Source organism: Gopherus evgoodei, chromosome 5 (genome assembly GCF_007399415.2).
Source record: "Gopherus evgoodei ecotype Sinaloan lineage chromosome 5, rGopEvg1_v1.p, whole genome shotgun sequence".
Taxonomy (NCBI): Eukaryota; Metazoa; Chordata; order Testudines; family Testudinidae; genus Gopherus; species Gopherus evgoodei.
The window spans coordinates 73,967,390-74,039,478 of NC_044326.1; the positions used below are offsets into that span (position 1 = coordinate 73,967,390).

The 72,089-nt window shown below is 41.8% G+C and overlaps 1 protein-coding gene across 3 annotated transcripts; it reads right to left on the bottom strand.

The window, feature by feature from the left end:
• Positions 1-3,142: 3,142 nt before the first annotated feature.
• Positions 3,143-56,013, bottom strand: ANXA10 (annexin A10). Of its 3 annotated transcripts, none has more exons than XM_030565450.1 (12): positions 55,832-56,013; positions 33,912-33,993; positions 26,120-26,214; positions 19,258-19,371; positions 17,620-17,710; positions 16,673-16,752; positions 11,291-11,344; positions 11,070-11,163; positions 9,782-9,877; positions 8,340-8,398; positions 5,252-5,374; positions 3,143-3,424 (listed from the first exon to the last, which is right to left on the bottom strand). In XM_030565450.1, exons 1-12 carry the CDS (start codon positions 55,847-55,849, stop codon positions 3,356-3,358), a joined length of 975 nt encoding a protein of 324 aa, XP_030421310.1. In that variant the 5' UTR covers positions 55,850-56,013; the 3' UTR covers positions 3,143-3,355. The 3 variants fall into 3 exon arrangements, with proteins under 3 accessions (XP_030421310.1, XP_030421309.1, XP_030421311.1); XM_030565449.1 differs by having other exon boundaries at positions 33,912-33,996; XM_030565451.1 differs by lacking the exon at positions 55,832-56,013 and adding an exon at positions 43,111-43,145 and having other exon boundaries at positions 33,912-33,996.
• Positions 56,014-72,089: the final 16,076 nt, after the last annotated feature.

Consider the following 72,089-nt stretch of genomic DNA (forward strand, 5'->3'; position numbering starts at 1 on the left):
GGGAGCCCCGAAGCAAAGCCCACAGGAGCAGAGCTTAGCAGTGGCACAAACTTATTTTTAGCGGCTAAGTGCCGTGGAGTTTAAGAGAGGTTTTAAGACACAGACCAAGGTTTAGCTTGAGTCTGTGTGCTGGGGAAACAGAGCCAGCAGCTAAAATAATAAAATAAAGGTAGGGAAAGTTTCACAGAGGGATTCTTACCAGTCCCTGCAAAGGCAGAAGCAAGGAGGGCTCGGTACAGTCTCAATAATCAGGAGCAATTCGTTCTTTGTGGGGGGGGGGGCGTTTAAAAAACCGGGGGTACGCTCAAAAATAAAACGAGAGCAGAGGAAGGACCCCCCAAAACCCCTGGCTGATCAGACCAGACAGCAATGCAGGAACCTTTCTGATGTTTGTTTCAAAAATGTCTGTTTTTAAAGGCAAACTCAGGCAGTTTCCCGCCAGTAATCCTGATGGGCTCCCTCTGTCACAGGGAGGAGGCACAGGGAAAAACTGCAGGTTAAGCACAGAAACATGTCTGGGCAGAGTCCTGTGCAATAGGTGACTCGAAAGCACATGAGGCCTATGACTCATGCCCAGGATCTTAAAAACACAATAGATCTTGCAGCTCTGGACATTGCCTGCCCTACACCAAGCCCAGGTTCAACGAGGTGATAAGAGGACTAAACCTTTGAACAGGGCAGGGGTCCCATTTAGCACGCAGCACAAGTGGCCATCCCTTTGAGAAGGGCAGTGGCTCTTGTTAAACAACTTAAGGGGCCCTCCCTTTGAGAAGGGCAGTGGCCCTGGTAAACAAATTAACAGCCAGGGAAGGGCGCCCACAGGAGGAGAACAAAACCAAAATGGAGTATGAGGACAACTGTAAGAAACAAAATGGAATAGGGGGATAGCTGTAACAGACAGCAGCCCCCATCAGCTCTCCCTGCCCCCTACCTCCCCCATGCCCAGCCTTCCACCCACCAGCAGCTCTGCCGATCAGCTATTTCATGACATACAGGCGGCTCTGGGATGGGAGAGGGAGGAGTGATGGCATGGCATGCTCAGGGGAGGGGGGGTGGGAAGGAGTGGAGTGGGGGCAAGGCCTGTGGCAGATCCCAAGGGTTGAGCGGTGAGCAACCCTCCACCCCCCAGCACATTGGAAAGTTGGTGCCTGTAGCACCAGCCCCATCCGACTCGGTGCCTATACAAGGCGCCGCATATTAACTTCTGAAGAAACACATGTGGCTCTGGAGCCACATGTTGGCCACCCTGTGCTAGGTGCTATGCAAAAAAATAAATAAAATAAAACCTGCCCCGGCCCCAAAATGCTTAGAATAATTCATACCTAGAGTACAGCATGCCAGCTTACAAAATATTTATTTAAAATCAATATGAATTTTTTTCTTTAATTCTTCCTTCAGACACACCTGGTTTTGCTTATAGCATTACCTCATAGCAGTGCAAATGCTGGAGTGATGAAGCCCAGAGAGGAATAACAAGGTCATATAAAAGAATAAGTGGAAAGCCAAAAGAGCAATTTACCATTTAAATGTTCAATACATTGGCCTTGATTCAGCAAAGCACTTAAGCACGTGTGCTTAAGGGATTACTCGTGTGCATAAGTGCTTTCCTGAATTGGGGCCAAAGTGATTTAGGCTCAGATTATTCCACGTATATTCTTGCTGAATAGTTCCTTACTGGACAAGAATATTCCTGGGGAAATTCTGTGCCCCTAAATTAAAAATTCTGCACCAAAATTTAAAAATTATGCACACAATATTTTAAAATTCTGCAAAATTTCCAAAATTGTCAAAATAGCCCTACATAATCACAACAGTTTCAATTATTTGGGTTATTTATTTCAAAATACCTGTCAGCAAGTGTGTCTGTAACAATACAGACACACACAAAAAGTTCCCCAGGAGTAGAGAGTTTAAAAAAAACCCTACAACAACCCAATTCCTGCTTCTCTGCCCGCTCCTTCCTGGAGCCCAGCTGTGGGGGCTCTTCCTTGCCCAGATACCTGCACCCCAGACATACCAAACCCATGGAAAAAATACAGAAATTGGGCTTGTTTTTGGCTTAATTGGCTTGTGAGTTGCTTGTTGGCTAGTTCTTGGCTTGTTGCTTGTTTGGCTTGTAGCTTGTTGCTTCTTTTTTTTAATCAGCTCCCAGCAAGCAGGGGCAAGGTGGGGAGAGAGTTGAGGTGCACAGTGGGCTCACCACAGTCCCAGACTGCATGCCTTGGGGGGGGGGCTCTAGTACACAGAGTGTTGGGGTTCTTAGGGGTTGGCTTGTTTTGGCCTTGTTTTGAAATGGGTTTAGCTTGATTTTTGACTTATTGTGAAAGTCAGGGTGCTTATTTACCATGTGAAAATTGGAAACTGTGCTTGGAGGGCTGGCAGGCAATGGCTTGAAAGTCCCCAAAGTCCTGGGATGGCCTTGCCAGGCAAGCTGAGGGACTGATGGCCAAGTTACAGTCAGTCATCTCCCAGTGTTCCCCAGGTTCTCCCAGTTTGACAAAAAGGAAGGGAAGAATAGGGGGACCCAGGCTCTCCCTTTCCAGCAGGTCCTGGCTCAGGGCCCAAAGGGGAAAGGGTGAAATGTGCCTCAGTTCCTTCTTGCATGTACACTAGACCAGCCTCCCCTGTTCTCTCTTCAGTTTGGGGCATGATCTCACACTGCTTTCATCCTAGCAGAGAGTTGCTCATACAGCCTCAACAATTCAGATAGTCATTTGGGACTTCCCATCTTGCTTTTTAGTGTCCAGTTATTCCCCTTCGTTGGGAAAAGAGGAGAGAAAAGCAGTCAGTACCCTGGTCTCCCAGTTAGGTCTTACCTGCACTAGTCTTACCCATGGTCCACCCTTCCCCTATGGATCCTCTGTCCCTATTGCTATAAACTGTCTTGTTTGTTTCCTTCCTGCAGACAGCCTCTCTACTGTCTCCCTCCCCCTGATTGTCACTGTCCCCTTTTAAACAGGTCCTCCGTTTGAAGCGTGATTTGCAACTGTGGAGGAGCAGGGCCTTCTTGTTCCTGTACTGCTCCATCATTCCCTTGACGTGGGGTCGGTAAACCCCATCATAAGGCAAAATAATACACATACATTTTAGTTAAATAGAATTGTATTAATTTTACATTAGATAATGTATTTCACAGTAACAGCATTTCTTCACAAGTTGGGAAAAATCATATTCCTGACAAAACAAGTTTGTACACTTGTTTTCAAAAAAATTTAAAGTTAGAAAATATCTAGCATTGATTCATCCACTTTTTTACAGAGATCAGGAATAACTAATAGTTATAGGAAATGTGCCTGGCTTGGATTTCTATTAAAAATGGATCCATACAGCTTTCAAAATTCATTGTCTTCTTCCTTTAATAATCTTCAGCATCACCAGCACAGATGGCAAGTAAAGCTGTCTCGTAATGTCCTGAAGCAAAATGCTGCAAGGGAAAGAATCTTTTTGTGATGATAATTTTTCCTCTCGCCCGGCCAAGAAAACCATTTTTGTGCATTAGGGACTGGAGGACATTTAAGAAGTTGTGGGTTTTGCACAAGACTTTCAATGCTTCATAAAGATTCTAGACCAAGATTTTCAAAAGTGATTAGTAATTTTGGATCTCTCATTTTTGTGGGGGGTGGGGGAGAAGCTGAGACACCTACAAGGTCTGATTTTCAGAAGGTGGCTGCTCAGCTCTTTCTGAAAATCAGGTCCTTTTAATGTATCTCAAATTGGGCACTGAAAATTCATTGATCAGTTTTGAAAATCTTGGCCCTAGATATTTTCTGATAAAACATAAAAAAAAAAATCATAAAAACATTGGAAAGCCATTTACTGTACTGAATCATTTTACAAGAATTTAACAATACAGTTCATGCTTGTCTGGAGATATGGGACTGACAGTACAAGAAAAATAGATCTTTCTGATGGTTGCTATGTAAAAACACCCAAGGCACTCTGTAGGACAGATTTTGATTTCCCTTACACTGATATAAAGCCAGAGTATCTCCACTGACTCCCAGGAATTGAAGTCAGTGGAGATACTCTGGATCTACATCATTGTGAGTCAAATTAAAATCTGAGTGATCATGTTTCTGAGAAAATAACTCAAAATAAAGGACCAGATCCTGCAGACACGGAACCCGCTCTGCTTTTATTGCGGTTAATGGCAAAACTTCAGTGGGACTGACATCAGACTCATTTTAAATGTTTATTAGAATTTTTCCCAGTAGTATATAGCCGCAGCGGGGAGCCCAGAGCCCTTTGGATCCCACCCATGGCTCCGGTGGCTGGGCTGGGTCTGTGATTTAAAGAGCTCAGAGCTTCCCGTCACTGCGGGCAGCCCAGAGCCCTTTGATTCTGGCCAGCAGCTCTCGCGGCCAGGCTGAGGTTGAATTTAAAGGGCTCAGAGCGGCTGCGGGCAGCCCAGAGCCCTTTGAATCCTGTCTTTGGCTCTAGCAGCCGGGCTGGGGCGTGGATTTAAAGGGCTCAGAGTTCCCCGCCACTTTAAATCCCAGCCCCAGCCCTGCAAGTCTTGGGGTTCCCCATAGCCATGGGAGCTCCGGGCCCTTTAAATCCCACCCACAGCTCTGGCAGCCGGAACTGTGGTGGGGATTTAAAGGGCCCGGAGCTCTGCGGTGGCCAGAGCCCCAGGCCCTTTAATTTGCCCCTGAGCCCTGAGGGCTCCTAGCCACCTCTGCAACTGGGAGCCCCAGGTTGATTTAAAGGCCGTGCGGCTCCCAGCCACAGCTGGTGCTCCAGGGCCTTTAGATCTTGAGAGGCCCCACCCCTTCTGGTCGAGGCCACGCCTCTTCCAGATGAGGCCGTGCCCCCTCAGGACTTTGGCAGTACCAGTATGTCCTGTAAGTTACTTTCACCCCTGCATCAGGGGGTTATGCAGGAAGACCACAGAGCTGCTCCACTCATTCTGCACCAGTAGGGGAACACCTTAATGCAAAATATTTGCCTAGCAGGCAGTTCTGTTCTGGGGGCGGGACAGAATCCAGCCTATAATATGAAAGTGTGATTAGAATTTAGTGGGAAATATTATCTCATCTTTATTGTTCATTTACTGAAAGTAGTCAGAGGCACTGAACTGATGTAACATGAGTTCAGGAAGCATATTGCTACTGCTGCCTTTGCATCAAATGATTAGATTAGGGTTCAGAATTAACTCAACATTTGCTATTGTTAAAGCTCTCATATGGATTTATGAAACTCTGCTATTGAACTAGGTACTGTGTACATGCAAAAGTACAGAGTTACTTACTTTGATGTCATGAAACAGAGATTTCCCATATCTCTCTTTGTATCGTCGTCTTATATTCATCAAATCTATTTCACTTCTGGCAATCAAAATCCTGATAACAGTTTTATTATGGAAACCATACTCCTAAAAGATGAGAAAGATATGAGGAAACTTGGATGAGTCTGTCTATCTGAATATATTAATATTATGTGCAAATGAGTAAATTGATTAGGCCATCTAGTTATATATTCTGGATCTGAGAGAAGTTTGAGGTGTACAGAGGTTTTACTATACTGAGCTTTCTCATGTATGAATAGTGCATTTCATATTACTGTATAATTGAGATAACAATCTGCATGTTAAACGCCACTTCAAATTTTTCTTTAAGTGTTATTAATGTACAGTTGTATTTACTACTACTTTTTTTAAAGCATGTGCTTAAGTGCTTTGCTGAATCAGGACCTCAGTCAGTCTTTTTTGTTGAGACTGCCAACAAGAATGCCAGGTGGGATGATGGCTTTTGTTATGTGCATTTTGTCCACTGAAGACTAGACTGAGACCACCATATTTTTTCACATAGGTTGCTGAACAACCATCAGATTCTAAACAGGTTTAGAACTGTAATGCTTTGTATCCAACCATGAATCCTGTGAGCTGTTCAATTTCTCAGATAGATTCTACATGGAGGAATGGTGAGAAAGAAGGTAGATGAGATAATTCTGATGTTGCACTCCATATGTTTTATGGAAATATGTTTATAAGTGTGAATATGATGTAATTGAAATATGCTTTATGAAAAAGGTCTTTTGTAAGGTATCATTACAAAGCTTATGATCCACTGAATGTGTTCATCCTATTTGTATGAATGTATCATTCTTGTATCTGAAGCTAAAGATACGAATTTTTACTCAGAAGTCCTATTGTAACTGTGCAGAGTGTGGGCCATTAATGGTGGCTTGGAATCTTGATGGCTCCCATCAACTAGGACAATTGGTTGTAAATGGCTCTGTTTACTTGTAAGTCTTCCTGTATACCTGGGTGCCAGCCAGTGAATAATGAAGTCTCACAGGACATATGAACATGTCACATGATACTGGAATCCATCTTAAACCTGGTGCTTTTCCATTTAGAAGGAAGGGTGGGAACCCAGATTGAGACAAAGGATTCCCGCCTTCTGCCAAAGATATAGAAGGGGAGTGGAACAGAAAAAAGGGGGCTGCCGTCATGAGAAATCCCCTAGTTACCGCCTGGAGCTAACAGAACTGTAGCAAGGGAAAGGATTGGGCCCAGACTAAGAAGTCGTCTTGTCTGTGAAAGAAGCTTATTGGAACATCTCTGAGGGTGAGATTTACCTGTATTCAGTTTCTTAATGTATTAGGCTTAGACTTGCATGTTTTTGCTTTATTTTACTTGGTGACTTACTTTATCTGAACCACTTAAATACTACTTTTTATTCTTAATAAAATCACTTTTGTTTATTATTGAACCCAGAGTAAGTGATTAATACCTGGGGGAGCAAACAGCTGTGCATATCTCTCTGTCAGTGTTGTAGAGGGCGGACAATTTATGTGTTTACCCTGTAAAAGCTTTATACAGAGTAAAATGGATTTATTTGGGGTTTGGATCCCGTTGGGAGCTGGGTGTCTTGGTTCTGGAAAGAGGTGACCTGCTGAGTGGTTTTCAGTTAAAGCTTGCAGCCTTGGGGACATGGTTCAGACCTGGGGCTGTGTTGCAGCAGACTAGCGTTGTCTGTCTCAATAGGGCAGGGTTCTGGAGTCCCAAGCTGACAGGGAAAACAAGCTCAGAGGTAGTTTCAGTACGTCAGGTGACAATCCCAAAGGAGGTCTCTGTGACCGAACCCATCTACAATAATATCTTTTATTGGACAAATTTCTGTTGGTGAGAGAGAGAAGCTTTCAAGCTTAGTGCTCTTCTTCAGGACACTTCTGGAGGAATGGTGACATCTAGTGGACAGTAACATTAATTCAAACAATTTTGAAGGTTGCAGGGGAAATAGTTATTAAAAATGTTGGTCTATATAAAGGTGGCAGGTTGAATTTATCAATTAGCTAGTAGCAAGGGATACTCAGAAAGCTGCATTTACAGGATTTGATTCTTATTTGGTGGGTGCACTAAAATCTTTCTAACAACCTAGTATGGATTTTATGCAAATCATAGTTCTAAATATTTAGAAGCTTTCTTAACAGACTGATGCTAATCATGCAATATTCTAAATAGAAATCTGACAAGAGTTTGACACAATCTGATTGACTAATGCACTGTGGAATGGAATATTCTTTGAAACGCCTACTATCAGCAGCATACCATATCACTAAGCATTTCATTGACATAAATCACTAGACACTAGGAGGAAATGAGAAATTTACTTATTTTTTTTTAAATTTTTCTGCAATGTAAAGTATTTTCTCAAATCTATTCTGATTATGAAAATAAGAAATAATTACAAAATGCCACATTTCACTCAAAAATGATCCTGGTTTAGCACAACAATTTTGTGAAAATGAAATCAATTTTGAATTTGAAAAAATATGAAAATGCTCAGATTCAGAATATTTTCAATTTTGTCATAAATACTTTACATAAATTTACACCAGCAGCACACAATATGAAGAAAAACACATTCATGGTATTTTTTTTCCCTATGCAGTATTTGTGGATTCTTCTGAATGCATATGCATATACCCACATTTGCACCCAATGTCACAGTATTTGTATTATGCCATTCACAGTGATCTTTATTAAAGCTGTACAGTGGGAAGTCAGATGAGAACAGATCATGTCGAATAAAATGTGTGCTTTGAGTTTTGCCCACGAGGTGGAGATGCAGTCCATATGAAATGATGGTTTTCATTTTTCAAAAAGTCAATGCAGTTACTGGACAAGTAGTGTTGGAAGAAAACTCAACTGTTGCTCAAGCATTATGGCTTTGAAATTGATAACATTGCCAAAATTTTTAAAACAATCAAGCAACACTGTAAATGTAGAAGCTATCAAACCCCCAACCCTTTTAAAGCAAAAGAGCTAAATCATTCAAAATAGAGACAGTAAAGCTGTTCTTTAAAATATATGAAAGAATAGTGCTACTTACATGGATTGCATTGTAAAGCCTATATGCAAAATAGGAAGGTTTATCTCGAACACAGAGAACTAGGAGAGAGATGTTATGGAGAAAAGGAGAAACATTAAAGACTGTCAGAAACCTGCATCAACAGTGTGTTTATGTGATCTTGAGGGTGCTTATTGGGTTGAAATGAAACAAATTGCTGCCAGTTGATAGAAACGTTCTCACGTTGCACAGTTCATGGCTGTAGGTCAGGCAGCCCCTTCTGTCTTAGAAAAAACCTGGGGTGCTCCTCAAGGAGTTTTCCTAACAATACTCATTCAGTGGGAGATGGCAGAATTTTCAGTCCTATGGAATTGCCTGTTGAAGCTGCAGATCATAAAGTTCTAATCTCAGGCCACCTGCAAGAAGCCTCTCCGTTTCTGTACTAGCTGTAGGCCTTCCTCCCAGCAAGCAGGGCAACTTTACCTGTGGCTCATCTTAAAGATGCTGGTAGTTTAAATATATGGTTGTATTTTTCAGTCATAATAATCTGCTATTTATAGATTTTTTTTAATGGCGTTCATCACCATACTATGTAAGTGCCTCACAAACTTAATGAATTTAGCCACATGACATCTTTGTGAGGTAGGGAAGTATTATTACCTTCATAGGTGATGCGTGAACGCCCCAGAGGAGCCTTAAACCCCCCACTGCAGCCAGATGGATCCCGGCTAGGTGACCAGATGTCCCGCTTTTATAGGGACAGTCCTGAGTTTGGGGGGCTTTTTCTTACATAGGCTCCCATTATCCCCCCACCTCCTGTCCCGATTTTTCACACTTGCTGTCTGTTCAGCCTAATCCCGGCTGACCCACCCAAGCTGCCCTGAGCCACAGCCTGAATCCCCGGTCGCCCCAAGTCCTGTCCCAAGTCCTGGCTGCCTGGAGGATTTCTGAGCCCTGCCACTGCCTGGCCCCAGGACCATGGGGGGCAGAATTAACAGAGGTTTGGGGAAGCTTAGCATCCTGCAGCCTCCATTACGCATTGCCCATGATTACTGTAATTATACAGATGGGGAAACTGAGGCACAGAAAATTTAGGAGCTTGATCCTACACCACTGAAGACATGCAGTTTTGCCATTTGTTTTAGTGTGGGCAGAGGGCCTAATGGACTTTTCCATAGTCACATAGGAAGTTTGTAGCAAAACCAGAAGCAGAATCCAGTTCTCCTCTGTCCTAATGCAGTGACCACATTTTAGTTTTTAGCCTCAACCTACAATGCAATTTAAATGCCCTTTCTTCTGTATACTCTTAGATTGTTGGCTGATTTTCTTCCAAATGTTCAAAGTTTCTACACCATATATGAAAATTAACTAGTGGGGAAAATAGCACAAAAAGCTTATATTTGCATCTTTTAATGGACCAGATATACTATACTGTATAATTATTAAGAAGTTATTACCAGTGGAAAATAATCATTTTATTTTACCTATTGCTATCAGCAGTTCTTGAAAATATCCATCGTAACATTCATTAATAGCATCTACTATATCTTGCCCAGAGATGTTTTGGAACTCCTGAAAAACTTGAAAGAAATGAATACATGTTTATTTATATTCTGTATTAAAAGTAGAAACTAGCCCCAGCAGTTTTATTGCTGTTTACTTTTGAGATGTCTTTTACCTCAAGATGAAACTTAATCTACAATAAGAGATTGGGACAGATTCTCAACCCAGGACTATGCTAACACCTGCCCCCATCCCCTATGAGGTGAATTGGGGTTAGGAGTATGTTCCTGCTTATCCTTGTTGATGTAATAACCTCTAGGAGAGCATTACAAGCTGAAGTAAATTAGTCCACCCTTTATGCTATAGAGCTGTCTGGAGAATGACAATTCCATTTTGAGATTTGTTTTCATTCCACATTGGAACAAAACCAAAATGTTTTGAACATTTTCTCAAAACAGTATTGTCTAGATGTCTATTTTTGGACTGAAAAGGTCAGGTTTTCGATTCATCTCACTCTCTGGCTACACACGAGCAACTGGGGAGTCCGCACTGATATCAGAAGCCTTCCCATTGAAAAAAACAACATTGACATGTTTCTGCAAAATGTATCAGCTTTGATGGAACACCATGTTTTGACAAAACTATGTTTAATTAAAACTGTTCCAACCAGCTCTATTAAGCAGCTGTTACTTGTTTGGTTGAGTTTTTTTTTGGGGGGGGGGGGCAGTATTTGGCCCTGTCTGCCCCCTAAGACTGCGCAAAGTGGAAAGGTGGCTTCAGTGCATTTTTGACTCCCTCCCACCGGATGAATTGAGTGTGAGCTCCAAGGGTGCAGGAACAATTTTTATAATGGGGGTGCTGACCATGGAAACCACGTATTTGACGTTTGTTATTACTACTTCAAGGGAGCCCCCAGCACCCCTAGTTCCAGCACCACTGGTGAGGTCAGTACAGCTGAAGACTGAGCCCATCACCTTAATTGTCATCGCTATGATGCATTTTTTTTTCACTTTCTATTCTACGATGAGTTCAGCTTTGTAGTCCTTGTACGCCCAAAACTTCCGTTAACTTCAGTTGGAGTTTTGGGAGCACAAAGAATGTAGGCTCAGGCTCTTGTTTCAGACTGCACTGGAACCTGAATATTGATTTGTGAATTCAGCTTCTGTGTGCATAGTTAAAATTATGCCTGTTTTCTCTGTAAGCTATATTTTCCCTTTCCATTATACATTCAAATACTGAGTAGTTGGATTCATAAGTGATGATAATTACCCATCCACAACTGCTGGTAACTTTTGTTGCACAGGATCATTTGCATCATATTTTTGTGTTCCCCTGTTTTCTGCTGACATGCTTCCCATAGGACCTAAGGCATTAAAATAATAACAAGGTGAAAAAGATCATCAGTTCCAAACTCCTTTAAACAAGACTTTCAAATAGCTACATTTTTGTTTTCTATTATTTTTGAGAAACTGACAGCTGATTGTAGTTACCATTGCATCCTGAGCAGCCATAGCAGGATCTGCATACCCTTCCTCCCGGGTTCCCTGTAAAATGTTATAACATTTTCTTCTATTAATTCTTCTAAAATGACTGCAAGAGAATGAGATGGTCTTTATATAATACTACTTCTCATTCACTGAGATATCTGTTCCAGGATTTTACACAAGAATGGGTGTGACAGAGCTGGTCTGTACAGACCTAAAATATTCTACAGGTCACATCGGGAATTGCTATGGCACATCTCCGAGAGCCATTCCCTTAGGATGGAGGAATTCTAGAATCATGATGGGACTGATGACGAAGTGGTAGTAGAGGTGGATACAAGTGGGTTCCCCGTGAGATCACATTTTTAACTAACCCTTTACTTACATAAAAGAAAAGTTAGTAAATAACTAGATGACGTTACCTGTTTATAAAGTTATTATAACGTGCTTATGATGTGGAAAATAACAGTACAAATGGCATCTTTGTGTCCCCAGTTTATTTTCCACTGATATGTTCATATAACTTTGCCGTTTTTTACAAGGAAAAAAACCACACACTGTCCAAACTGCAAGATCAGTCGTATCAAATAGTGATCAATCTGCTTTACACTTCATGTTACCATCATCACCTATAATTAAGATTAAAGATTGAGAAGTTGCCTGACAATTTTGATAATGTATGAGTCAAAATAGAATACAGCTTATTCTCCTGTAGCTCTTTTGGCTTTGCAGTTCTGTAAACCAAGCAGATACGATTTAGTTAATAAATTAGGATCAGATATATATAGTTGTAACAAAAGAAAAGTCATTTAGAATAACTCCTTTTAATCATAATTACAGTGTAAGGATACAAATCATCCCAGGTTGCAGGAGTCATAAGTCTCAGACAGCACTTAATCATTGCCTTAATTATAAGTTTTTGAAGCAATTTACTTTAGTTTGGAGTTGACAATCATTCTGTACAAAAGTGAAAGTAAGGATTAAAATTATGTATTGTCTGCCAACTACTAGAATGACCAGGTTTCAACTCTTGCCTGGAAAATATGTTAATTCACATTTTAATTAAATTTTAAAGAATTTGCACAGAACAAAGAATGAAGTTCTTAGTGACAAGATAAATTGCTTAAAGGAAATTATGCTGGAGTGACTTCCTGTGATTGAATACATGAAACTGGAAAAATATGACAAGTGGACAATAAAAACTGAGCAGCAGTATTCTACATAAACAAAAAAACCCTACAGTTAATTTTTTTAATGACTATTCTTGGCATTGTTTGATCAGATAATCTTACAAACTGCATCAATATTCTTCTTTTTAAATTCCAGAAAATGATGGTATTTTAATTCATATCCGTGCCAAAACCTGGGGGGGGAAATAAATCAACTCTTCATGTCATATTAAAATTCTGGATAATTATAATTCAATCCAAGTACTTACATTAATTAGGATGTAATAAGCCTTCTAGAAGCTTGCCTCTCAGAAGGATTTTGCCACTACCCATTAATTGGTGGTGGTGCAAGGGGTGGGTGGATGGGAGATATGTATGCTTTTTCCTTATGGAAAAGTATTATAGGCCTCAGTATTGTAATTATGGCACTCCTGCACAGAGCCCTATTGACCTGTATTATAAATGCATGTGTGCTATCAATTGCAGGATGAAGGTCCCAGAATTTAATAGAGAGTAAACCAATATATTTTTAAAGAAAACATAAAAAAACAGAAACTGTTGATACAGAATGACATCCTTTCTATAAGTTACATAGGTAGAAATAGGTAGAAAGAATCAAATTTTCTATTTTAATCTGCAGCATTGTCCAGTTTATTCTACAAGACTATCCAAAAGAGAAACTATAAAAAGGATAATATTTTAAATTAAGTGCCATCTGACTTTTCTACAATTGTTTTTATTAACATATATAAGCTAATATTCACACATAGATAACAATTAACAACTTACAAAGAAGCACAGTATGAAGCAGTGCAGCTGGAGTTCTCCAGAGCTCTTTTTAGGCTCCAGAATCTGAGATGAGTAGCTGGTGGGATCCTACCTATCTGGTGATCCCTAGTCACCCTCTTTGGGGATATTTGTGGCAATGTGTTTTGATAATGATTATTGCAGATTATAGGGCAGGATGTTTTGTATTTGTCCTGGTTGTAAGACAAAATTGCCATGGCTTTAATGAGGGTAAGAACTAAGATATTGTGCAGTCTTTTTGGGGTGGCAAGGAGTTCATCACCAGTGAGAAAATCTGTTGAACATTAGAAGGAAAAAGTCTCTCTTTTGCAGTGCCTACATCTGGAACATACATATTTTCTCTCTCCTTGTCATCCGTTCCCCATCTCATTTCGAACCTCATCAGAAGTCATCCTTTTCAACCTTGAACTTATGTTTTTTATCTTTGCCATTCCTCCCTGCTAGACCATGTGCTGTTATTTATTGTTTAACTCTGCAAAGCATTTTGAGATAATGGTCCAGTTCATCAGCTGGTATGAATTGGTCGCGTTCATCAGGTGTTAAAAATTGGCATAGCTTCATTGAAGTTAATGAAGCTGTGATTTACACCCACTGAGAATATCCCCCAAAGTTTGTATGAAAGATTCTGTACAAACAAGGCCCCCATTCTGCAAACACACAGAGTAGTGTCCTTTATTCTTGTAGGTAAAATTATGAATGAATGTTGGCAGGATAAGGGCCTGAAATTACATGGTTTTGAATTAGGCCCTAATTTAGTAAAGTGTGTAAGCACTTTCCTATCTTTAAGCATGTGAGAAGTCACCTTGGCTTCATTAGGACTATTTATGTGCCTAAAGTTGGGTAAAATGCTTAAGAATCATGCTGAATCATGGCCTTAATCATTAAGACTTACTATGACTGAAAGTTCTTTGGAGCAGGGGCCAGGCCTTCATATTTTTGTACATCACCTAACAATCCTGACTGAGGTCTTTGTGTACTACCCTGATTAAAAAAAAAAAAGAGAGAAAATGCACAGCTGTACATGCTTGTGCTCCACGCCTTTCATTTCCTCACCCTTGTGTCCAACTCTACCATTGACTGGTGGGAACTCCTACCACCAGTGGAAGGTGAGGCACTCTGGTGGGTCAGACTGTATTCCACATTGGTCTTGTGGCACTCTGGGGATATTAGTTGGCAGCTCGTTCATGGAGTCATGAGCATGGGTATGTGGTTGGTGCAGTTCACCTTTCTTGCCCCTTGTGTGGCATGAGGGAGACCCTGGTGCACATCTATCTTGAGTGCGCCAGGCTACAGCACCTTTTCTGGCTTATGGTGATGGCTGCACTGTTCTCTGCACTTCCTGATTTATCCACAGCCCAGCTGTTGCCCCACAAAGTCATGAGACCTTCTCATCAACCTCCTCCTAGCACTGGCCAAGGTGGCCATCCACCATTTCAAAAGGAGGATGCTGAGGGGGGAGGTGCTCTGTGACTGTGGGTCCTATTTCCGCTCCTCCCTCAGATCACATGTCTGAGCAGTGTTTCTCTCGGCTAAGTCCATTGACTTCCTGGACACCTTTGCAGAACAGTGGATGCTGTCGGATGTTCTCTGCTCAGTGTCTCCTTCTTGTTCCTTGCTTTTGATCCTGTGACCTTCCCTTATGGTTGCCAAGCCTCCAGGATTGGCCTGGAGTCTCCAGGGAATTTGCATCAATCTCCTGGTGACTTGAAAGCAATCCCAGAGATTTTAATAGGATATTTTAAGAGAATGACATTATGTCATGTTGGAAAAAAATCTCCCAGAATAGCTTCAGTCAGAGTTGGCAACCCTATCCTCACTTCCATTGCTGTTCCTCATCAATTGTCCCCGATTTCACTTGAGACCTGGGTTCAGTAGTTTCTCCTCTTAGGCTGGTGGAGGAGCCTTTAGATGAGGGCAGGACTTGCACTTACCCTCCCCCAGGTCTTCCATAAGTACTCACTCACCATGCTCTGTCACAGATGGTTTTATGGTTAAAGCAATTGAATGGCACCCAGAAAAATTAGATACTTCCCCTGCCTCTCACATAGTTCCTATGTGGTACTGGGAAAGTCATGTAAACCAAAATGTTCAAAGATGTCCAGGGTTTGATGGTACTCACTAAATAATGCATGCAGCTACATGCTGAATAATCAGGATAAAGAGAAATACTGAATGCTTATTAAATGAGCACTGTCCATCCTGTGCACTGAATGAGGAAGGGGTCATGTGTAAAAAAAACAGCAATAAGACTATATCATAATGCATATGTACAAGGAAGCAAAAATAAAGTTTCTCAGGAAACCTTAATCCTTAATCCTAACTTTTGGCTGGTTGACTTGTCAACCTTAGTGTTCTTTTAGTGTAGGAGTTTTTTTTTTCTTTTAATGTAATACAAATATAGAGTCAAAGTTTCGGGTCCAGGAGCAAGCACAAAACTGTGCCGTCACCCATTGTGACTGCAGCTCTCCATTTTCCATGTGCAAACAGTCATTTGTGTACTTATTTGTAAAAACAAATGCAAGTACAAAGGTACATGTAGATTTCTGACAGTGCACCTGTTGTTTTGATCCATATTGTGAAAGTCTCTAATTCAGTTTTCACGCTAAACTTATTTAGATGTTTAAGCTGTAATAATTCCTGAAATACAAATAAAATTAATTAGGCCACTAGCATGAAGGCATCTTCCCCCTCTGTGTCTTTTTGATAACAGTAATTAATGTCCCCATTTCTCCTCTGTCCCTTGACTTATGGCACAATATTTTAGGGTTTGATTTCGGTAAAGCGTTGATCACCAATTCTGAGCTGCTGAGAATCTCCTAATTTAGTGAGAATTGACCATATCTCAACAAAAAGCACTCAAGCTCTTTACAGGATCAGGAAGTTTGTAAATAATTTTGACAATCCTCCTGCATGAGGTACCACCACAGTGTAAACAGCATGTTGTCTGGCATATTTGTTCAGCACAAATAACATGTTTTTTTCTGAAAACAGAAGGACTATAAAGATCTGTTTAATAATTTCTTGCATAGTCAGGTCAGCTATTTCTCTATTTTTCTATGTGACATACAAACTGTAATATGGACAGTACATTCTACTAATGAAGAAAAATAGAACTTGTGAAAGGAAATCTCATTTGGATATAGAGTCAGACGGCATTTTCAGATTCTCGTTCAATAAAATACTCAATTGACCTATGGTTGCATTTTAAAGCCAAAGTAAAAGCAGATGAAAGAATTCAAATTCTAATCTTTCCCCTTTTTGCTGTCACTTTAAAAATGTAGCTTTTCAACAATATTGAGCATGGATTAGTTTTAACTGTAGCCAACTTAAAATCTGAGGGTCCTTCAGCAATGTTAGAAGATGGCTCTGCATTTCTTAAAAAAGTAAAACCTATTTTGAGATTGTACAGTACCTGAGTGAGGTTCATAAGTGTGTCTCTGAAGTGGCCGGAAGTCTCAGAATAAATGTCTTGCTGAAGATCATTGTTGTATTCTGGGGTGCAAACCACAACAAACTTATGTTAAATGTATAATTTGTAGAACACACAAATATTCTCTGAATAATGTTAGTGAAGATTTGCAAATAGTGATGAGTAACAAGAATAAAAAATATGCTCAGTATATTGACATTTGCAAGTCTTTTAATACTTTTCATTCTGCAGTGAGGAATAAATTGGCCTAATCATGTGGGGATAGATCTTCAAAGGGATTTTCACAAGAGTTTAAGCAGGCTAGGCATCTAATTCACTTAACTTGCTTATGCACTTTTGAAAATCCCTTTAGGTGCCTATCTACATCTTTAGGTGCCTAAACACCTAAGAAGATCTGCTCTGTAGTCCCGCAGCTAGTAAGAATCTCCGTGACTTTAATAGGATTTTTACCTAAACAGTGACCATGGGTTCAATCCTAAAATGACAATTAGTGCAGAATTAGTGAGATAGTTATAAGATGGAGAACAAACAAACAAATAAGCACCCAAAACAAAAAAAACCAACCCCCCCGCTCCTTCTCTTTAAAGATTTAAAGAGTTTAATCTTCATCCAAAAGTTATAGTCCAAAAATATCAGTCTGTGGACTGAGAGACATTTCAAAGATCACAGAATCATGAATGTTTAAAAATACTGAGATATTTTTATGCTAATACTGTACATTACAAATTTAAACTTGTTTTATACATTTTGCTTCAGCCTTTTATGTACAATTATCCTGAAACAAGGAAAGAGGGGAAAACAATTGGCTTTAAGAACTCATCTTTGGAAGTCTAGCTCTTTTAGTCATGCAACTATATCCACTTCTAGTCAGAATTGCACCCTTGCAGGATATGCTACTGTATACTTAAATAAAATAAAATAAACAATACGCATTAAGTAGGCTTCTTTCATTTGGAAAATCTCCCCATTTGATCTTGAGGCTAATATATCAATTAGACAGTTCTCTTCCATCTCTGCTCCCTGCAAGGAAAAAATAGCAAACAAGCAAGGTCATTACTAGTAGAGATAATGGCTTCCAATACAATGTGTAATATTTGTCAAGGACAGTGAAAGTATGATAGTCTCTGTTGGAGGAGTTCATGTTTTATATTTATGGGTTATTTTCCTATTATTAAGAGTACTGATTCCAATCTTTTCAGGGTTTCTGATTAGCTTCAGTGTAATTAATATTAGAACTGAGCCTCCAACACTAACACTTAAAGTTAAGCATGTGAAGTGTCCTATTGCTAAAGCAACATGGAGAGTGAGACAATGCCCTACCAAAGGAGAAAATGCACTGGGGTGAATTTCATTCCTAGGGAGCAATAAAGCCCTTTTAAATATGTGGGCTTTGTAAAGAATTAAATGCATGTACTAAGCATGCTGTCCCTAATTGTGCTAGGGGTTTAGACAATCTGAAATATATCTGAGCATCAATAATATGCTCTGCTTCCAGTTTCTCTTTTTTGGAACTACTTAGAAGTATGTTTTGCAATGTTTACAACAGTACTTGATTTTTACATGAAGTACTTCTTCATTACTTTCATACCATGTAGGATTGCAAATCATTACATTTCCCCACAAAGTTGTTGACTTCAGTATGTGAGTTTGAATTCAGGTGAATGAATGCTACATATACTGCTTTTCATAGGTGCATACAGCTCTTGTTAATGACAATGAGAATTCTGCATTTAGAACAGGAGAAGAATATGTCAGCAAGGCCCCAATTCTGCAGAGTTATGTATGTGCATTATTTTATGCATCCGAGTAATCCCATCGATGCCACAATTAAGGTACAAGAGTGTAAAAAAGCACAAACTTGATTCAAATGTAGAAAAATTCTAGATTTGCCAATCCTGGTCAATGATAAAAATAGTACTTCTGATGCTACTAATGGGCTATAATAATCTCACTGCTAACCATCTTTTTAAAAATATACCAGTAGTTCTAAAAGTGCCTTGATATCAACTGTTAAAAAAATGACAACGTTGGTGCTCATTTTATTTGCTGGCAATGACTGCTTAATACAATAAAATAGTTCCTAGCCTTGAAAATGGGAATTAAATTAAAATGTTAAAAGATAGTCACTGATTTATAAAAGAGTAAGGTAAGTATTAAGGTGCAGACAATGCAACCACTTATGCATGTGCTTAGCCTTATGAGAAAGATTCAATGGGACTACTCCTATGAGCATATCTAAGAACATGTCTAAGCGTTTGCCGAATCAGGGACTTACATTTCAGTTAACAAACCATACTATAGAAATATGTTATTTTCTTCAGTTATCTGGTTATATTCATCTCTTAAATGATTGCTGTATTTTTTAAAGCTAGATTATTTATATTACATTTAATATAAAAATACATGTAAATTTTACAGTACTGTATATTCTTCTCTCCCACTAAACTGAGAAATGCCTTTTTAACAGTTTATCATTCAGTTGTATGTCAAAGAATCTACGAAACAGATGTGAATTGCTGTAATCTGTGCCTATAAGTAATATAAGTATTTCTGAGTTGGACAAGCACCTTCATAGCATGCCAGAGTTCATGGGCATCATAGGATGCAGGTGGATACATCAGGCCAACCATAACGTCTTTGAAGTGATGAGAGAGATTCTCTTTCAGGTCCATAATCAAATCCTTGGAAAAAAGATAATCAGGATTAGTGTGGTACTCATGCTTTGCAGTGGAATATTAATCACTGAAAGCATTAAAAATAAAAACTAGCAATTATTTTCTGTGATATAATAAAAAGACGAACCCTGCAGGCTGGATTGTGGCTACAGTTAAGTAACAAAAGCTATTCTCGAAGCTGTGCGTATCCTTGTTGATAATATGGGTAAGGCTACTATACATAAAGAAAAAAAAGAACACAGCAATTTTGGCTTATGGTTAATTAGAACATAGGTGAAAAAAATATTAAGAAATGGAAAAGATTGACATTGGTAAGGAAAGACATTTGGGGCCAAATTTTAAAAGGGTCTTTAATCTGCTTTGAAATATTCTCCGTCAACTTGTGTATGCAAATCTTTATGAACCTGTAGGTGTGCCTGTGCAAACAGCTTTTGTGTGAAGTCACCATGACTATATTTTATGGGTTGTACTCAACTATATTTGTTAGTAGGTTTGTAATCATATGTAGAGCTGTACAGAAAACAGTTTTCCCAGCCAGTGAAACTTGTCAAGATTTTGAAAATGGACTCATTCCACATCTGGATGAAACTGAGACCTTTTTGAAGTTACCCAATGAGGGAAAAAAAATAGGAGAGCCTTGAGGCTGGTGATTATGGTACTTGCCTGGAATGATGTGAATCAGGTAGAGGGGCACTTATATGTGAGTTTTTGTAACCTAGGTACTCTAACCCCCAGACTATTGGCTAGTCTACTTTCCCACTCTTTCAGTCTCTTTTGCTGGAGTGCTTCTGATGTGCATAAATAATTAACTCTTCATTTGAGCAGGGACTTGAACCTCCATCTATGGTTAGTGGTCTAGCCACTAAGCTATAGTCAGTCACTCTCTCAAGCAATATTTAATTATTTATACAAAATGTAACAGCTTCAGCCAGCAAAACTGAACTACAGACACGCTGATTTGGAGCAAGTACTCTGTTACATAGGCCAGAGGCATGCTGTAACCACAAGACTATAATCTTTCTTAGTCCTGTTCCTCCCTGACATTCCATCCTGGACCTGAGGAAGTTTTCTTGACAAAAATTTGTTGAACCTAACCCCTTTTAACCACTAACCAGGGGGTTAGGGTACTGATGTGGGAGAACCTAGTTCAGTTCTCCCTCTCCCCATCTGAAGAGGAAAATGGATTTGAAGAGCGATTCTTCACTATTCAGGTGAGTGTCTGAACCACTAGACTGGCATATGGGAAATGACTGCCTAGGAAGGAGTACTGCGGAAAGAGATCTGGGGGTCATAGTGGACCACAAGGTAAATATGAGTCAAACGTGTAATACTGTTGCAAAAAAAAGTGAACATTGTTCTGGGATGTATTAACAGGAGTGTTGTAAGCAAGACATGAAAAGTAATTCTTCCTCTCTACTCCCTGCTGATTAAGCCTCAACAGGAGTATTGTGTCCAGTTCTGGGCACCACATTTCAGGAAGAATGTGGAGAAATTAGCGAGTCCAGAGAAGAGTGACAAAAATGATTAAAGGTCTAGAAAACATGACCTATGAGAGAAGATTGAAAAAAATTGTGTTTGTTGAATCTGGAGAAGAGAAGACTGAGAAGGGATATGATATCAGTTTTCAAGTATGTAAAATCTTGCTACAAGGAGGAGGGAGAAAAATTGTTTTTTGTAACCTCTGAGGATAGGACAAGAAGCAACGGGCTTAAATTGCAGCAAGGGAAGTTTAGGTTGGACATTAGGAAAAACTTCCTAACTGTCAGGGTGGTTAAGAACTGGAATAAATTGCTTAGGGAAGTTGTGAAATCTCCATCATTGAAGATTTTTAAGAATAGGTCAGACAAATACCTTTCAGGGATGGTCTAAATAATATTTAGTCCTGCTATGAGTTCAGGGGACTGGAGTAGATGACCTCTTGGGGTCCCTTCCAGTCCTATGATTCTATTCTCGGGGGTTGGGGGAAAGAGGGCGTATCTCAATCTCTCTTGTTGAAGCCATTCCACTTTGTACTAAATAATTAAGTATTAATTAGGCCAGAGAGAGCGAGAATAACTCTGTAGTCCAGTGATTAGGGTACTCGTGAGGTGGAAAACACCTGTTAAAATTTCTTTCCCTCCGGAAGAGGGGGGAAATGAACTGGGGTCTCCTGCATCCCAGCTGAATGTCCTGCATATTGGGCTTAAGCTTAGAAGGGAGGGTGTTAATGCCTCCTCCACCCAGCTCTTTAGTGTTGAGTGAGCCCTATTCAGAGCACAGCTACTGGATCAGGCTTTGCAGGTGAGATGGGCAAGAGACCATTTATCTTTGCCTGACTTGAGGCATGAGAGGCCAGGGTGCTGGCCTGTGGCAGAAAATTAGGCATGCAGTGTTTTTACTGTGGAAATTTAGGCAGTGAGCTTTGGCTCCAACTGAGTGAGGGTTCTGTGGATTGCAGGGGTGCCTTAATCTTGAAATCAGTGGAAGTTAGGAGCCTAAATACCTTTGAGTACCTGGGCCCAGATTCCTACTGACCTGAGCTTGGATTTGAATTGGTGATCAGATGGACTCCAATCCTATAAACCAGCCAGTCCCTGTCCCCTTCCCCCATGTATATCTTCGTTCAGTCCAAAGACAGAGACTTCACTTTTGATGGACTGAACCAAAAGCATTAAGGGTGTTTCTTCCAATGCAACTTGTCTTAAATACTTTTTTTGTGTATTGGTGAAGATGTTTCATTACCAAGAGATCCATGGTGCTGTGGAAAAACTATAACTGAAAATGACAACATAGTTAATGCAAAAGCCTCTCTATCTCTCAGAAGGAGAATAATTAAAGATATACTCAGATATCCTGTGGTTAATCAATTTAGTAAACAGAGTAGCAATGAGGAAGGAGACATACAAATTAAAAAATGAATTTATGATGAAGAAACAATATGTAATCTTCCCTGAATGCACATTAGATACATTTGACAACTACTAAATCACACATAGATTTGAAATTAATTTATTAAGACATTTTATTGCTGACAGCATGCCTGTGGGAATATGGATTAATAATACAAATTGAGACTAATTAAAAATTGCCCCCTGTAATCAGAACCAGGGTAGAATGAAGAGAAGTAGTGAAAAATAAGAAAAGACAAATCTAAGCTGTCATTATTAAAAATTTCCAATTGTGTCTCTGAGAAATCCTTAAAGGCTAATTGTAAGAAGCAATCTCTTAAGTTTCTGGATATGTCTGGATCAAACAGCCAGTTCAGAAGGTATTTAACTTCAGCATTTGCTTTTATCCATTTCTGCTTTTAATTTGCCCCATTTCCCATTTGTAATTCATGTTAGTGTCACTATGAACAGGATTCTATTCAAAGCACAATAACTACCATATTAAAAATTGATCTAGACAGAGGTCTAAATATGTGAAGTCAATATACTAGTGTCTATAGTCAGGGCCGGCTCTACAGTTTTCGCTGCCCCAAGCAGCACACCGAATTACTGCCGGACAGCAGGGGCAGTCCGTGTGCCCTTAGGGCAGCAGGCGCATTTCCGAAGTGGCAGCGATTCGGCGGCAGCTTCTATGTTTAGCTGAAGCCGCCCCAGACAGCTAAACATAGAAGCTGCCGCTGAATTGCCACCACCGCGGAAATGCGCCTGCCACTCTAAAGGCGCACGGACGGCAATTCGTAGCACTGCTTGGGGGCAAAATAGCAGGGACTGCCGCCCCTTGCAGAATGCTGCCCCAAGCACCAGCTTGGAATGCTGGTGCCTGGAGCCGGCCCTGTATACAGTGGCCCGTTTGATGAATTTAAAAAAAAAATAAAAACAAAATATTAAAGCTGAACATGTCCCATGAGAGAGAGCTAGAAACCAGAGAAATGGGGTGAGGAAGAGAGAGGGAGGATGTGGAGAAGTAGCAGACCCTTAGCATTTTTGCCTGCTCCCTCAGCCAAATAGTAACTAATTACTGAGCCCCATTTCCACATCACTTTACATAGGGTTGGCATAAAGACTTTTGGGAAGGTTAGCAAGATGCACCCAATAATTGACTAATTTCACTTAATTTGTGAATCTTTAGACTCTTCTATATCCCACATATTCTGCTGTGGAAATGGAATCCAATTGCTTGTTCCTTTTAACATTAGCAACTTGTATACACTGTAAAAAGGACTAGAGACTTTCTTTTAAAAATGAAAGCAGAGGTTCTCCTTTACATTTCCAGTTTCCCCCTTATCATGAGACCTGCAGCCATCAACGTTACAGAGCCAAGAGGCTATTCCTGGGAGGGAGGAAAAGAAGGATGAATTTAAGGTAAAATTGACCTAGAGGAATCTATTCTTTGTTCTTTTATTTATTGTTTGGTTCAGGATTTCAAAATGAAAATCCAAACTGTTGAATAAAGTAGACATAACCGGAATTATCCTCCATTAATACAGAATATCTCAAACCACGTTATGTGAACTCCATCTCCTAAAAAGGAACCGGCAATTCTTTCTGCAAATAATATAGGTTTATATCCCAGTTACCCATAGGGTCAGTAATTTAAAATAAAATATCACTAACTTTTTAATTTTATTATAATGATAGCTTCAGTTGCAAAATAATCAGAGGAGCACTTCATTAAAAGAAATGCTGTGTACAGAGTTTCTGCTGTGGACTGTACACACATCTGAGATGAGATTAGCTTGATCAGAGTAGCTCAGTTTCTTAACAAAATATAATTAAAAGTTGTTACAGTGCCTATAATGCTATTTGGTTTTTTAAAACTCTTGGCTCAATCCCAAATATAACTCGTACAGCAGAAATCATTAAATCTCAATTACCAACTATTTCCACACACACAGTCTGAGATTACCACAGTTTTCATTCCACTGAGGGAATTTATGGTAACTGTGTAGTAAGTGTTGGCAAAAGATAACTCTTTGATGTCAACTACTACACTTATATTAGAGAGGAAGAATGGTATAGTGGTTAGGGATACAGCCTAAAACTGGGGAGACCTAGATTCTGCCGTGGATTTCCTGTGTGACTTTGTGTAAGTGTCTGTGTCTCTGTTCCCTTTTGGTAAAGGGGGATAACAACACTACCTACTTCACAAGGGTATTGTGAAGATGGACAAATTAAAGACTATGAGATATTCAGGTACTATGGTGGTAGGAGGCATAAAAGTAATAAAGATATCTAGGTAATAGAATTCACTTATGTACATACTGATCTAGTGATTTCAATTAAATGTACGTAGAACAACAGAAGTTGGATGGTGAGATGAGCTATGGCTTAGCTGTAGTTTATTGATTTTGATTTATAACACAAAAACCCTTCTTTACCTTTGTTTAAAGAAATCATAATCCAGACAAAATCAGCATCCCCACTCCCTACAAACCAGAAAATAACCAACTAAACATGAAAATAAAGTTCAAACAATTTTCCCGTCTACCCATATATACCAGCCCTCCTTCTGCCCCTCCATCCCTTCATTGTCTCAGAAAATAGGTGGGCTTTTCAACCTATATAAAAATTAACAGACTTGGCCAATTTTGGATCAGGGAGGGAATAAGTTCAAAAGTTAAGTTCTGCTTATGGAGAACACCCTCCCAGCAGCCCCTGTATACCTGAGAAGCTCCACTATAAATATCAAGACACTTCTCAAGGAGAATCTCTTAGGGTTGTTGGGAGCTAGTAGATTGGGGGGATTGGGTGATCCGGAGTTCAGGGAAATTGGATTTAACTCAAGCTATTGGGCTAATTTCTATTATGACTGAGGGGAATCTGGTCAGTTTAATCATAGGATTTTTCATTAGTTGTGTGTTTTTGTATATAAGAAGAAAATCTGACTCTTGCATTGCCCTTTGTATCTGTAGATTTCAATGCACTTCACAAAGAAAGTCAGCATTATTATCCCCATTTTACAGGTGGGGAAACTGAGGCACAAACTGACAACATGACTTGCCCAAAGGTACCGAGCAGGTCAGTTGTAGTGCTAGGCATAGAATCCAGGTCTACTGAGTCCCACGTCACTGCTCTATCCACTAGGAAATATTGCCTCCTTTGACATGTATAAGAGATGCTAATGTTCCTGGTAGGTGCTTTTAATCAATTGAAACATAATATTAAAAAAAATAGAATCTGACCAGAAGACAAAAGCTACCCAAGCTCCTGTCCTCTCATTTGAAAAGCATTATGTGTGTATATTTCAGTATAAAAATTGGTGGTGGTAGTGTATTATCACAAAAATTGTGCCACATCACTTCTGGATGTGAGCAGATCTGATCTCATACAAGTTCTGAAGCACCTTACTAACATTATTTACACATTACCATATCTCTGTCAGATAACTTATTTCCACTGTACCAATGGGTGCTCAGTGGCAAAGCCAGTTTAAGTAAAATGCCCAAAGTCACACACTGTAATCAGGAGAACAAACTATATTTGAGAAGCTGGGTGAGGGGAAGATAGAGGTATTTCTAAAGATGTATGTAAGATCAGTAGAGGAACATAGTGAGTGAACTGTGGGAGAAGAAACTTTCTATCTCGTTTCCTTCTTAGTTCTTTATGTCTAAACAGATGTTTAACTTCCACTGTCATATAAATGATAATTGACAGTCTAAAACCTGCAGAAGTATTGATAGTCATATAAATAAAGTAGTTGTCTGTCAGTCGGGTGGTGATACAGCTTATGCCAAAGATTGGGTCCCAGAAAATGACCTGAAGAAAAGACCAACAGCAATAAGTACAGGAGGGTTGTAAATGTGGACATATGCAAAACCATATCATACCCTGCCATACATGTCCCTGTAAGCCTCTGCAATCATAAGTCTTTGTGCATTGCAGCGCTGTGTTAGAATATCAATCACCATGTCCTTTTCACAACCTGGAAAGGAAACAAGACAAAATGCCTAAATTCAACTTTTACTTATATTTATCATTGTTTGTTGAGTGTAAGTAAGATACCATGTTTTGTTCAAATGCATTAACCACATTTCTTGCAGAAAAAAATCAACAGATTAATATCAGATTGGTATTTACAAACATCAATAATATTTATCATGCTTATATATCTTTCATTTGCTGGTGTACTACTGACAAATAGTCAAAAAATCTGTATTATTATCAGGTGCATTACCATACTCTCAAGGGGAATGGACTTGAAAACATCAGTAAATTGGATAAAGGCTTTCATCAAATGGGAACTAGGCATTTGGGTAGAATTTATAGCTAGGACTGGAAAGTTGAGTTTGCATGTAACAATGCTGAATAAATTGTCATTTTCGAGTTATTGATCTCCAAATGGAATGGCTATTTACAGAGGGACTATTGGTTGTAAAATTGCTGAATAAGGTGCTCAGTTAGAGAGGTTAAAATAAGATGTTGAAGGATTATTTATTAATACTGATTTCTGAATGATGCATTAGGACCAAGAGTTACTTTGTGGAAGAAGGTTATCTATGATCATTAGCTTGTAACTGGTGATTAGAGCTACCTGCTAAATTTATGCAATCAATGTATGACTGCTAAAATTCAAAAGAAGATAGACAATCATTCAAAATTAATTCATTTATTTTGCTTTTACCTCCCAAAAGAGAACTCCTGATGATATGATATGACTTGTTTTTTTAATGACATTCCCAGGACAAATTCATTCCTGGTGGAGCTCAATTGATTTTAGTGGAGATAAGCCATATTCATCTGTTGTTTCTTATATTAAAAAAAAATAGATCTGCAGGAACTGTTGTTGCTGAAAACATGAAAAAATGGTTTTTTTCTGTGTAAAAAGAAACAACACAATACTATGTCCTTGTTTCTTCCTTTTACACAGGGGAAAAGTATTGTTTTAAACAGCAATTATTAAACCAAAACTTTACTATTAATAATCTTTGTCTGTGGTGTGAGGTCAGACACTGAGTGGGAGCATAAATAGTTTGGAATTACTGTAGGTCATTTGGGAAAGTCTACTTTAAGCACAGCCTATTAAGCACATTTTCATATTGCTGTTAACCTACTTTTCTCTTCTACTTCCATCTCATTTGTTACATTCACTTTTATCTTAGATTGTAAACTCTTCAAGGCAGGGACCATGTCTTGTATGTATGTATGTATGTATAGCAATCCTGATTGGGAAACAATCCTGATTGGGCCTTCTGGTTGCTACCACAGTACAAATATTAAATAAAAATAAATGAAAAGCAATCTAATCTGCTGCATCCCTAAGATATAGTAGGTACAGTACATGTCACAGTTCAGGGTAACTGCACCTATGTTCCCCCTCCATGGTCCAGTAAGGACATCCACTCTCGGTTCCCTTGCAGTCATCTCTCTTGGATGGATACGTGCACATCTCCCTTCTGACTGGAGTATTTCTGGGCTGAACTATTCCCTGCCTCTACTGTACTACCCCCGAGTAAGCCAGGCTGCCTAAATGGCCAGCATCTTCATTCTATTTGCTCTTCAAAGACTAATAACACTGTAATTGCCAATAGTTAGAAGTTATCTCCATTTTTTTTTCTAAACAAGGTCTTTTATTCTTAAGGTGAAAGCATTACAGAGAAAATATTAAAACTGAGAATTTACATCAATATTAATAAGCCTATCAGAGATCACCCCCCTCTAACTAGTTCTTCATACTCTCCAGACAGGGTTTTCCTGTGGTGACCAGCTTTCAGTTAGAACTAGCTCCCCCATGAGTTAGTAATTCCCTCCTTTAGCTAATTTTGGCCTTTGAAGAGACCATGAATAGGTAATCCACCAGACAATAAGCTTATCTTTAAGGCACAGCTAAAAAAAAAAAGCCCCTAAGGTGAATAATTTGCATTGCGCTCTTCCAAAGTATTTTCTAGGAACCCCACTCAACCAAACGTTCAGTCTTGTCTGGTCCATTGTTTTAAGAGTCCTTTGAAGCACATAACACTTTATAGTATTTATATTAGTCCTGTCTCCCCTTTTAAAAGTTACATGCCATCTCACAATAATACATAAATATTTGCATTTTTAATACAATGGCCTAAGATACTTAAACTTAAGGTTTGACCTAGATATTGTCACGTCTGTTACACACACATCTGACAAAGATGACAGGACCACATTCTGTGGGTACCATTTGTAACCTGTTGGTCATGCAAAGGGTTTATTAAGCAGTTATCTGTTCTCCAAGAACAGGTAATTAAAAAAGGTAATTTAAAAGTGCAGTTTAGCTTGTAAAGATCTTTACATAACTTGTATTTTGATTTTAATTATTCTTTCCAGGGTGTTGCTGCTTTTTGATATAACGATAAGGATAGCGGGCCCATCAATATAAGAGTTTTAAAACCTTAGCTTTGTGCAAGTCACTACCACCTTCCTTGGAATTCTACTCCTGACACGATTTTGTCCTGGGAATGTCATTAAAAAGCCAGGTCATATCAAATCATCCGGAGTTCTCTTTTGGGAGATAAAAGCAAAATAAGTGAATTAATTGTGAATTATTTTTTACCTTCTTTTGAGTTTTAGTACTCATACTGATTGTATAGTAATAAAAATATTGCTCAAAGTGACTGAGGAGAAACCAAGAAACATGGGGCAAGAGCTACATATGTCCCCAATTCTTCCATTTTTCTCTTTCATAATTCCATTGACTGCCCTGGAATTATTCCTGGTACATCCTGGCCCCATAAATTGGATTTTCCACATGTGGGGAGTCCTCAGCTGGTGAGGAACCATTAGGCATATGAGTAGTCCTAGTGAAATTAATAGGACACAGCATCTGAAAATTAAACACCTAATACGTGTTTTTCTTAATAGGGCCTTAAGTCGGCTCAGAAGAATTCTGGAACTGGGACCAGTGTAGCACCAGCCTCATGATCAGGGAGTTGCAAATTATTCTTTTCTGCTACACCTAGCAGATTCTGAGTGCAGCAGAGAATCTGGTCTACATACAGAAGTGTACCGCTACTGTATTCATAAGCTTTTCAAATGGGTTTTCTACTCATTTTTCAAGGCTTCTCTTTCATTGCTGTGTCAGACTCATTTCAGTGCTCAGTTTAAAGTTATGATGCTTGACCAAGCATTGTCAGCATTGAAAACATATCACATTCCATAAATCGATGCAATTAAAATTCTAAGACCAAGACTACAATGCAAATCAGGAGAAACATTTTGCTCCACAGCAGATAATCTGATTTTTGTTGCAATGGTTCTGAACTTGGAAATCATTACAATCATAAGGTTATTTTCAACTGAGAGTCTCCCAGTGGACCTTGACTTAGGCATGGTCAGTTGACAGGTTCTGTGGGCATCACACTAGAAATGAGTCAGTGGGGGACTGGAAGGAATGGTGGTAGCTTTACAAAGAGCTGATTTAAAAATTACATGATTTTTTCACCAAAAGATTTTACTTAAAAACAAAACCTTAAATTTTTCATTTCTTGAAATTCATGAAAAAATTCATTGAGCCTGTAGCTCAACAAAAACCATGACCAACTTAAATTAAAACTTAAAATATTTCAGGATATCTTTAGTTGAAAATGGAATCTGATGAAAAATGTAATTGAAAACTCAATATCTGCCTATGCTATTTGCAGACTATTTTAGGAAGATTTTACCATTCAATTAGAAACACAAATGCATAAAGGTAGCTCGATATCAGGTAAGTTTTTATTTCCATCTATTTTTAACACTTTCACTGAATCTGTGAGGGATGAAATATGAGTATCCGCTACAATGTACCTTACTTTTGTTACATATGTTCGGACTGCTGATCATCTTCAGTGAACTTACATGAATTAGTGGTTGTTTCTTCAATAACATTTCAGAGCATTAAAAATGGGCAAATGAGATTAGTTTGCCAGATGTAGTTTCTCATTAGTAATGTTAAATCCATATTAGTAACATTATCATTCAGTATTCTCTTTAATCAATTTACCAGCTTTATATAACCCTTCCATAAATACTACTTTATGCAATTGATATGATGATTCTGTATATCAGCAAATCCATTAATGAAATGGTTTTAATTGTCATATTGCATCTGACTTGGAAAAATGGTTGATTAATAACTAAATACTCAAATGTCAAAAACCAAAGTGTTTTAAGTGAAAGTTGCAGATAACCCACAGAAGTTTTTGAAAGGAAACTTTAGTGATGGGTAGCATGGTGTTGGAGGATAGCCTTTAAGGTTCTTTAGCATTATGCTGAATGAATTCTTGATTTTTTGGGACTCAGATTTTATTGTCTGAGTTTTAACTCAGGTTCTGTTTAGACAAATTTTCTATTAGCTGCAAGAACTATGGCCTGTATTATGTTACCAAGTGCTGATCATGCTAATAAAACATTCTACAGTATAACCACAAATTCTGAATAGAATGTCATCAGTCTATAATACAGTAGATTTACAGTGGATAATACAGTAGATTAAGTCTTGTTTAATTGGCCAAGCACCATTTCCTCACCACATGGCAGGCTGTTGGCTCTCATGAATGAGATGGATGCTATTTTATTTCTCATCTAGGGTCTGATCCTGTGCACACTGAAGTCAATAGCAAAGCTCCCATTCCTTTCAACGATGTAGCCTCCGACTCAAGAAGTGTGCAGTTTCAAATCCAGTATGTTGTTTTTACTTTTCAGAGAACAGTTACTTCAGGAGGTTTGTTTATAATGGAAAGTGATTTGTCCATCCTTGAAGGTAGTGCTCAACACAGCAATTGTTTATCTCCATAAGTAACATTACTCTTGTGAGTACTCCCATTGTTGCTCATTGGGTCTACTAATGTGAGTAATTTTATTACATGCACAATTGTTAGCTAGACTGGGGCAACAAACTGCCAACTCTTCAGGGCAAAGTCTGTGGGCAGTAAATGGACATAGCTTCAGTGAAGTCAAACTGCTTTAATTTTGTCAGATAAGTAGTCATGCATGAAAACAGAAGCTTATGCCCATGTTTTTACATTATTAAGTTTAAAGTATATTAAAATGTGTTATTGCAATTTGTATTTAATAGATGATGAACAGAATCTTGTCTATTTTAATCCCAGTGAAAACATGACTCATTAAAAGTTCTTGCTTAAAGAATAGTAAAATATGAGAAACCTTATCATGTGACCAGCTTAATCAATCAAAAAGAAGAGGCAGATTGTACTTAATGCTTTTTGATATTTCCTGGGACATAGTATACATAGCTGAATGGAGGCACATGCCCTCCATTCAAGAAAATGGCTGGACAGAATGCCAGATTTGGTGCTTTAAGTAGGGCTGTCATTTAATCACAGTTATCTCAAGTGATTAACTCAAAACAAATTAACTCTATTAAAAATATAATCACAATTAATCACAGATTTAATCACACTATTAAACAATGATAGAATACCAATTTAAATGTATTATAAATATTTTGGAGGTTTTTCTACACTTTCAAATATATTGATTCCAATTACAATAGAATACAAAGTGCACAGTGCTCACTTTACAGTTTTATTTTCATGAAAAATATTTGCACTGTAAAAAAGATAAAGAAATGGCATTTTTCAGTTCACCTCAAACAAGTACTGTAATGCAACCTTATTGTGAAAATGCAATTTACAAATGTAGATTTTTTTTTTACATAATGGCACTCAAAAACAAACCAATGTAAAACTTTAGAGCCTACAAGTCCACTCAGTCCTACTTCATGTTCAGCCAATTGCTAAGACAAGCAAGTTTGTTTACATTTATGGGAGATAATGCTGCCCACTTCTTATTTACAATGTCACCTGAAAGTGAGAACAGGCATTCACATGGCACTGTTGTAGTGGGCATTGCAAGGTATTTAAGTGCCAGATATGCTAAACATTTATATACCCCCATGCTTCAGCCACTATTACAGAAGGCACGCTTACATGCTGATGACGCTCATTAAAAAAAAACAAAACATTAATTAAATTTGTGACTGAACTCCTTTAGGGAGAATTGTATGTTTCCTGCTCTGTGATTTTACCTGCATTCTGCCATATATTGTATTACGGCAGTCTTGGATTATGACCCAGCACATGTTGTTCGATTTAAGAACATTTTCACTACAGACCTGACAAACGCAAAGGTACCAATGTGAGATTTCTAAAGATAGCTACAGCACTTGACCCCAGGTTTAAGAACCTGAAGTGCATTCCAAAATCTGAGAGGGACAAGGTGTGGAAGATATAGTCAGAAGTCTTAAAAGAGCAACACTCTGATGCAGAAACTACAGAACCCAAACCACCAAAAAAGAAAATCAACCTTCTCTTGGTGACATCTGACTTAGATGATGAAAATGAACATGTGTCAGTCTGCACTGCTTAGGATCATTATTGAGCAGAACCCATCATCAGCACAGAAGTATGTCCTCTGAAATGGTGGTTGAAGCATCAAGGTGGCGTACTAATGTTTAGAATATCTAGCATGTAAATACCTTGCAATGTCCGCTACAACAGTGCCAAGCAAACACCTGTTCTCACTTTCAGGTGACGTTGTAATTAAGAAGTGGGCAGCATTATCTCCCATAAATGTAAACAAACTTCTTTGTCTTAGCGATTGGCTGAACAAGAAGTAGGACTGAGTGGACTTTTAGGCTCTACAGTTTTACATTGTTTTATTTTTGCATGCCGTTATGTAAAAAAAAAATTATATATTTATAATTTGCACTTTCAAAATAAAGAAATTGCATTACAGTAATTTTATGAGATGAACTGAAAAATACAATTTCTTTCTCTTTATAGTACAAATATTGTAATAAAAAATATAACGTAAGCATTGTATACCTTGTATTCTGTGTTGTAGTTGAAATCAATATATTTGAAAACATAGAAAACATCCAAAATATTTAAATAAACGCTATATTATTCAACAGTATGATTAAAACTGCAATTAATCTTGATTTTTTTTAACCTCACAATTAATTGTGATTAGTTTTTTAATTGTTTGGCAGCCCTAGTTTTAATACTCGTAAAAAGCCTAGTAGGGTGAATTTGAAAGCTTTCCATGCAGATAGCTATCCTGATGAGGAAAATGTCTCATTCAAAGATTAAATATACTGACCCCCGGCAATATCAACAATACCCAAAGAGGAAAACAAAAACCTGAAGAGAAAAAATGCTTTGGTGAACTGCATTTTTGTCTGGTTTTTGCTTTCAGTCTATAGATTAGCTACTCCTCAAGAGGAATCAATAAGGTAATCTTGTCTTGTTTTTTTTTTCCAGACATGATTGGTATTTTAAAAGCCAGTATCCTTTGAGAATAGCTAATTTTAGATGTCATAATTAAGAGACTTTTCTTTTGTCTCAAGAGTGCTGGTGAAATAAAAGATAATCTTTAGGAAAAGAAAGCTTAGTACAAAAACCCCAAAAGCTTTGACTAAGTTGTTGTAGGCTTGTGTCTACCCTGAACATACTCTAATTCCTTCCACTGCAATTGCAGAGTTTCTTTTAATGTCAGTGATTTATGATTTTTAGTTAAAAATAAATTAAATAAATCATTGGTTATCTCTTTCCATGCTTGATGCCTGTTTCTATGATTGTTCTTTTTCTAAAGGTGTTTCCAAGGACGGGCTGAAAGAAGAGATGGCTTGGAATTGGCAGTCAGGATACACACCTATTCCCTGTAGGGCTCCCCCCAGCATCTGGGCATCCATAGCTGGGTTGAAATTTGGAGCTGGGAAGATTGTTCCTTGTATCTGCTAAGGGGGAAAAGAGAGAGTGTTATTTGTAACTGATTATTAATTACATACAAGATGTCATCAGCAGAATTATGAATGAACCACCAGATTTTGGAACCCTTGTTCATATGAATAGTCCTTTCTTTAATGAGTAAAGCACTGAAGCCCTCTGGAACCTATGTCTGTAATGAGTAAAGGTTGCAAGATCAGGCATCAAACCTGTTTTTTTGGAATCCATTGACACTCAAAACACATACTTTAGTTTCTATGAGGCTACAAAGCAATATTTCACAAGTGACCAGTAAATAATATTACGTTAATCCTTGCGTTCCAATCTCATTAAAGGGACACAGTCAACTTAATGATCACATTTCCATTGAAAATTGGATACCTATCGTTGCAAATAACTCCTACAGTTACTATAACACCTGAGATTAGAGAAAGATATTTGTTTACTTCAAGTACAAAAGTGGCAGGTGTATAAAGAGAAAAAGAGGACAAAGGATATTCAGATATGTTTGATGTTAGTCTCAGGCCCACCTGAAAAACATGAGGGGAAACACTTTTAGCAATTAAAAAGAAAAAGTTAGGATATTATTTGAAAGATGCTGAATCAGAAAGCAGTGCTTTAAGTTAGCCACTTTCAAAAAAATTCAAGTTGAGGAAAAATTAAACAAAACAGCACCATTCAAATATAGTTGTGAGTATTATAAAAAAATAAGATGCCCTAAGCAGAATTCAAATAAAGATCTTCCTTTGTTTAGTACAGAGTTCCAGGGCTTTAAAACTGCCTTTGGCAGTAGGAGAAAATGAAAACACAACTTGCATTCAGTTACAATGCTCTCTGTCCAGCTTTAAAATGGTAGAACATTTGGAGCAAATTTGACATACATGGTTCACTGTTTCAGAAATAATTGGCAACTAAACAGCATCTTACATTCAAACTTAGCACAAGAAAGCCATTTTAGTTTAAATTTCTTAAGATCAAGCAGATGTCTTATTGCTTAAATAAGCCACCAAAAATAAGACACGCCGGAAAAAATAATTTCAGAAATGGAAATTGTAATTAATTCCAGTCTGTTAGATTCAACTGCTCTTTTAAATTTAGCACTCACAATAGATCAGTAACCTATGGCATGCACATGGAATTTGTTTTTAAGATTGGGTGGAGAAGATGTTTTCATTAGACTGATGTGGCTTATGGCTATCTCAAGATGAATGTGAAAGATCAATGGAAACAATCTAAATCTAATTTGTCTAGGTATTTCCATAGTGTCCAGTACAGAGAAAAATTTGCAGAGATTATTTGATGTATTGTTATATAGACATAATTTATATTATAGGCAGATGTGATAGAACATAAATTACAAAATCTAGTGAAACTGCTACTCCTACTTTACGCTGAAGTTATTTTTCTCTGCCTAATTCTCCAGCCTATAAGGGAAAAGAGGTTATCCTGCAGAGAATCAGTTACGGTGAATATACTGGTTCTGGCATATAAAATGGTTGTTTCTATTTATCCTTGAAGAAAGGTTGTGATTCAGAGGTGAAAGTCTGTCACAGATGATGGTATTAATGTTCTTTCACTACATACACTCATCTCTGAATCTCAACTCTTCAAAGGTAAATAGAAACAACCATTTTATATGCCATACAGAGGTCATATGACTAATATCAATGAAGTATCACAGGCGGGGGGGGGGGGTTAGCTCAGTGGTTTGAGCATTAGCCTGCTAAACCCAGGGTTGTGAGCTAAATCCTTGAGGGGGCCACTTAGGGAATCTGGGGCAAAATCAGTAGTTAGTCCTGTTGGTGAAGGCAGGGGGCTGTGCTCACTGACCCTTCAGGGTCCCTTCCAGTTCTAGGAGGTAGGTATATCTCTATTATTTAAAAAAAATCAATCATCTCAGACGTGAAGTCAATAGTGGAAGAATTAGAAGAATAGCAACAAACGTGGAAGGGTTAGAGGGCATGATTTATGAGGAAAGATTAAAATAACTAAGGTAGTGGTGCTCTCACTGGATTTTCATGACTAATTCATGTACCTGTATGGAACAGCATTGACCTTCATAGTGCTCCATATGGGCACAATAGTTCATGTGAATCCAGCTGCCGGATTGGAGCTTAAACATATTCACTGTTTAGCCAAGCTATACAAAGTGAAACAATTGTCAGCAAAAATGTGAAAGGTGTGATTAAATAGGGAGGAATTGTTTGGCATGATGCAAAATATGATAGCTAGTAGTAATGGAATTAAATTAAGAAAAAAAGACGGTTACTCACCTTTGTAACTGTTGTTCTTCGAGATGTGTTGCTCACATCCATTCCAGTTAGGTGTGCGCGCCGCGCGTGCACGTTCGTCGGAAACTTTTTACCCTAGCAACTCCAGTGGGCCGGCAGGTCGCCCCCTGGAGTGGCGCCGCCATGGCGCCCAATATATATCCCTGCCGGCCCGCCCGCTCCTCAGTTCCTTCTTGCCGGCTACTCCGACAGTGGGGAAGGAGGGCGGGTGTGGAATGGATGTGAGCAACACATCTCGAAGAACAACAGTTACAAAGGTGAGTAACCGTCTTTTCTTCTTCGAGTGATTGCTCACATCCATTCCAGTTAGGTGACTCCCAAGCCATACCTAGGCGGTGGGGTCAGAGTGAGAAGTCGCGGCATGGAGCACTGCAGTTCCGAAGGCCGCATCCTCTCTCGACTGCTGTACCAGGGCGTAGTGGGAAGCAAAGGTGTGGACCGATGACCAGGTCGCTGCCCGACAGATTTCCTGGATGGGCACACGGGCAAGGAAAGCCAGCAACGACGCCTGCGCCCTGGTAGAATGCGCAGTCACACGGCCCGTAGGGACATGGGCCAAGTCATAACAGGTCCTGATACAGGACGTAACCCACGAGGATAACCTCTGGGAGGAGATAGGAAGCCCTTTCATACGGTCCGCTACCGCCACGAAAAGCTGGGGGGATTTGCGGAAGGGTTTGGTCCTCTCTATGTAGAACGCGAGAGCTCTACGGACATCCAGCGAGTGGAGCTGCTGCTCCCTGCCCGAGGAGTGAGGTTTTGGGAAAAAAACCGGGAGGAAAATCTCTTGGTTGACGTGGAAGGCTGAGACCACCTTGGGTAGAAAGGCAGGGTGTAGTCTAAGCTGCACCTTGTCTTTGTGGAAGACCGTGTATGGGGGGTCTACCACAAGGGCTCGGAGTTCCGACACCCGTCTAGCTGAGGTGATAGCTACTAGAAAGGCAGCCTTCCAAGAGAGGTAAAGCAGGGAGCAAGTAGCTAACGGCTCAAAGGGGGGCCCCATGAGCCGGGATAACACCAGGTTAAGATCCCAGGTTGGAGCAGGGGAACGGACGTTAGGGAATAACCGTTCCAGCCCTTTAAGGAATCTCGACACCGTCGGGTGAGAAAAAACGGAGCGACCGTCCGCACCCGGGTGAAAGGTGGAGATAGCTGCTAGATGGACTCGCAACGACGATAAGGCCAGACCTTGCTCTTTGAGGGACCAAACATAGTCTAAGATTTCGGTTACCGAAACTTCCATAGGGCGGAGATTTCTCTCTACGCACCAACAGGAGAAGCGTTTCCATTTCGCCGAATATGTGGCTCTTGTGGACGGTTTCCTGCTGCTCAAGAGCACCTCTCTCACAGGCGTGGAGCAGCGCAGCTCGGAACCAGTTAGCCACGCAGGAGCCACGCCGCTAGGTGCAGCGACTGCAGGTCTGGGTGACAGAGAGACCCGTGGTCCTGGGTAATCAGGTCCGGATGAAGGGGCAGGGGAACTGGGTCGGCTACGGCCAAGTCCAGCAGCATGGTGTACCAGTGCTGTCTGGGCCATGCCGGGGCCACCATGATCACACGAGCCCTGTCTCTGCGCACCTTCAGGAGGACCTTGTGAACCAGAGGGAACGGAGGAAACGCATAGTACAGGTGGGTCGACCACTGGATGAGGAAGGCATCCGCTATCGACCCCGGCTCCCTGCCCTGAAAGGAGCAGAACGCTTGGCACTTCCTGTTCCCCTTGGACGCAAAGAGGTCCACCCGGGGATAACCCCACCTCCGGAAAATGGAGAGAGCGACGTCCGGGCGAAGGGACCACTCGTGTGACAGGAAGGATCTGCTCAATCGATCCGCCAGCGTGTTCCGTACTCCGGGAAGGAAGGAAGCCCTGAGGTGAATGGAGTGGGCTACGCAAAAGTCCCAGAGTCGTATCGCCTCGAGGCACAGGGAGGAGGACCTGGTGCCGCCCTGTTTGTTGATATAATACATGGTCGTCGTGTTGTCCGTGAACACGGCTACACAACGACCCTGAAGCTGATGACAAAACGTTTGGCAAGCAAGGCGGACCGCTCTCAACTCCCTCATGTTGATGTGTAGCCCCACCTCCTCCTGGGACCACAGGCCCTGCGTCCGCAGGGTCCCTAGGTGGGCCCCCCAGCCTAGATCTGAGGCATCCGTTGTCAGGGATACCGAGGGCTGAGACGGGTGAAAGGGAAGACCCGCACACAATACGGACTGGTCGAACCACCAGCCGAGGGAATCTAAGACCTTCTGGGGGATTGTGATTAACATGTCTAACGGTTGCCTTGCCGGCCTGTAATGACTGATAAGCCACAGCTGGAGAGGCCTCATGCGGAGCCGAGCGTAGTCGGTCACAAAGGTGCACGCCGCCATGTGGCCTAACAGGGTTAGACATGTCCTCACTGACGTCAACGGGGCTGACCGCAAGCGTTGAACGATCGCCGCCATGGTCTGGAACCACTGCAGAGGCAGCGAGGCCCTGCCCACAGTGGCGTCCAGGACGTCCCCGATAAATTCCACCTTCTGAGTGGGCCTCAGGGTGGACTTGTCTGTGTTTATCAAGAGGCCCAGACTCGCAAACATGGCGGTGATCACGCGGACATGGCTGTTCACCTGCTGTTCCGACGTGCCCCGAATCAACCAATCGTCCAGATAAGGGAACACGTGGACACGGTTGCGCCGAAGATGCGCCACGACAACTGCCATGCATTTTGTAAACACCCTCGGGGCCGTGGACAGGCCGAACGGGAGGACTGCAAATTGATAATGAAGAGCCCCCACAACGAAGCGGAGAAAGCGTCTGTGGCGCGGCCAAATGGCAATGTGGAAATACGCGTCCTGCATGTCGAGGGCGGCGTACCAGTCTCCCGGATCCAGGGATGGAATAATGGTCCCCAGGGATACCATGCGGAACTTCAACTTCACGAGGTATTTGTTGAGCTCTCGCAGGTCGAGGATAGGCCTGAGGCCCCCCTTGGCCTTGGGGATCAGAAAGTAGCGGGAATAAAACCCCTTGCCTTTCTCGTTTTCCGGAACCGCCTCTATAGCTCCTTTGCTGAGGAGCGTCTGCACCTCCTGCCGAAGGAATTGCTCGTGAGAGGGGTCCCTGAAGAGGGACGAGGAAGGAGGGCGGGAAGGAGGAAACGAAACAAACTGCAGGCGGTATCCCGTCTGCACCACGCTTAAGACCCAGCGTTCCGATGTTATTTGGGACCACGCCGGGAGGAAAAACGAAAGGCGGTTGGAAAACGGGGGGGAAGGATCCATAGGGGAAACTGTTACTGCGCCCTCGAGCGCACCTTCAAAATGAAGGCTTAGGACCAGGCGGGGGTTTTGAGGAGCCTTGGTTCTGCCCCCCTTGGTTCCCCGACTGCCTGCGCCTCCCGTTCCTGCCGCGGCGCCTGTAAAGGTCCTGCCGCTGGCGGAACTGGGAAAACGGCCTGCGTTGTTGTTGTTGTTGTTGTTGTGGCCGGAAGGGTCTACGCTGCGTCACGGGAGTGTGCATCCCGAGGGACCGCATAATGACTCGGTTATCTTTCAGACTCTTGAGTCTGGGGTCTGTTTTGTCAGAAAACAGGCCCTGGCCTTCGAAAGGAAGGTCCTGTATAGTATGCTGGAGCTCCGGCGGAAGGCCGGAAACCTGCAGCCAGGAGATGCGACGCATCGTAACTCCTGACGCAAGGGTACGGGCAGCCGAGTCCGCAGCGTCCAAGGAGGCTTGCAAGGCCGTGCGTGCGACCTTCTTGCCTTCGTCCAAGATGGCCGTAAACTCTTGGCGAGCATCCTGTGGCAGCAGCTCCTTAAATTTGTCCACTGCCACCCAGGAATCAAAGGCATATCTGCTCAGCAGGGCCTGCTGGTTGGAGACCCTGAGCTGCAGCGCCCCAGCCGAATACACCTTACGGCCAAGGAGGTCCATCCGCCTGGCCTCTCTTGATTTGGGGGCTGGAGCCTCCTGGCCATGACGCTCCCTATCGTTCACTGATTGAACCACCAGTGAACACGGAGTCGGGTGTACATGGAGATATTCGTATCCCCTAGAAGGGGCCATGTACTTCCTCTCGACGCCTTTTGCTGTCGGAGGGATGGAGGCCGGAGACTGCCAGATGGTGTTGGCGTTGGCCTGGATGGTTCGTATAAAGGGCAGGGCGACCCTGGTGGGAGCATCAGAAGAGATGATGGTTACAATTGGATCCTCTATCTCCGAGACCCCCTCCGCCTGCAGACTCAGATTTTGAGCCAATCGCCTGAGGAGGTCTTGGTGCGCCCTGAGATCCAGCGGGGGGAGACTGTTGGAGGAGGTACCCGCCACCGCCTCATCCGGGGAGGAGGATGATGAGACCCCCGGCACGAGAGTGTCTAACTGAGGGTCTTCCTCAGCCCTCGCTTCTGCCTCCGGAGCCACAGCGGAGTCCTGCTGCTTGGACCCTTCCTCCCCTTCCGGGGAGGGAGGGGGGCGAGACAACGAGGCTTCCGGGGCCCTACGCTCCGCAGTCGCCGGCGTAGCAGGGAGCTGCTGGGGGCCCTGGGCCTGATGGTACGCCCAGGGTGTCCAGAATCCCCACTGTTGTGGGCCTTGGTCCTGCAGCGGCAGATCACCAAACAGCGCCGCCTGCCGGTCGGTGCCCAGCGCATAGCCGCTGTCCGTCTGGGAGGATACGGACGGCTGTCTCGAGGGCCACGGTGGGGCCGACCCTGGATGGTACGGGTCTGCGCGGGCCGGCACGGAGGATCGTCTCGGTGCCGGGGACCGGTGCCGGGAGTCATATCGGTGCCGGGATCGGGACCGGGACCGGGATCTGTCACGGTGCCGTGATCCTGATCGGTGCCGGGCGCCGCTTCGGTGCCGGGCGCCGCTTCGGTGCCGGGACCTGCTACCAGCTCGGTGCCGGGAGGTCGACCGGGACCTGCCACCAGCTCGGTGCCGGGAGGTCGAGCGAGACCGGGACCGGGACCTGCCACCAGCTCGGTGCCGGGAGGTCGACCGGTGCGGCGAGTAGCATCGGGACCTGCTCCTGGAGTCGCGGTGCCGGTGTCGACTGGAGCCTGACCGCGACCGTCTCGATGCCGACCGGTGCCGCGAGTGCGACCGGTACCGCTGAGGGGAGCGGTGCCGGGACTGCAAGCGGCGTCGGGATCTGGAGCGCCCAAGACGTCGGGACCTGGATCGGGAACGACTGTCTCTGGGCGGTGCCGACATCATGGGCTTGCCTCTGGACACGACCCGCACCGGAGGTACCGGGGGTGGCAGCCTAGTAGGCTCAGTCAGGGCAATAAGGTCCCGAGCCGAGGCGAAGGTCTCCGGTGTGGACGGGACCACTATCTCAACCCCAGATCTCATGGGGGAGCTCGGCGGCACCGGACTCAACGGACCCGCCGGGCCCGGAGTCAACGGTGCTGACGGTGCCGGCGGCGCCGCGGCCGATGTCGAGGCCGGGCGCTCTAGCCGGGTCTGCCTGGCCGGAGTATTAGACTTCGACGGCCTTGTCGGGTCAAGTGCCGCCTCCATTAGGAGAGTTCGGAGCCTTTGATCCCTCTCCTTCTTTGTCCTCGGCTTAAAGGCCTTACAGATGCGGCACTTGTCGGATCTGTGCGATTCCCCGAGGCACTTCAGGCACGCTTCGTGGGGATCGCTGGTAGGCATGGGCTTCTTGCAGGCCGCACACTGCTTGAAGCCCGGCGAACCAGGCATGAGCCCGGTGCCGGGTGCCGGGAAGAGCTAAGCCCCCGGCGAAGAAGTACTTTACAACTAATTAACTTAACTATCAACTTAACAAACTAATTAACAACTATAATGAAACTAGAGATAACGATAGATAACGATAGATAACTAGGAGAGCTAGGGATGTGGAGGACAGCTATGCCGCGCTCCACAGTTCCAACGACCGACACGGCGGTAAGAAGGAACTGAGGAGCGGGCGGGCCGGCAGGGATATATATTGGGCGCCATGGCGGCGCCACTCCAGGGGGCGACCTGCCGGCCCACTGGAGTTGCTAGGGTAAAAAGTTTCCGACGAACGTGCACGCGCGGCGCGCACACCTAACTGGAATGGATGTGAGCAATCACTCGAAGAAGAAGGAAAGATTCCTGGCAAACATCTTTTTAGGCCAATCAGTAGTCTCCTAAATGGTGGAAACCCATTAGTAGATATTTAAAAGTAGACTGAACACAGTGAGGAATTAGATTGTAGGGAACAATTTCTTAGTGGACAGAAGGCTGGTCTAGATGTCCAGAAGGTCTTATCCATCTCTACTTGCTATGACCCATGTTCTCATGTCTGCCACAGAGCTCCAAGTGAGCCAAGCAAAAGCTATGGCAGACATGGGTCATAGTGATTAGAGAGGGATAAGACCTACTGGACACCTAGACCAGGGGTCGGCAACCTTTCAGAAGTGGTGTGCTGAGTCTTCATTTATTCACTCTAATTTAAGGTTTTGTGTGCCACTAATACTTTTTAACATTTTTAGAAGGTCTCTTTCTATAAGTCTATAATATATAACTAAACTATTCTTGTATGTAAAGTAAATAAGGTTTTTAAAATGTTTAAGAAGCTTCATTTAAAATTAAATTAAAATGCAGAGCCCTCCCGGACCAGTGGCCAGGACCTGGGCAGTGAGAGTGCCACTTAAAATCAGCTTACGTGCTGCCTTCGGCACGCGTGACATAGGTTGCCTATCACTGACCTAGACCATCCTTCTCTCCATTAAGAAATTGTACCTTACAATCTATTTTCTCACTCTGTCCAGTCTACTTTTAAATGTCTCTACTAATGGGTTTCCACCATTTGGGAGACTATTAATTTTTTACAAAGAACTTTTTTCAAAAGATATTACCTGTCAGTCAGAACTGAGATGTAGTAAGCATCAATAATTTGTGCTCACAAGTACATGTTCTTGAAACTCCCAAAGCAAAATGGGTTTAAGTCCCTTCTGTAGAAAAGAAACAATTACTAGCATATGGCTTAGGGGTGATCATGAGCACAGAGATGGGGAGTGCATAAAGCATATGCACTCTTGTCCAGAAAAGCACCAGACAATATAAATTATGGATCTTTGACAACAGGCCTGATCCTTGCATATGCTAAATTTCCTCAATTGGCCTCTTAAGAGGTGCTGCTCAGCTCAGTATACCAGGCCCAATGTTAGTAAGGAAAATCCAAGCCAATAAACAGCCAAACTACATTACCATCAAATCAAAGGAATGATGATTTTAAATGGAAAGAATTACATATATAACTTCAAGGCAACTCCTTCTAGAAAACATAGTACAAGAAAAACATTTTTAATAAAAGTCCTAGAACAAAATTTGAGCACACAGCTCCTTCCAAAATATTAAATTACCTAACACAGTACTTAGCTTTGATCTTGGCTTCTATCTCACACAAATGTTTGTGTCAGAATCCACTTCCTAATTAGCTGGTCATTGTAGCTTTCATTTAACTTTGACTGATTTCTCAGCAGAGCCAGAATTCCACCAAGATACAATAAGTCACTGACCTGAAGTTTGTGTTGCTGCATATAATATTAAGGCCTCCATTAAGGCCCTGAAATACTAACAACTCAGTGGCTGGCTTTTAACTCAGAGCTAGTATTATGAAAATAAATACAAAGAAAAAAAAGAACTATGCTTTTTTAAGAAAACTGTGCTTATTTGTAAGATGTGGATCCCCAGTCCTTATAATGGCAAAGAATCCTGTGGCACCTTATAGACTAACAGACGTTTTGGAGCATGAGCTTTCGTGGGTGAATACCCACTTCCTCAGATGCATGTAATGGAAATATCCAGGGGCAGGTATATATATGTGTGCTAGTAAGCAAGCTAGAGATAACGAGGTCAGTTCAATCAGGGAGGATGAGGCCCTGTTCTAGCAGTTGAGGTGTGAAAACCAAGAGAGGAGAAACTGGTTCTGTAATTGGCAAGCCATTCACAGTCTTTGTTCAATCCTGAGCTGATGGTGTCAAATTTGCAGATGAACTGAAGCTCAGCAGTTTCTCTTTTAAGTCTGGTCCTGAAGTTTTTTTGCTGCAGGATGGCCACCTTAAGGTCTGCTATAGTGTGGCCAGGGAGGTTGAAGTGCTCTCCTACAGGTTTTTGTATATTGCCATTCCTAATGTCTGATTTGTGTCCATTTATCCTTTTCCTTAGAGACTGTCCAGTTTGGCCGATGTACATAGCAGAGGGGCATTGCTGGCATATGATGGCGTATATTACATTGGTGGATGTGCAGGTGAATGAACCAGTGATGGTGTGGCTGATCTGGTTAGGTCCTGTGATGGTGTCGCTGGTGTAGATATGTGGGCAGAGTTGGCATCGAGGTTTGTTGCATGGATTGGTTCCTGAGCTAGAGTTATTATGGTGTGGTGTGCAGTTACTGGTGAGAATATGTTTCAGGTTGGCAGGTTGTCTGTGGGCAAGGATTGGCCTGCCACCCAAGGCCTGTGAAAGTGTGGGATCATTGTCCAGGATGGGTTGTAGATCCTTGATGATGCGTTGGAGGGGTTTTAGCTGGGGGCTGTATGTGATGGCCAGTGGAGTCCTGTTGGTTTCTCTCTTGGGTTTGTCTTGCAGTAGGAGGCTTCTGGGTACACGTCTGGCTCTGTTGATCTGTTTCCTTATTTCCTCATGCGGGTATTGTAGTTTTGAGAATGCTTGGTGGAGATTTTGTAGGTGTTGGTCTCTGTTTGAGGGGCTAGAGCAGATGCGGTTGTCTCTAGCTTGCTTGCTAGCACACATATATATACCTGCCCCTGGATATTTCCATTACATGCATCTGAGGAAGTGGGTATTCACCCACGAAAGCTCATGCTCCAAAACGTCTGTTAGTCTATAAGGTGCCACAGGATTCTTTGCTGCTTTTACAGATCCAGACTAACACGGCTACCCTCTGATACTTGACAGTCCTTATAATTTGAAGCTTTGAATGTCAATTTTCTGCCAGGACCACTTTCATTACTTTATTTTCTGAAAGCCATCCTGAAGCACTTTTTGTAAGTTAGATCATTTGATACATCTAGTTTGAAAGTCTTTGGGGCTCCAGCATGTACAAAACTTCATTGCATCTGTTTTTTCCCAAAATCTTCATAAAATGCAGATATAGGTCTGAGCCAAATGCTGTATCTGAACTTTGGACAAGTTCAGGCCTGACTCCAATGTGGTAACTATATAATGATTCTTTATTGTCTTCTGTATGTTACAATTACAAACCTTTTATACAGGACCAAGGGATTTCAAAGAGCTTTATAATATTAACTGAAAGTTAGTCAAAGGAGGGGGATGACAACCACATTGTGGTAGCCAATGGTAATTTCAAAGAACCTGACCCTCAGCTGGTGTAAGTGAATAACTTTGAAGTAAATCCTGTCTTGGAAATCAATGGAGCTATGCTGATTTATACTAGCTGAGGATCTGACCCTCTGTATTCTGTGGCATATGGCATCTTGTGGAGACGTGATGGTGCATGGCGAGAAACTTGGGGGAGAGAAAGTATTTCGAAAAGAATTCAGATCTCCATGAGTCACTATATGTTAGTGCTAGATAATGCCTGGCCTTTGTGCAGGTGCATTTGGTGGGGAAAGAAGAAAGATTGTGGAAGGAGCTTTCACTTCTCCTTGTGGCACAATTGCAGCCCTTGTTCTTGGGAAAAGTACAGAGACTGCTCCCAACTAATGCCAGGGGAGCAAGCCACCCAGAAGAGAAGTAGGGGACACACTCTTACCCTTTGTGCACTTATCTTCCTTACAAACTGATGCAGAGGCCAGCCACAATCTGTTGCAGTCATTTGAGAGACAGATTGGCTGAGTTAAGTTAAAACCATTTTGTTATAAGAATGCAATTGTGTGATTGCAAACTTAGGGTTACATTGTAATCATCTTTGGAAAAGCAGACTAATCTTGACAAGGGCAATCTATTCTAGACATTGTGTGCTCACATAGGGCAGTGGGACACCTTGGAGCTGACTATCAATGAGAGTGCCATCAATGTTGAATAATTATTCCCTACTAGACCAAGGGGGTTTCTGCTAACAGAGCCTTTGACTGGACTCTCTACACAGAAACTTTTCTGGGAGAATAGGGCTGGAGTTTCCTGGTCTAAGTGTCAGGAACTAGGATATGGGTGGTTTTGTAGGGAGAGGATTTTATATTTGGATTAAAAGCCATAGTTTATCATGCCAGCCACCTCTTTTTTAAATAGCAGAAAGGAATGACCCTCTGGGGCATTAGTAGAAACATATCTGACAGACAACCAGTCCTGGTACCTAACAATTGACTATAAAATGATTAACAAAGGTACAATACCTATGGCTCCTATTGTGGCAGACATAACATAGGTTATACAAAAGGTTCATGCCACATCAAACTATTTTTCAGTAATCAATTTAGCCAACTGTTTCTTTGCTATTCCCCTACACTCTGATTCACAGGTTTGTCTTGCCACAACTCCAAAAGCATCAGATTGTGACCAATAAAGCCTGGCTCCCCTCTGCAACCAATCTGGCTGGCCACTAAATTAATCCAAACTGGTAACTATAAACATCAACTGGCAAAACTGTGTGCATGGTGTGTATGCTAATTACTGTATTCTCAATAAATGCAGCATATTGCCTTCTCCCTTATAAAAATGTCAGGTACTTTGTATAAGCATAACAGTTTTACCTCGTGATCAGAGCTGGGAACAGAAATTAGAAGTCAGAATCAAAATCAAGAACCAGGCAAGGAAGGAGGGCTAAGGTAGATAGGAACAGGACAAACACAAGGTAGGAGTAGATATAGAATAAGGCTAGAAACAAGGGAGGTATAGAAGAGAATGAAGTTGTAGGCTCAAATATTGAATAGTTAGTAATCTGTTGCCCTTGCTGAGTTTAAATGCAGATATGTTGATGCCTTGCAGCCAAGTGGGAGGGTTGACCAATCAGATAAATCTGCTGCAGCCCAGCTGGGCTCATTAACCTGCCTGAAGGATGTGCTAGTTAGCCTCAGACTCAGCTGAAGAAGCTTATGTCCATAGTTCCTGACAATAAGCACATGGCTGGGAAAGCTGCCCCCTGACTAAATATGAGAGTCATTATTTAAGGAGGCTGCTTCTCTAAGTAAAAAGCTATTCTGTTGCTATTTATAAGCAAACCTTTCTAGGAAGAATGAAAGCAGGGGAGACTCTATCTAGCTTAAAAATACTAGCCAGAACTCAGGATTTATAGGCAGCATGAGATCTGACTGAGGAAGTCTTGTTCAGGGCTATTTGTTATTTTTCCACAGATCTGTAACTCTTGTTTGCTTTTCTTTAAAAAGGAAATAATTGTGGCTTATTCTTTTATTAAGCTTTTGTTCCTTGCTTTACAGCCATTTTGTCTATGAAGAATGTAACAAGGAAAATGGCAGGGAGGAGGCTGGGGAGGGTTGAGCATTGGTTCTGGGGTCTAGATAGTTGGACTGCAGAGTTCCACTAACCAAGGAAAGTGTCAGATTGCAGGGATGCACCTACAACACCCAGAGAAAGAAACAGTGATCAGTCACTACCTAGACATACAGGGCTTAGAAGCCCTGGCTGGTACTGAATAATAGGATCCAATTACAATAGACTGGTGTAAGCCCAGAGAGGAGGGCTGGGCCAGTTTGTAATTCTCTAACCAAGACAAATGAAGCAGAATAATCAGCTTTATTTTGAGGCAGGTTTTGAGAGCTATTTGAACACCAAAAGGCAGTTACAAATATTACTGTTTTCCTTTGTGCAGGCTGACTGAGTTCTGCTATGCCTGAAACTAGCATACTCAGTTTTCAGTCCATGGCTGCCTGTGTTTTGTCTGTACATCATATGGCTCTTTTGATCTGTTTTGTTTAGGAGCAGCAGAAGGAAAAAAACACCATGCTGCACCCCTCATGACTGCTCCTCCATCTGCTTGGGCTTTAGAATGGCCCTGGCAGGAGTGCTTATTCTTTTCCCCCTTGTCATTTCCCTACCTTACTTTAATTTTCAAAATACACTTTGTCTAACACATCCTTAGAAAATCCTGACCATAGCAGTGAAATCTCTCAAAGAAATATCTCCTAGTCTATAGGTGAAATAAGCCTTTAAACACCCTCCAGTGAATGAAATATCCAACAGCATTCTGAATAATTCAAGTAACAACTCCCCATCAATCAGAATAAATTATTAGACAAGGCATAACACTGGTACATCAAATTCCAACAGTTTAAAGACAGCAATCACATTACAATAACTGTTTCTGAAGATTAGTGTAAAATATTTTTCAAGACCACAGAGCACATCATAAATAACAGACAATAAGAAGTTAGAGTTACTACAGTTTCCTTTCCAAAATAGGAAACAGGTAGTGACAAATGCCTTGAGACAAGTCATCAGCTGTGGATGATCAGCTAAGAAAAGTAAGAGAAAACATTCTGTTGCTAATTAAAGCCACCCTAAATAGAAGAAAGGTAAAGAATTAACTAATATGGCTACTAGGAGAACTACTAGCCCTAAAGAAACAATGGTATACGATAATTTACCTTAAGCAATATTGACACCAACTGCTGACTTGACACCATCAAATTAGGCCTGAATAGAGACTGGGAGTGGCTGGGCACTACAAAAAGTAATTTTCCCTCTGTTGATATTCACACCTTCTCGTCATCTGTTGAGAATGGGCCACATTCACCCTGATTGAATTGGCCCCATTAGCATTGAGGCCCCCCTCCCTCAGTAAGGCAGCTCCCATCTTTTCATGTGCTGTATATTTATACCTGCTTACTGTATTTTTCACTCTGTTCATCTGATGAAGTGGGTTATAGCCCATGAAAGCTTATGCCCAAATATATTTGTTAGTCTCTAAAGTGCCACAAGGACTCCTTGTTTTTGCTGCTACAGAAAAAGAATCTTAAAAAGAGCCAGGAAAGAGAGTAGCAATAGTCAAAACACTGGATTAAGAATAAAAACTAGGCCAGAGGTGCATGAATAACGTTTTGCCCTTACCTTAAAGAAAAAAATGAAGTTTAAAATAAGCTTGTAAAACTTTGATAATTAAAGTTGCTGTTCCTTTATTGTAATTCATTACTCTTATACTTAAACCTTAAAAAGCTAAACTCAGACCTTTGATCTCTGGACTGACTAAATTTCTTTGATCTACAGAAGAATAGGTTTATTTAAACCCAAACTTTCCCTGTAATTACAGTAATATGAGTTCAATTTTAGATTGCTAAAATTGGGTTTGTGTTGATATTTGTGGCATTCAGAATAGGGAAGTGTCTACTAAAATACTTGAATAATCTTGTAGGCCATTGCTGCATTAAGGTCTGCCTATTTTAGGGCCCAATCCAGTTTTCATTGAAGTCAATAGGCATATTCCCATTCCCCTCAGTAGAAGTTAGATTAGGCCCTTAGTGACTCTTCATGACCCTATAAACTACTTTTAGTCTCACGCATTTGAAGTTTTCCTCAGTGGAAGAGTCAGACTTTAATTATTGACAGTAGGCCAATAGTACAGCCACAGTATTTTATCCTCAGTGTAAAATGCAATATTATCTGGCCTCACTAAATTGACTACGCTTTTGCTGCTTTCCACATATAAAAATGATTAGGCAGCGGTATACATGGGAAATAATTGGCTGTGGTGCTGAAATATGAAACTGCTAAAATCAGAGAATGGCAGAACAAGAAACTAAACTACAAAGATCTTAGTGATCTTCATGCTCATGGCAACCTTGTGAGGCTGAATTTCACACTTACAATACACATATTGCCATTTGCTGTGTGCAGAAATTACATTTCATGGTGATATTAACTCTACTGCAATAAAAATGGTATTGCAGTTTTCTGCAAGAAAGATGATGCCAATGTAAATTTTAGGGGTGTTTTCCACTTCATTTAATTTCTCTAAAGAGACCATTATCCAACCTAGCACCATGAGCAAAACAAAATATTTTTCAAATGACAGGATTCCTGTCTGAATGTTAAAAAGAACGGAAACACTTGAATCATTTACCTTTTCTGGCATTAGGGCCTGAACCAAAGCTTATGGTTAAAGTCAATGGATGCCTTTCTGTTGATTTCATTGGGCTTTGGAGGAGGCCTTAAGGGAGCAAAAATGTCAGCCAGTGATTTCAGAAATGAGCATTTGAAGCTCTGCTGAGGAAGGAAAGGAGAGGTTGGTATAAATTCTTCTTCAGACAGAAGAAGTGACAGAGATCTCTCCAGTAATAAATTCAACGTAGAGAAACAAATAAACAAGCCAAACTCCTGTTGACTTCAGTGTTAGGACTAAGTTGAAAGGGAAGTATAGTATGCACTAGGAGTCCAGTTCTGCAAGATACTCAGCAAATTCTGTGAGATGGGTAGCTGAGAGCGCTAGAAACCTTGAAGAACCAGGCCCAAACTTGACATTTGTGCTGCTCTACCCTGAGTTGCTAATGCCCTATATATGCATTTTGATTATTAGAGTTGTTGCACTGAAGTAATTCGCTTTCTGTGTTGTCCAGAGTTATGATGCTATGAATATTGTGGTGAGTAATTTCATTTATGCCTTTTCATTTTGGTAGGTTAACAGAGGTATAAAACCCAGGCAGACTGAGTTTAGACTCATAGTCATGATAAATTGTGATTCTTGCATAGGTATCAGACAGTTCTTATATATGGACATTAAATGGGCTTTTAACTATAGTTTACACATGAGAGCTATAGAAGGAGGATTTATCTTTACTGATTATAAATCAATCACATTAAGTAGATTCCTCCCCTAAATAGCTTTTATTGATACTATTCTGGGGAGGAACCCAAGATAAATAAGCAGTTTTAGATTTCTCCAATATCTAAATGTACTTTCAATTTCCCAAGGGGACTCTAGTATATAAAGAAACTGAATTCAGGACTGTGAACCTTTTTATTATCATCTGGAACCTGACCTATATCCATTCAAATAAAAACACATCAAAATTTGGCCTTTAGAAAATAGCGTTCTATAGAGAGCATTCAGAAAACATGGGCCTGAACCTCAGCTGGTATCAATGGAGCTACAATGATTTACATGAACTGATGATCTCCCTCTTGCCTCAGCTTCTTTGCCAGCTCCTGACTCCTCTTCCACACATTCCTATATGCTGGCAATATCTTCTCTACTAAATGTACTTTAAGGTCCAGCCATTGTCTTCATGAAACTTCTAAAATCTCACATTCAAGATGTAGTGGACACTCCCTGATTTATGTATGCTCTTACTACTGTACAGCACTGCGTACATTTAGACTACTATATACATGACTATGGGTCATATTTTCAAATCCTCTGCCCTCAAAAATATCCATGCATGCATAAACTCCACATTTATATGCATAAACCAGAACATGGCATGTGCAATTACTCAAATGTGGCTTTTGTACCCGCAGCTGCATCTAAGTGCATTTTTGTGGGTATAACTTTAGGTGCCAATTTTGGAAATGTGGTTACACAAACAGACTAAAAATACTAGATAAGGTTCAGTGAAAGAAAAATGCAAAACACACCTGCAAGGGATTAACAAAGAGTACATTGTATGCTAATTTTAAAGATATTGTTTTCACTTTGACATATTGGTCACAACATTTTGGTCTACTTATGTATTGATTTTGCTGTAACACTGTTTGAAAAGGTAGCATTCATCATGGTTTTCCAAGTGAGAGAGAAGATGTATCAGGGAACCAAGTTAGCAGAGAGTCAGTTACTCCTGAGTCAAGGAGGAACATGAGGGTCATCCTGTGGAGTGTTTTAGGGTTGAGTTAGGGAATAATTTACCATTGGAACTTGTGTAACTAGTCAGTGGATGGCTAGCTGCAGATCTGATTCTACAGGGGAATTCTCCCTCTGTTTTCTTATCACCCACGTTAGTGGCTGGACCCACTCCAGAAACATCCCTCCATCTTATGAGGCTGGAACATGTGCAAAGTGTCCACAAGCAAAGGAACTTTCTACTGTTCGAGCATCTTCCATCTTACCTACCCTTCTGTCCTCCCATCCCTGCTGCTTCTCACTGTCCCTCATGCTGATGTTGTATTTGTTTATTTTATCTGAGAGACCCAATGATTTTAAAACTCTCTTATAGTCTCTTGCTGCCTCCAAATACCCTCCTGTGCAAAAATACACGGCCAGTTGTCATAGGTGTGGCCTGACTGATCACTTTATATGTGGATGTGCTTGCTTGCATGTAAATGCCTGTAACTATTTGAATAAAAGATCCTTCCCAAACAGTTGTGAAAACATAAAACTCGTTTGCTTGGATGAAGGGGGAGGGGAATGAAGAAATAAGGGATGGCGACTGAAAAGTGATTCAGAATTCATAAAAAGTAGGAAAAACTTGTTTGCACTGGTCTCCCAGGTCTAAGTAAGAGTAAGAAAGTTACAACATTTTCTTTCATCAACCAAAGCTTTGAGCAGTATAACAGAAGGCTCAGTAAAGGCTGAGGCTGTAGCTATTTGCTTTCACAGCTTTTATCAAATTATGGTGTGTAAAGTTCAGACAATGCAGTCTTATGATGGAAAAAGTAATCTTAAGTATGAATAACCTTCTAATAATATTTGTTCAGTAAGTCATACCACTGATAATAAGCAATCTAAGTCAGATTTCCTTGGACTGAATGTTTTCAGCTGTGAATACCTTCTAAAAGAAAATTAATGCTTTAAAGCTAGCTATGTGCTGCAGTCCCTTATGAACTAGCTATGCTTCCTCAAAGGGATACTCTGTGGTACAGCTTCTGGGGGGAGGGATAGCTCAGTGGTTTGAGCATTGGCCTACTAAACCCAGGGTTATGAGCCCTAATCCTTGAGGGGGCCAGTTAGGGATTTGGGGCAAAATCAGTACCTGCTCCTGCTAATGAAAGCATGGGAGAGGACTCAATGACCTTTTAAGGTCCTTTCCAGTTCTATGAGATAGGTAATCTTCATATATTATATCATTATTAGATAAAAATTGCTAAGAGTAGTTTTGATTTATGTGAATTTATTAAATATATTTCACATCATTTAAAAATTATATGATGCAATAATGGAATGGAAACTTTTCAACATAGTTATTTCAGTCATCCTCAAAATCCTCCTGTCTTTTCCTGATAATGTATTTTATAAAGGACACTGGCTGCCTTCCTATCTAATTTCTGGTCGTTTTTCTGTTTGTGTACTCTTGGGAGCCATTTCCAGTATGCAATCACAATAATGAAGTCAGATAATGTTTCTTTGTCTGGCAAGACTGCTGTTGTGAGCACTTTCTGGTTTGCATTCTTAAGCCTTAATGTATTCCAATCAAGGTAATCTTCCACCCAGCCATATACAAAAATGATGATTATTTTAAAACATTAACTAATAATTCTAAAAGTAATGCTAATTATGATTTTGCTTTTTCTTGTGTTTCTAAATTAATATTGTATTGGGATAGCTCTAGGAAATAGTTAGGGCTAGATTGTGCCTTTAGCCCTCCGTAAAAGATTGTGTGAAACTGCACCATGCCAGAACTAGCCTCGGGAGGCACTGTGACTCAGACACACCTCAAAGTCTCAATATCTCCTCTTTTTGTTCTGAAGGGTAGGGGAGTAATGTTCTACTGACATATACCAATCAAAGATCCACTTATTCCCCTTCTCTTCCCACCCCAGCTCAGGGAGAACATAAGTGGGCCCACTTCAATGCAGACATGCCGATTTATACCATGAGAGAATTTGACAGTATTTTGTTCAGGGAAAGTATACAGTCAGATTTTGACATACTCTTTTACACTGAGTACTACCTCACTCTTGAGCATTCCCTCTATTCCCCTGTTTGACATAATAAGAGTAAGTTACAGTTAAACACAGTGAACAAACAGACAAAATATGGAGGAATTTTAGATTATTAGATAATACTGGACTGTGTTTACAAGTTATAATAAGATCAAATAGATGCAATATTGTTAAATCTTAGTAATATATTTAGCAATCTTTAGCAATCTATTCCCTTATGTGATAATGTAATATACTAATATTAATGCCAGGCAATACTATCAGTACATGATACTAATTAGTCAAATACTTGTTTAATCACAAGAAAAGAAACTGAAATTGGTGACTTCTGCAGATTAAAATTAATCCTTTAGTTCTGTCAGACTGCCTAATTCTTCCTCCTTCACTCTAGTAAAATGAAATACATTAATAACTCAGTAGGAAGAAAGAACAAACCTTTAGCTCTTTAGTGGGGCTGTAGGTCTAGTAATGGACTCGAGATCTCAAATCGCAGATCAAAGACAAACACATTATGGAAACCTATTCAATAATTATTTGTCTAGAGAAATAAATAAGTGCAATATAGTTTTCTAGAAAGAAATGCTTTGTCAGTGAAACTGGAATAATTTGCCTTCAGATACATAATTAAAGAAAAAACTGTGAATTCTTTCTGTATTGATTTGTAAAACAATTGGGGATGCACACACAGAGCATTTTGGAAAAATACACTATTACAATAGCATTAATTATTAAAAGATTCTGAAATTCCTTAAACGGCACAATTACCCCTGTGCCGTGTATATAAAGCAGTTTCATATTTTGCTCTCAAAGTATTGAGTGCATGGACCTTGGTTCCAATTTATTAATCTGGCTCATTTAATCAACACCACTTCCCATTATTAGTCACTTAATGGAGAGTCAATTTTTCATTTTTGAATATTTTTCATTTTCAATATATAAACAAATTGAATATGACTTAATACATCCCCAGCAAAAGTAAATGCTTATAAATGACAAAAAACATATATACATTACATTATAACACTGAATATACATTCATCTTCTAAAGAAAAAGATCTGAAATTTAAATATATAAATATGTATGAAACATAACAAATGGCAATATTTATTAATTCCATCTGATGATTCAAAAGTTTTGTTTATTTTTAATGAACTGTGTGACAATGTTTGATACAATAGCTATTAAAAGCCTATACAGTGTAAAATCTTATATTCCATCTTAAATTGTTCTTAGACCAAATCATGCTGAATTTCTATGTATTCATGTTGACTCATTCAAAGGAAAGAGACATACTCCAGAAAAGCAAAACTTTTTCTAAACCAATATACCAGTGTGCTCTCTTTGATTCTGCAAATAAAACTTCTTGACAAGTTTTTTGACTATCAAATTAGTCCTAACTAAGTTTCTTTCAGCTTGTATTTATTTTGTAAGGTTACTTAAATCTGCTTTTTTTTTTTTTAAATAGGTTAATCAAAATGCTATAGTTCAATATAAATCATTATTATTTAGTGATGGTACAAAATTAGACCTTGAACTCGACCTCAGAAGTAAATGGTAAAAGAAACATTTTGTCTTAGATCTAAAATTTTAATTTAGCTACTGCATGTGAACAGTACAAACAACATTCTCCATGTTGTCCACATTTTAGATACCACATATAAACCTTGGGCAAGATCTGTAGCTGGCATAAATTGGCAGTAGATTGACTACAAAGGAGGTGCACTTATTTATACCAGCTGAGGATCTGGGCTCCTAACGTTCTGTTAAGGTTGACAACTCAAACTGAAAACTTTGAAAGATTTGGCAGAACTGATCATTATACTTACATAATCTCCACAATACATTTTGGCGTAAACCTTCAAGTTCAATAGAGCTGAAAGTAGGATTCAGAATAAAGACTTAAAATTGCTGTAACTAACTCTTATTGCGTTGAAGAGGACTGACTGGAATCATTCAGTCAAACTAATACTATTCTACAATCTCATTCGACTCCCAGGTAACAATGAAGTAGGAGCGGCTCTTGGCACTGCATGTCCCCAGATTTTACAGATTCACTGTGTATACTTAACCATTATTCATATATGACTAAGCAGGATTATTATGTAAAACAAATAGAACCATTAGCATAATACCTAATTGCTCTAATGTGTTGATTTAAGAAACAGAATTTAGCCAATCATGGAATGAAGTATTAATCTACAGAATATACTTGTGTTAATGATTGACTTCCAGCATTAAACTGGCTCTAGTTCATTTTTTCCTATGGCTGAGTCACTTAGCTCAGTATATATTATATTGACTATTTGCAACTGGCTGTCCTGACTCTACATGGTGTCTGTGCAGTCACCGGGCCAGATCCTCATATGGTTTAAATTGGCATAGCCAATGGTCCTTTGCTGATTTATACAAGTGATCAGTTTGTGAGATGCTGCAACTCTGTAACATGAAGAAAAAATTGAAGAAGTTGCACAACCCTGGAGATTGTCACCAATGATAAATGATCTTGAAAAAGGGGCAAACAGTGAGGTGGCAAAATATGCAGAAGATACAAAATTACTGAAGATAGTTAAGTCCAAAACACACCGCAAAGAGTTACAAAGAGATCTCAAAACTGGGTGACTGGGCAACAAAATGGCAGATGAAATTCAGTGTTGATAAATGCAAAGTAATACACATTGGAAAACCATAATCCCAACTATACATAGAAATGATGGGCTCTAAATTAGCTGTTATCACTCTAGAAAGAGATCTTGGAGTCACTGGGATAGTTATCTGAAAATATCTGCACAATGTGTAGTGGCAGTCAAAAAAGCTAACAAAGTGAGCTGTAGCTCAGGAAAGCTCATTCTGAAATAAATTTGTTAGTCTCTAAGGTGCCACAAGTACTCCTGTTCTTTTTGCGGATACAGACTAACACGGCTGCTACTCTGAAAAATGTTAGGAACTGTTAGGAAAGGTATAGATAGATAATAAGACAGAAATATAATGCCATAATATAAATCCATTGTATGCTCACATGTTGAATACAGCGCACAGTTCTGGTTCCCCCATTTAAGAAAAAAAAAATATTAGAATTGGAAAAGGTAGTGAGAAGGGCAACAAAATTAATGGTATTGAACAGCTTCCATGTGAGCAGAGATTAAAAAGACTGGGATTTTCAGCTTGGAAAAGAGAGAACTAAGGGGGGATATGAGAGAGGTCTATAAAATTATGAATGATCTTGGATATCCAAGATGGTCAGGGATATAACCCCATGTTGTGGGTGTCCCTAAGCCTCTGACTGCCAGAAGCTGGGAGTGAATGACAATAATTGCCCTGTTCTGTTCATTCCTCTGAAGCACTTGGAATTGGCCACTGTTGGAAGACAAGATACTGGGCTAGATGGACCATTGTCTGACTATGTGCTTATATGCTTAAAAATGACATTTTTCAGCAGCCAACATCTTTATTTATTCTGTTTGCTAGTAAATATTATTATTATAAAGTTATTTGCAGCATCAGGAAATGTCACATTTCCTGAAACAGTTTCTCTCTCATGTCTACTTAAGAGTTTAAAATACAGGTGAGAAAACAGTGTACCTCCCATGGTATTACTAGAAAAGATTCTATGGATTACCACTATCCTAACGAAATACCTGCCAAGAGACTTAAAGAGTTGCATATTACTTTGAGCTGAGAAATTAACCAACAATCTTAGTTGTGCTGTTTTTTAAAATATATTAATCACATTATTTATATTTCACTTTTGGAAGAACTGGTTTGCTAATTTATTTAGGAGGTGTGTTATGACCTAGTGGATAGAGTACTGGATTGCGATTCAGAAGACCCAATGCTATTCCTTGCTCTTCTACTGACCTGAGTGAGCTTGGGCAAGGCCTTTCACCTTTCTGTACCTTAATATCGCTGTATGTAAAATGAGGAAAATGATACTGACCTCCTTTTGTAAAGAACTTTGGGATCTACTGAGCTGGTGTCATTATTGTTACCTATAAACTGACTTGGGAACCGTTCTTTTATTTTCAATTCTTGAGGCGGGTCCAGGTGTTCAAGTCCCCAGTATATTGCTAAGGAAATTCTCTGGCTTGGAAAGGTTCATCCAATGGTATGTAGGATGTGAGTGGCTGTGAATGTCAGTCCTAACAAGAACTCTTTTAAATAGCTATATATTTCTGCATGCCTGTGACATATGCAAGGCTTAATGGGTTTGGGACGGCATGTTATCTTTCAGTACATAAGTAAATAAGAAAAGACATACTGGGTCAGACCAAAGGTCCATTTAGCCCGGTATCCTGTCTTCCAACAGCGGCCAATGCCAGGTGCCCCAAAGGGAAAGAACAGAACATGTAATCAACAAGTGATCCATCCCTTGTTGCCCATTCCGAGCTTCTGGCAAACAGAGGCTAGGGACACCATTCCTGTCCATCCTGGCTAATACCCATTGACGGACCTATCCTCCATGAACTTATCTAGTTCTTTTTTGAACCCTGTTATTGTCTTGGCCTATAGTATAGTAGGGCAGGATAGACTCTTAAGAACAGCCATACCGGTCCATCTAGCCAGTACTTGTCCATCTTCCGACAGAGGCCAATGCCAGGTCCTTCAAAGGGAATGCACAGAATGGTCAGTCTTTGAATGATCCATCCCCTGTTCTCCACTCTCTGCTTCTGTTAGTCAGATGTTTAAGAACACCCAGAGCATGAGGTTGCATCCTTGACCATCTTGCCTAATAGCCACTGATGGACCTATCCTCCATGAATTTATCTAGTTCCTTTTTGAACCAAGTTATAGTTCTGGCCTTCACAACATCTCCTGGCAACGAGTTCCACAGATGGATTGTGCATTGTGTGAAGAAATACTTCCTTTTGTTTGTTTTAAACCTGATGACTTAATTCAAGAATATTTCCTTTGTACTTAAAACTGATCATGTATAGCACTTTACATCCCCTGTACCTCAAGTGCTTTATAAAAATGACTTTGACATTCTAATTCCCATTTTACAGATAAGAAAACTGAACCACAGAGAAGTGCAATGACTTGCCCAGTGTCACACAAAAAGGCAGTGGCAGAACCCAGAACAGAAGCTAGGTTTCCTTGCTGTCCACATTTTGAAACAAAATATTAGCTTCTCTTTGCAGGCTCTCACTTTCTTTTATTTCTTATTTTGCTGTCAAGAGTAATTAAAATGCAGTGTGATGAATGATTAATCTTCAGTACAATATAAAATGTATCATGTTTACAATATTTTAATCCACCACTGTCAAAACTTGTCGTGGTCAGGGACCACAGGGCTTAAGCAATTAAACAATAACTCTAGGGTCTGTGGAATGCATGGCACATAATGTGGAGGCCAGACCAATATGAAAAGGGCATCAGTAAATTAATGGACTATATCTGCCCAGGGTTTATACTGACTTCTCCTGGCAGGGACCCTGGAAGACTCACTGAATGATAGAAAGTACACCACGAGAGGAGGTTGTATTTGTCCTTTCCTTGTGGAAACCCATTGTCTGCCTTCTGTCTTCCTCATTCTGTGAGGCAAGGAAAGGCCAGGCTGGCACAAGGAGTTGTGACTTATATCTCTGTGATGTTCAGTGAATCTGGCCCAATGTTTGTTTCTTTGAAGAACTGAGTACAATCAAACCTAGTTTCCCATGTTCATCTACATTCTCCAGCTCTGTCCACTTTAACATAAGTCACTACACTTTCACAAACCCCAAATGGAGATGGATTTAGAGCAGGAAGTGTTCCAGGGGTGGGAACTAGTCCCAGGAGTTTTGGGAGGCCAGTGTAGTTATTGTTTAAGCATCTTTTCTTTCCAAATTACATGATAGGGAGAGAAATTCCAACATACCAGCCACATGCATTCCTTATGCAAGTGAAGCCCTGCTACTAGTGCTGGGGTTTGGCATAGTTGCCAACATTCCCAAGTAAAAGTTCTTCAGAACAGTAGGAGATATAGGGACAGGTCCACTCTCCTCAGCTGGAGGGGAGTTTGCATATTCTGGTCAATTATTTTCTTTAATTATTATAGAATTCAATGTAGCATCATTTTTAACTGCAGTGATCAAAATAGTCCAATTATCCCTTTTGCCCAAACATGAGGTGAGTGCAAGCAAAATGAAGGAACATAAATATTTTAAATACAATTAACTAACAACCAAAATGTTATCTTGGTTTTCCCCTTATTTTTCTGTTCCTTCTAGCCCAGAAACATTATGTCTCTCTCCATATCATTTTCTTATTTTCTGTCTTCTTTCATTTTCTCTCATTCTTCTTTTTCTCTTCATAAAAAGCAACATACTTTCCCCTCTCATTTTTTCTCTTCCATATCTTCATGCATTTCTCTTCCTGTTCTCTGTATCCAGCTTGCACTCCAAATTCTTCTTTGTCTGTCCTGAGGCCTTTTGCTCTGCCCCATGTTCCATGCTCTCTCTCTCTCTCTGTTTCTTTTACACCTGCAGTCCCCACCCCTGCACCAGGGGATCTGATGTCTCTTTCCATTTCCTCCCATTTGGGAGATCAGGTGACTGTTTTGGCTTCTGTGGTGCCTCTTCTCTTTCTTCCACTCTGGAGTTCCCCCTTTCTTTTCCTTCCAAAGGTCCATACATGTTGCAGCTCATTGAGGAATCTAGGTTTTCTTCCCCCAACCCTCCATGTTGCCTCCTCTGTCCTGTTAGACTGCTGCTGCCTTTTGCCTTTTCTGTGACAGTGAAGTAGGCTAAATACTCTCTTTCTCTGCCTTCTTTGGTTAGTTGCTTGAAGATGGAGCTACTCAACTATGCAGAAGGCTCTTCCACTTAGGCTCCTCCTCTGTGCTGCTTTCTGCTGTGGTTGATCATTGAGGTGTTTAGGGTTAGGAATTCAGATTGACCTTCTCTTTGTTGGCGCTAATGGGAACACTGACTAAAACTAGCCCAGTGTAATTAATTTCTAATTAGATAGACTTATAAAAGAATGATTTTATTAAAATGAGAAGTAAAAATGAGTTTGTATCAAATAATCCTATGCGAGAATCTAATTTTCAGGAAAATTAATATCAGTCATGTATATTAATTAAAAACAAAGTGCACCTTGTAGGTGTAATAAGCTTCAGGTATTGCTTTAGGGATTCCTTTAGGGAGAATTGAAATGTGATGGCTGAGAAAAACACATGTACTGTTAACTTTGCCCGGTCTACAGCAAATACTAATGACAAACAGTAATGTGTTGCAGGCATGGGACTTTTTCTCTTTGTATCTCTAAACATACATACATACATAATTTGTGGGGGAATCAAATATAATACACAATCTACGCTGGTGAAACTATACTAGTACAACTATCACAGGAGTAGGGAGAGTGTGAGAATGTGACATGGGAAGATAAAAGATGGTCAGAGAAGAGCTTAACTCTACATCTATCACCTGTGACATTTGAAGAACTTAATGATGTATATTGTATGCATCCAGAATGCATTACACTCACCATATGAGCATGGACACATGGGTACAAGATTAATAAGTACTGTGCTTTTCCTTCATAGATCTCTATCGGCTTTACAAGCAGGACCAGCACCAGGGTTTCTCGCGCCCTGGGCGCACGGCCATTTCGCCGCCTCCATGCTGATCCTGCGGCTCCAGTGGAGCTGCCGCAGGCATGACTGCGGCAGCTCCACTGGAGCTGAGGACCAACGGAGCCTCCGCAGGCACAACTGCGGCAGGTCGACCGGAGCCACCCCCCCTGGCAAAATGCCGCCCCCTCAATAATCCTGGCACCCTAGGCGATTGCCTAGGCTACCTAAATGATAGCGCCGGCCCTGTTTACAAGAGAGGGTGAGTAATATCCTCCTTTCGTAGCTTGGAAAAGTGATGTACACATAGATAAATAACTGTGAATCAATAGAGAAGCTACGAATCAAATCCAGGTCTCTTAACTCCCAGGTCTGTGTTTTATCTACAGCAAAACACTGTGTACAAAGTGCAAGAGGAAGGGGTGTGGCAGGAGCATGCTATGCTCTTTTGATCTTTGGCTAGCAGATTGCCCCTTGGTGGGGAGGGCATACCCAGAATCTAGCCCTGTTTGTGTGTAAATGGAGTGGTGGACCTGGCACGTTACAGTCAAAATGAAAATATAGGTATCTTGTTTGAAGAGCTTTCCAACTAAGTTAAAGGCAGAACAGCACAAAGGAACAAACAGGGTGCTGAGTAATGGTATAGGATGGCTTAGGGTTACTGCATTAAAACAAATCAGAGAGTATTATATCTATTATGTGTCCGTTATGTGCACTTCTTGTTCAGTATCATTTTAAGAACCTTTTAAAATATGCTAATATATATGAACAGTTTGAGGATTAAAGTAACTTAAAAGAGTGGTAGAATAAAGGTCGTTGTTGGAAGGTTAACCAAAGAAAATGAGTCTGGTGGAGGGATTTGAAGGAGGACAATGAAGCTGCATGGCATACTCGATCATGAAGGATATTCTGGACATACGGAGCTGCATATGAAATCGGTATGTACAGAAACATAACGATGGCATGAAAACCTTGTTACATTATTCTATAGCTGTGTTAATAAAGGAGCTTTCCTGAGGTCCATAAACTGCTGCATATTCTTTAAAATAATATACTGCACTTTGAACTTCTCTTCTGATAAACTTGGACTAAACTAGAGACCAAAACAGGCAATTATTCCTTAACTGGCAGAATCTTGTGAAGCTTAATTTGGTCAGCACCTGTAGTTTAGTTTGGCTTGAACTCTACTGGTTAGTCCAAGAATGCAGTACAGCAAAGCTACCTGCCAGCAAAGAGAGATTGTCCTTAACTGATCTCTGCAGCTAGTTACACTACAAGATACTAAGTTTATAAAGAGAAACAAAGACCTATGTCTTTGCAAAAACCCACTCAAAATTATCATTAACTCTTGTCTTGTTGTTCATTATACAATATTCCCTGCTGCTAATAGACCCAGTGTACTAAACCTGGCTACTTATATTGAGTCTACACATTTGTTATTTTCAGTCAAGGCCATATCCTCTGAAATAATTACGATGAGGCCCCTGATGCTAATGTATTAACTGCCTCCGAGCACAGACAGTTGGACCAATGTTTAGATTTATCATTTTTGCTGTGTGCCAAATCAGGTCTCCCTCAGCCATTTCTTTCAAAGATTCTGAAATTCTGTAACATGTTGGGCATCAGTTTTTACTCACGAAGAGAAAAAAATTCTTTAGCAAGTGTTAATAAATTATGCAGTGAAACTTCTCCACCTCACCCTACCTGTGTGCCTCTGTCTTGCATCCTTCTGAATGGCCATCTCTAAAGGTGTGTGAACAGCCTTATGCAGGTTCAATCCTAAGCCTCTCTCCAGTCTAGCAATAGTTATCAATGACTCTGGGCACCACTGAACTGGGACAGATTTGAGCTAACAGTCAAGCGGGTTTTAGAAATGATCTGGAAGTCTCAGAGCCTAATGCTATGTATTGTGTTGCTTTCACCCTTAAGTAGTAATTGGCTAATAGCTAATGTAGGAGAGTCTCTTTTTGCAACAAGTATAAAGCAAATTTGCCAAAATTTCCAATTCTCAGTGCCTAAAGATAGGCTCCTAAATCTGTATTTCAGCATCTAAATAAAAATGACCTTATTTTTAAAGGCACTGGCTTCAGTGGAAGTTGGGAGTGCTTAGCATTTCTGAAAATTGTTATTCCTCTAGATAGCTAGTGCACCTTGCAGATGTAGAATTATTTCCATTATTTCATCTGAGCAGCTACTCATTTACTATTTCAAAGGTTAGACTAAAAAACATATGTTTTCTGCTTCCAGTCCTAATCAATATGAAGTTTTATTTCTTGTGCTAAATAACACAAGTTGATATCTGTGGCTGTTTGGAAATCGAACAGGTTAGAATGTGTTACGTCAAATACAGAAACAGATTCTAATTTTTGATAAGACTATGTGGAATATACCATGCTGATGCCATTTCTACCAAGTAATTGGCCAAATTTTCAGTACACTCTGGCTGCTTTGTGCTATGCTGGCACTGCAAAGCAGTCATAAACCCAGCATAGCCAGCAAATTAAGCTAGATTTATAGTTGTATTGCATTGCTGAAAAGCTGAAAAGCAGCTGGAGCATACTCTTGAATCTGGCTGAGACTTGATTGTACAAATCTTCTGAGTGAAACTAACATTTGACATTTGGGTTACTGAATGAAGATGGAATTGCAAAACACAATGAAAGTCAAGCCACTTGCTTTGAAAACTCAGATTTTGGGCCCGTTATTCACGTTGGTGAGCTGAGCACTTGCTCACATGAGTTGTAGTGTTGACATCAGTGGGACTTCTTATACAAATCCTTATACTGTCCTCACCAATAGGTGAAAGCTAGATGCACAGAAATGGATATCTGAGAGGTGAAATCCAGCCCACCTGGGTGGCTGAAGCTTCTCCTCCACAGTTAGGGAGGTTGTTGGGGCCTTATGAATATAGACTCCTTAGCCCTTTCCAAACCTTCCACCACAATGTCAGTCTATATATGCCTGTCTGCAGCACCCACTGCCCCATGACACAGCTCCTACTTGACACATAAGTGGTGTGCAGAGACTTTTGCAGGCCTTCCACATTGGGGTGAATTTAGAGTCACCAGATGTCCCGATTTAATTGAGGCAGTCCCGATTTTTGGGGTTTTTTTTCCTTATATAGGCTCCTGTTACCACTACCACCACCCCGTCCTGATTTTTCACATTTGCTGTCTGGTCATCCTAAGTGAATTTCCCCCTGAAGTAAGTAAGGGTTGCACAATCAGGCCCTTAATGATCTAGAGTCTATGATCCAGCTACAGGTTAGGTTTCAGAAGGTCTAATTTTTTTTTTTTTTAAATAGCCACTTTCATCTTTGACAAATCTTTTGCCATTATTCCAGGTATGTATCATAAGACTAGCCATGTAAAACAGAAAGAGTTAATGATCTAACAAGGGAATTAAAAGCTTAATGACCTGTAAAATAAAAGGGGATCTAGGTGGTTTCTCATGGGACAAACCCAGTTGCTCTGCAAAGGTAAGAAAACTGTTCTACCATATCAAAAGCACGTGTCTCAGATTTAAGAGCAGAACTAAAATTAGCAGTAAAGAAATTTCACATCACATTCTTGGAAAAAGACAATGTGAGTGAGGTAATATCTTTTATTTGACCAACTTCTGTCGGTGAGACAAGCTTTCAAGCTACACAGAGCTCTTCGTCAGGTCTGGGAAAGGTACTGAGAGTGTCACAGCTAAATACAAGATTGAGTAGATAGCTTAGCATAAGTAGTTAGCCCATATTCTAAGGGATCATTCAAGGTGAAGTGATTTGTTAATACCCCTGTAGTTATAGAACAAAAAGGTTGAGGGGTTAATAGGTTACAGATTATTGTAATAAATCATCAGTCCAGTGTTTCTACCCACAATCACTATGCTCTCCAGTGAACTCACAAAGGAAAATGATAAAAGACAAAAACATCACATCACCTGTGAGTGAAAACTCTTTACAAAGCTATCACTCTATATCTGACCTCTCAGAGGAAACCTACAAAACACTTTCAAAGGACGAGTTTGGGAGCTTAAATTCATAACTCTGCAAGACACTTAAAATCATAGTCTTAATAAAGACACTGGATTTATGGCATAGTATAACAATATGTACACCCCTAATCCCCTTTTTGTCCTGTGACTACAGAAATGTTAACAGGCCACTCAAGAGTGGCTCGAGGCACCAGCGCAGCAAGCGCGTGCATGGGGCGGCCAGCCATGAGGAGTGGGCTGCCGATCACTGTGAGCATGACGAAGGTGCGGGATTGGCAGAACCATCACCAAATCCGCGTGACCGGCAGACCTCCCACAGAAATGTCGCTGAAGGCTCCCTGACTGCCATGTTTGGAGCGGGAAAAAACTTAGAGCTGCCCCGAGGCCACTTCACCTTGAATGGTCCCTTAGAATATGTGCTGACTACTTATGCTAAGCTATCAACTCAATCTTGTATTTAGCTGTGACACTTGGAGTACCTTTCCCAGACCTGAAGAGAGCTCTGTGTAGCTCAAAAGCATGTCTTTCTCACCAACAGCAGTAGGTACAACAGAAGATATTATCTCACCCATCTTGTCTCTCTAATATCCTGGGACCGACACAGCTTCAACAACACTGTCACATCATTTCTTCAAAAAGTCATTTAAAGGCAATGTGAAGATAAATACATCTTGTAGTCAAAGTTTGGAATGGCTTATTGCATTGAATATTTAGAAAAGCCATATTCTGTTGTTCTTACTATTTTTTAAAATAAACTTTTGTTGAGAATTAGGGCAACAGCAGTGGTAGCTGGCTGTTCATGTGCATTGAATTGCAGCTCTGAAGGATAATACAAGAGACCCCACTAGCTCAACAGCTTGCAAAACAAGCCATTGCTCCCTCAAATATTTTCTGTGTCTGCACCTGTTACATCTGCAAGCCTCCTTTAGTTTTCTGCTCGGTTTGAGAAAGTGTGTTTGCGTGTGTGATGGGCATTGTGCATTTTAATAATTTTCCAACTGCTGAATTTTTATGAATTGAGTATGACTTCACTTTTGTAGGGAGTTTTTGTTTTTAAATGATAAATTCTTCCCTTTTGCCATCTTAAAATTATGAATGAAAAATTCTGCTTTTTCTGTAGCTTTACTGGAGTTGTGACCTGCTTCATCCTCCTCCGGATTGTATCTGTCATTCTGGCACAGTCTGACCTCCATGCTGGAGTCAGTGGATGATTGAATTAGCCTTGATTATATGTTATTCTGATAAACATCCTAGTGGAATGCTCCCATTCAGTGCTTCAATTTATTATTTAACTTGTGGTTGTATGGAGCTTTAATCTTCAAATATGCATATAAGATATTTACTATGCATTTCAGCCGGAGTGCTTTGGATGCTCTCCTTGGAAGGAGACATATACAACAGAGATTTGACTTTCATTGGTACTGATCAAAAGTACTTTGACAGTTGGGGGAAATGATACACCCTCATAATATGATGAAAGAGAAGAATTCCCATCATAAAAGACGGTTACTCACCTTTGTAACTGTTGTTCTTCGAGATGTGTTGCTCATATCCATTCCAGTTAGGTGTGTGCACCGCGCGTGCACGTTCGTCAGAAAACTTTTACCCTAGCAACTCAGTGGGCCGGCAGGTCGCCCCCTAGAGTGGCGCCATCATGGCGCTTGATATATTCCCCTGCCGGCCCACCCGCTCCTCAGTTCCTTCTTGCCGGCTACTCCGACAGTGGGGAAGGAGGGCGGGTGTGGAATGGATATGAGCAACACATCTCGAAGAACAACAGTTACAAAGGTGAGTAACCGTCTTTTCTTCTTCGAGTGATTGCTCATATCCATTCCAGTTAGGTGAATCCCAAGCCTTAGGTAGGTGGTGGGGTCGGAGAGAAATGTGGCAGAATGAAAACTGCTGAGCCAGAGGCTACAGCCTCTCTTGACTGTTGAACCAGGGCATACTGCGAAGCAAAGGTATGGACCGAGGACCAATGGAGCTGCGCGACAGATCTCGTGGGTAGGAACACGAGCCAGCAAGGCGGCAGATGAAGCCTGAGCCCTGGTAGAGTGTACGATGATGTGGCTTGGGGAAATATGAGCCAAATCATAACAAGTGCGGATGTATGCCATCACCCAAGATGAGATCCTCTGAGAGGAAAACAAGCAAGCCCTCCCTTTGGCCCGCTACCGTGACAGAGCTGGGGCACCTTACGAAATGGCTCTGTCAGCGCAATATAAATGCGAGCACTCCACAGATGTCCAAGGAGTGCAATGGTTGTGCCCATTGCATTGAGCTGTGGGTAACATGAAAGGCCGAAACCACCTTAGGGAGGAAAGCCACTGTAAGAGCTCTGAGCTCGGAGACCCGTCTGGGCGATGTAACAGCTACGAGGAAAGTTGTTGTCCAAGACAGGTATAGCAGAGGGCCAGTCGTGAACGGCTCGAATGGGGGAGACATAAGTCTGGCTAAAACTAGGTTGAGGTCCCAGGTTGGGGGTGGGCGGTGCACCCGAGGGTGCAAGCGCTCCAAGCCCTTGAGGGACCTCGAACCCATAGTGGAACGTCCACCTTAGCCTGGCTGGAAGGTAGAGATGGCCGCTGAGTGTATCCTCAGCGATGATACCGCCAGGTCCTGCCGCTGAAGGCCAGAGGCAGGCCAAATAGAGGGGATCGAGACCTCAGCAGGAGCAAGATCGAGCGTATTGCAGCTGTAGAAGAAACGCTTCCACCCGGCCCGGTACTTGACCAGGTGGAAGGCTTCCTGTCACCCTGGCTCAGTTACACAGCAGCCACACCGTGAGGCGAAGAGGCTGCAGGTCCGGGTGACGAAGCCTGTTGTTGCCCTGAGTGATGAGGTCTGGGTGGGGTGGCAGGGTAATTGGGTCGGTTATTGACAGGCCGAGCAACGTGGTATATCAGTGCTGTCTGGACCACTCTGGAGTGATCATGATGATGCGCGCTGTGCCCCTGCGGAGTTTGAGCAGGACCTAAAGAACCAGTGGGAACAGTGGGAAGGCATAACGGAGTTGGCCTTTCCATGGCATGAGGAATGCGTCCAAGATCGATCCCGAGGAGAGACCTTGGAAGGAGAAGAACATCTGGCATTTTCTGCTCTCGCGGTGAGCGAACAGGTCTATGTGAGGAAACATCTCCACTTCTGGAAAGCAGAACGCCTCACATGGGGCAGAGTGATCACTCGTAAGACAGGAAAGACCTGCTGAGTCAAAGCGCCAAGACGTTCCGAACGCCTGGGAGAAAGGACGTCACCAGCACCATTGAGTGGGCCATGCAAAAGTCCCGGAAATGGATGGCCTCCTGACAAAAAGGGGGGGGGGACCATGTCCCCCCCTGGTTATTTATGAAGCACATGGCCGTTGTGTTGGCTGTAAACACCGAGATACCATGGCCTCACAGCTGCCGCTGGAACCCCTGGCACGCCAGGCGGACTACTCTCATTTTTGGGGCATTGATGTGAAATGCCAGCTCCCGAGAAGACCAAAGGCCTTAAGCTCGGAGGTGACCATGAGCACTCGAGCAGAGAGATGACGCATCCGTCGTCAGGGGCAGTGAGGGCTGGGGTGGATGGAACCGCATCCCTGCCCACACCAGGGAGGGAGTTAGCCACCACTCTAGGGAGCCTAAGGTGCTCGAGGGAACGGTGACTACCATGACCATTGGCTCCCTGTCCGGGTGGTACGCCGAGGTGAGCCGGACTTGGAGAGGATGGAAGCGGAGCTTGGCGTGTTTGGTTACAAACTTGCGGGCAGCCATGGACCCAGGAGACTGAGACAAGTACGAGCCGAGGTCATTGGGAAAGCCTGCAGACCTCAGATGATTGTTGCCATAGCCTAAAACGCAGTTGTGATAAGCAGGCTCCGGCTAGGTAGGAGACCAGGATAGCCCCTAGGAAGTCCAACCTCTGCGTGGGAACCAGAGTGGATTGCTCTATAGTAATCATCAGGCCTTGACCTGTGAATAAGACCGTGACGATGCCCATGCGCTGAGTGGTTTGTGTCTCAGAGTCTCCTCGGATAAGCGAATCGTCCAGATACGGAAAAACGTATATCCGACATCAGCGAAGGTAGGCGGCGACTATGGCCGTAAACCAGAAGTACTGACAGTTGGCTAGAAAGTGGAGGTATCTCCTGTGCGGAGGGAAGATGGCGTTGCGAAAGTATGCGTCCTTCATATCAAGGGCGGCATAGTAGCCCCCAGGAGGCAAGGATGGAGTAATGGTTCCCAGGGATACCGTGCGGAACTTCAACCTTATCCTAAACCGGTTGAGTCCGTGCAGGACTAGGAAGGTCTGAGACCTCCGTTCGAGTGGGGGACTAGGGCACAACGGGAGTAAACCCCCTTGCCCCTTTCGTCAGTCGGCGTCTGCACCTCTTGTACGAGGAATTGATCGTGAGAGGGGTCCCTGAAGGGGGACAGGGCTGGAACAAATTAGAGGTGGTACCTATGCTCCACCGTGCGCAGGACCCAGCAATCTGAAATTAACTGGGGCCATGCCAGAAGAATGCGGGACTGGGGTCCCGGCCGGTGACTGGTACACCGCCCTCAGGCGCACCTTGGAAGGTTCGTCTTTGGTCCCAGTGGTAATTGCGAGGGACCTTGACCTTGGCTCTTTAGGGGTCCTGACGTTCGTCTGCGACCACCTTGGCCTCGCCATTTGCCAAAGTCCTGTCTCTGGCTAGGCACAGAGTATGGCGGCTGGGGACAGAAAGGCCTGCGTTTGGTCGCTGGCATATGCATGCTGAGAGAGCGCATTAGGACCCTATTGTCCATCAGGCTTCGCAGCCTGGGGCTGTCTTTGCCACGAAGAGGCCTTTACCAACAAAGGGTAAATCCTGAATGGCATACTGCAGCTCCGGCCGGAGTTTTGAAACCTGAAGCCATGAGATGCACCTCATGGCGACACGAAAGGCCAGAGTCCTGGCTGCAGAGTCTGCTGCGTCCAAAGAGGCCTGGAGGGACGCTCTGGGTACCTTTTTCCCCCGTCCTCCAAGACGGCAGCGAACTCTTGGCGGGAGTTTTGAGGGAGAAACTCCATAAACTAAGCTACCTTCACCCAGGTGCTATAATTATAGCAGCTAAGCAAGGCTTGTTGCCTTGCTACCCAGAGCTGCAGGGCCTCTGCAGAGTACACCTGGCGGCCCAGCAGGTTCATTCGCCAAGCCTCTTTCGGTTTCGGGGCTGGCGCCCGCTGGCCATCATATCAGAATCGTGGTCCTGAGCATAAGATCCGCGCATGTGGGATGACACGGATGCATGTCTGGATGGCCATGGAGGTACTAAAAGAAGGCACAGGCAGAGTCTCTGACTCTATCGGACCTTGCCCAACTCGGCACCGGGAGGCGTACCGGTACCTGGAACGAGATCCAGACCCGCAACCAGAACGGTGCCGGGAGGTCGACCGAGATCTCAAGGCTCGGGGAGAGGCTACAGGAGTCAAGGTACCTGTCGTGGTGCTGGGAGTCGGAACGGTGCCGATAGCGGGTCGGCGAACGGGATACCGACCGGTGCAGCGAGTGTGACCAGTACCAATGAGGAAAACAGCACCGGGACTGCAAGTGGTGTCGAGTGTGTCGACAGGACCTGGAGTGTCTGCGGGACCGTGATCATGAACGGTGCCGCTCTGCTGTGCTGACAGAGGACGGTCACATGAAGAGACTGTATTACCCACACCGGCGGTGCCGGGGTCAGGCAGCATCGACTCTGTCATGGCAATGAGATCCCTCGCCGTTGGTAATGTCACCGGCGTGGAGGGAACAGCAGGCTCAACCACAGTGCATACTGGGGAGCTGTCAGGCACCGGATTCGACGGCCCTCATGGGACCGGGATCGATGGTACCGAGGTCGTCAGAGCTTCGGTAGGTGTTGGTGCCGGGCGATCCGAGTTAGATGAGCTGTCTGGCTGCGGTGCCGTCGGCATGGAAGCAGCAGGAGCAATAAGCTCAACCACGGCGCGTGCCGGGGAGCCGTCAGGCACCGGATTCGACGGCCCTTGTGGGACTGGAATCGACGGTGCCGACGTTGTCGGTGCCTCAGAGGTGTCGGTGCCGGGCAATCCGACTTAGACGAGCTCTCTGGCTGCGGTGCCATTGGCACGGAAGCAGCAGGAGCAGTAGCTCAACCACGGCGCGTGCCGGGGAGCCATCAGGCACCAGATTCTACGGCCCTTGTGGGACCGGGATCGTCGGTGCCTCAGCAGGTGTCGGTGCCGGGTGATCCGACTTAGATGAGCTCTCTGGCTGCGGTGCAGTTGGCACGGAAGCAGCAGGAGCAGTAAGCTCTACCACGGCGCGTGCCGGGGAGCTGTCAGGCACCGGATTCAATGGCCCTGGGGGACTGGAATCGACGGTGCCGATGTCATCGGTGCCTCTGCAGGTGTCGGTGCCGGACAATCTGACTTAGACGAGCTGTCTGGCTGCGATGCAGGTGGCACGGAAGCAGCAGGAGCAGGGGGCTCAACCACGGCGCGTGCCGGGGAGTCGTCAGGCACCAGCAGGAATCGTAGGCTTTCTCGACCTCGGAGGAAGGGAGCGGTGCCGAGTCGACTTCGGT

Excerpts from the sequence above, each read along its gene's own strand:
- ANXA10 (XM_030565449.1), bottom strand. Across the intron at positions 19,372-26,119 it reads ACAGGGACATGTATGGCAGG|GATTTGATTATGGACCTGAA; the intron begins GTATGATATGGT and ends CTTTTTTCCAAG. Across the intron at positions 3,425-5,251 it reads CTCTGTTTCATGACATCAAA|CATTTTGCTTCAGGACATTA; the intron begins GTAAGTAACTCT and ends TTTCCCTTGCAG.